At 36.4% G+C, this 72,089-nt stretch overlaps 1 protein-coding gene across 1 annotated transcript; it reads right to left on the reverse strand.

Annotated features, from left to right (window-relative positions):
- Window positions 1-14,744: 14,744 nt before the first annotated feature.
- On the reverse strand, window positions 14,745-36,546 carry LOC117780650 (chaoptin). The gene is made up of 5 exons (XM_034617267.1): window positions 36,237-36,546; window positions 26,104-26,248; window positions 20,171-20,281; window positions 15,544-18,817; window positions 14,745-15,261 (listed from the first exon to the last, which is right to left on the reverse strand). The coding sequence occupies exons 1-5, from the start codon at window positions 36,544-36,546 to the stop codon at window positions 15,085-15,087; spliced, it is 4,017 nt and encodes a 1,338-aa protein (XP_034473158.1). The 3' UTR covers window positions 14,745-15,084.
- Window positions 36,547-72,089: the final 35,543 nt, after the last annotated feature.

The following is a 72,089-nucleotide window of genomic DNA, read 5'->3' on the forward strand; positions in this document are numbered from 1 at the left end:
CGAACGACAACAAAGAAGTACAAATTAAATCCCAATTGGAGTTGACCGCAAAATGGAAAAGACCACAAAATTATAACCACAACGATGTGGGGGAATTGGGATGGGGATGGGGATGCAACAACTTGGGAGCTCTGCCAAAGGGGCTGCTGCTGGTGGTGCTTTTGGTGGTGCTGTCGGTGGTGGTGGTGCGGACTCGAGGCTGCAGATAAGCAGTGCCAACTTGTTTTGTTTGAGGGCGTTGTGGCGCGCTTGGGGCACAATTATGGTGGCAAGGCAGGACACTCTGTGCCCCACTCCCAACTTCCTTGCCTCCTGCTCTCCTCCCCTTTAATACACATAGTTGCTAACGTGGTTTCATTTAAGCAATTGATCTGGCAATCGAACCAAAGCACAAGGCTCACATTTAGTTTTGATAGTCCTAGTCAAGTGGAATTGATATTTATATTTAACGTTAGCTAACAATAAGCCATGCCAAAGCACACACACATACAAACACATACACATACTTCGAAAACAGGGCATATGCTTAATGTATCCAAGTGACTGGCGGATTTCCTTTTGTGCAACATTGCGAATCGATTGTGATGAGCTATCTATTTATAGCACTTATAGGGTAGCTTAAGGTAGATTTATTTTTAAGCCAATTTGCTTGACATTTTAATGTTTTGGGCAAATATTTATACATATTAATTACTTTGAACTATAGTTATTATGAAATATCTGAAGAAAAGTTATTGGTAAGCCTTTAAAGTTATGTGTTATAAAAAATTCAGATAAAAGATTAAAATAATAAGTCCGGTTCTTGGGAATAAAACGAAGAAGGAATAAATTATTATTTTTTTGCTCGTAGGATTTTAATAAGAATAATACTATCAAATTACTCTATTCCTTGGGAGTTAACACATACATGCATATTTATTTATTTCGGAAAATATTTTTATATAATAATATTGTTATTTTTATATTTTATTTGTAATGACATAATATTTGAAAAGTAATGAATTATCAACATTTTACATAGGGTACAACATAGCCGACTCCTCTATATAAGATTAATAATTTATTTACAGTCAGTGTGTATCTTCAACTGTCCGTTGCGTGTTCCACATTATAATTAGCCAACAACAAGAATTACAACAGCTATAACAATTGCAATGGGCCGACTCGTATGGCGACGTCAAAGTTTGGCCTATAAATCGTAGCGCCAAAATTTAAATTAAAACCAAATAAATTAAACGCCTTTCATTGAAGATTAATGGCCTTAAAGCAGCACCGCACCACATCGCACCACACATCTGGAGGCTGCAGGCAGCTGCGGGCGACGGGTGGCGCCTCCAAGTCGTTCCCTCTCTTTGCAACGTCTCTCGCTTTGTACGCTTGACTGCGAATTTTATGGTTGATGGATTTTCAGTTCAGTTTTTGGCGTTGAGGCTCAGCTCGACTTGGGCATAGTGCAGAGACGGAGCCCAAGAGTTGCCTGGGAATGTACAAAAGGGCATAAGGCACTGAGAGTTGTAATTTGGGTCTGCTTTAATGCCAACTATTTTCTTCGGTTGAAACTTAAAGTCTGGTATTACAACACGTACTCAATTCAATTCATTTCATTTCGCATTTGTGATTTACAATAATGTATATATATATCACACGCCATTAAAGGCTTATATGATTTCTCGAAAAGTCTTAAGCAGAATACTGTTATTAGATTGACAAGTCGGGTAAACTTTTCAAATTCTCGGAACTATGTGATAGTCTCCTCCAAAAACTTGTTATCTATTCATACAAAGAGTGATGTGGACCTAAGGAGTTGTTGTCGTCATTAGAACTACTGAATAAAAGAAATAATGCCACTCGAAATAGTTATTATCATCTAATTGACTATTATTGCACTGGGAAAATTTACGTAAAAAGTTAAATGAGACTTTTACCCACTCAGTTGGCCATTATCATAAAAATCTGATCGAAAACAATTAAAATATGAAATAAACTTATTTACAGGGGAAACAGCATCATCGCCATCCAGCGTAAGTTTACAAATTTGCTTTCGTTCGATTTGCTTTCGTTTTGTAAAAAAACAAGTGCAAAAAATGTTGGGGTAACTTTCACAATGGTAGAGTTATGGTATTTTGGCAGATTATACAAATGTTACCAATGTCTTTATTTATATTCAAGAGATAATTATTGGTTAACATTTTATTCAAATTCAAATTTGTAAAATTTTTCAACTATAGTATACTTGTTTTAAGCTACAGGCAATCTTTCTTTGTTACAAAATTATTTTTGATTTGCAGTAAACGCTCCCAAGGCAATTTCGACTATGATGAAAATTTGTGTTGCCTAAAAAGTGTACAGCAAACTGGACATTGTAATCGAATTGTTGAACGTAAAAAAAATAATTTTTAATTTAATAAATTTAAGAGAATATTTTTTCGGTTTGGCAATTGTTGCAGTATATACAGCATAATATATTTATCATCATAGTTTATCAAGCGAGTGGAAGACAAAGTTTTTAAAATATATGAGTGGGAGGTGGCCAAGATGGCAGCTATAATCTCTGCAAATCGCTTGAGTTTTAGCCAGAGTTATTTATATAGACGAAAAGTGGGTAAAATTGTAGTCCTTGCCATTGTTTACCGTTCTCCTCAAGAGGAAGAGCAGCTGCTGCCACTCGCTAGCAAATTGTCAAGTTGCGGTTGCGCTTTGAATTATGCAGCTTGCAGCAAACTCGTTGCAAGTACAGAGCTGGCTGGGTGGCATACGTTTAAGCTAGGAGTATCCTGTGGCAGTAGCAAGTTGCAAGGATGGGAAGAATGTGGCGGCAGGCTGCCATCCTTTAACATAACAGCAGCAAAATTTTGAAAGCTGCAAGCAGCTGAATTTATATGCAGCTTAGTTGCAACCCAAAAATTCTACAAATTTTAATAATAATGAGCAGCACACTAACAACTCCACACACACACACACACACATGTGTGTTGCTTTATTATTTTAGTAGCATATGTCTACACACACTCACACAGAGATACACACACATTGTTCTGCTTGAAATTGGATTGCAGCTGACGCTTAGCAAAGGAAATGCGAAAAAAAACAGAACTTTCCCCTATTGCCACCCCCATGCCGACATAATAATATTATGTTGCAGCTGCCAAGGCGCAGAGATCGTTGCTGCAACTGTTTGCTTAACAGTAGAAGGAGAAGGGAGAGGATGGTGGCAGAGGGGGGGGGGGGGGATGTGGCAGGAGGACTGCGCTTGCAGCTGGGTAAGGACAACATGATGTGGAATGTGGCGACGTGTGGTCGCAAATGATATTAACAATTCATTAATTAACCTCGTTTCGTTTTGGGTTATGATGCTACCGGAATGGAGAAGAAGAAGAACGACGACTGCACCTGAGCTGAGCCATCGTCCAAGAGTCAAAATATTTCTCGTCATTGTTCCGGCAAACGAGAGCAGCAACAACAGCTGGCCAAAGCTTAGTCGTACGAGTATGTGCATATTTATACAGTTAGCAGAACTGATGTTTTCCGCCCACATCTCAATCCCTAGTTGCTTTACGCTAAGTTAACTTTGAGCTACTCATAAAACTCATATGCGGTCACGCTGTTTGAAAGTTCCCAAATGCGTAAAATGATTTTTAAATACATTATAGAGCGAATTGCGACAATATTAGGCATTTACTTACCTAACTATTTTGCCAGGTTTAAAGAAGTAAAGAAAATGATATGAATCACCCGATTGCTCTTGAAAACTCTTACTTAAAAGGTTTGTTCTGAAACAAAAATTAAATTGTCTACTTAATAGTATTTTGAAATTGCTGAGTTTCAAATTTTGTTTAAACAACAAAAAGTTCGCAGATCTTAGTTTAAATCAAGGCTGTAAACGACAAAAATTTGAATAAAGGTTCGGTTCGGCGGTTCGAACCATAGTCCCTGAACCCAAGGCTTGGGTTCGAACCTTGGTTCAATTAAATGCAAAAATATGTTTTTATTGATTGATTTTTTTGAAATTGAATTGAATTTAATTAAAATTTGAAAATAAAAAAAACGAATTTTACTAATTATCTAAATTTATTTGAAGATTTTAATATGACTTATTTTTATCCGAAATTTCAAATAGTTAAGTAATATTAAAAAAGCATAAGAAGTATGTAGTTATTTTATTTTCAACAAGAACCTATTCGCAGGGTTCGCAGGGTAAATAATTTCAAGGGTTTGGTTCATGATCCGGTTCAGGCTGCTTAAAAACCCGAACCGAACCGTTTTTATCGAGGTTCGGCTCAGAACCGGTTTGCAGCCTTGGCTTAAATAAACTAATTCAATTACGGATTTTTCGGACTATTTGATATGAATATCTCCCTGTTAACTAAAAGTTCAATACTCAAAAATTGATTAATTCAGTTGGTAAAATTGAAGTGGTTTTAATATAAAGAATTTCATGTGAACTATCAAGTGAGACTAGATTTAAATATTGATCCTCATATTCTTCAGTTCACAGCTTGCAGTCTTAATAAAGTAATTAAATTTGCGAAATTTAGGAGTTTTTGATATGAAGAACCACACGGTAACTGCCAAGTAAGCCAAGCCACAAACGTTGATACTCATTTTCATTCGCAACCAGCTTCTAGCCTAGTTGCTCTGACATTTTAAATAATTAATGTATAATGCATAAAGAGCGTTCGTTGGCAGCAGGGAATGGAAGGATCAAGGGGAAAAGGAGATTGCAGGGGTTGGGACCCAGTTTTCCCTGCCATGCCGAAACTCTGGTGATGTTTAACAAAAATAGGTGGAAACTCAACTCGACAAAACTGAAACTGAACTGAAACTGAGCTGGGCTCAACTCTCAGTTGTAAACTGGATGGGTCCACGACTCGGTTGTTCGGTCATAAATAAAAGATATTTTAATGTTTTTACCTAATTATGGCAAACCAATTAAATATTTAATAGCATTGCGTTAACTATGTTTGCGGTTGTCCAAGGGCATCTCAATAGTTTTGAGGAATGAGTACAAAAATGAGTTTAGAAATGCCAAATCTAGTTTCAGGTAAAGGCATAGGGTCAAGAGGCGACAAATCAATCAGAAAATCATTTTACAATGTAATAAACTTCGGGCTGGTCACAAAATCACAGCCAGACAGACGACAATTTCCGCCTTTCAATTGACGCGTGATTCAACATGGTCCAAAAGGACCGACGCGTCGGGGTGTGAGCTTGAAGAACTGAGCTCCTGACGTCTGGGTGTGGCATAATAAAATGTCTGATGCCCGATAAAACGACAACAACGACAAGCACTTGAATGTGCTTAAAGCGTTGCACGGCGAAAGAGTCAGAAAGTGGGAGAGAAAGAGGGAAAGATTTGCAGAGCCTGAATGCTCTTCCAATTGAATGCACGGCAAGTGGTGGCCTCTGTTCGAGGACTCTTGAGCGCCTGATATTATCACTTCCTGGACATTATTTGGTGCCATAGGCCAAAAGGCTTAACCACACTGCCAGCATCTCAAAGATACGCTGAGTGTATCTGTGCAGTTGTATCTAACTTGTAGCTGCGTGAGGTGAGCTTCCGTAATGCCAAGAAATGAGCTCAAGTTGAATATATTATATCATGTCTCTGGGAAGTCTAATAAAAGTCCAAAAATGTACACTTTCTGCAACTTTTGTAGCCGCTCTCGCAACTTTCTGGTATGACACGAATCTCTAAAGAAATTGCACTTTGACTCATGCTTATTACAATAAGCGAGCTTCTCATCTTGCCACCTGCAAGTCAACAGAGTCTAGCATTAAAGTTCCTCAGTCTCAGTCTAGTCTAAATCTCCCCTCGTTCCCTCTCTCCAGCTGCACCTTCACCAAAGTCGAAGTCAAGTTCGAGCCTGTGTAACAAACGTAACGAACGGAAACGGATATTGCATACTTATGCCGAGTGCAAAATGGCAACGAGCTGCGCCAGACACTCAGGCAACCCTTTGGCAATCGCTGGCAACCCTCCAACCCTACCAGGAGTACCGACACCCTAGCTACCTACACTTGGCCATATGTATATAGTAATACACACATTGAGTAAAGCGGCAGCCACCGACAAACTTTGTGAAAAGGACTTGTAAAATCAAAAGCCGATTAGATTCCATTTCAATGAGCAGCAAGCTGGTTGGTCATTTGGTGGGCGTGTCCAAGTACCACACCCGTTCCTAGTTGTATCCTCGTATCCTGACAACCTGCCATGCTGATATCGACATACGGATAAAGCAAGGACTCGCATTCGAGTTCCGATTATTGCTGTTTGCTGCTGTCAATACTCGTACTTCCAAATCTACTATATATCTGGCAAGCGCTCTAAATTGAAATGGCCACAGTGTGTGGAATATGTGGATGGTCTACCTGATATTAAGCATTGAGGATGCTTACTCCCCATCCACATAGAGTGGACAGAAGGTGGGGTTGCATATCTGAGCAATGCTCTTGATTAGTTCACAGCTTAAACTAAGCAGTATCATAGCTGTATCCGTCGAATATATGTCTATATTGTTTTATTTTAACTACTGAACTGCAATAGACCTACGATCATATTGCTGACTAAATTTGGCAATATTTTTATTTATTTTTTTATTATTAAGCTATAAGCAGCCGATATTAACTATACATTACAATAAATTTAAAAAATAAACAAGTGGAAAAGGTTATAGTCGAGATCCCGACTATAGGATACCCGTTGCTTAACTTAAATATGTATAAAAGTATTTTTTTAAGAATTTTTTTTTAAGAAAAAAGGATTTGGTTATTATTAATTTTTGTTATTTTATATTGCCTGAATCCAGTTGAGAATTCTTAGGCACAAGAATGACAGAAAAGTTTGCTTGGCATATTGTGTTGCTGTTGTTACTTAGTTGTCGATTCAAAAAATTTTAAATTAGCAACTTCTTCAGGTTTATAATTTTGCTAAATGTCAATCCCCTTGGTTAGCGAACTCTCTATATGGTAACCGGTGACTTGACACGCTCAACAACATACTACACTTGCATAAATGCAAGGAGTATGCTCAATACGATTCGATAGATGCCAGTTCCATCATCATTGAAGATTCATCGGTACCATTTGGGTTGAGTCGAGTAGCGATTCAAGCCGAATGTCATATTTGCGTCGTCAGAACCAGTTGAGAATTATTTGATGCATTTTTGTTGTCTAACAATATTAAAACTATTGCATACTCTAAGGAGCTAATTTTGCTTCAAGAGCTTCGGCACGTTAATACTGCTGTTCTACTTGTCCGATCTTGCTGCGATTTTATAGGATAATAGATAATAGCAACTTGCAACTCTAATACCCACAAAAACGTATTATCTTAAATACTGTGGGTGTGGTGGTTTTTCGCGATTTGCGAGGGCGGCGTGATAAAAATGTAAGACAAACTTGACCTGCGTGGTGTGTAGAGAAATCTGCGAGCCAAATTTGGTTATTCTATCTCTTTTAGACTCTGAGATCCTTTTGTTTAAAGAAATTACTTTGAAAACATTAAATCGCCATAACTGCCGTTCTACTTGTCCGATCTTGATGCAATTCAGTGGGATAATAGATAATACTAATAGATAACGTTTATTTTCACAAAAAACGTACTATCATAAAAACTGTGGGTGTGGTGGTTTTTCGCGATTTTCGGGAGCGAAGGGGGGCGTGGCTTAAATTTGAAACAAACTTGATCTACGTAAGGTATATAGAAATCTGTCTGTCAATTTTGGTTACGCTATCTCTTATAGTCTCTGTGATCCCTTTGTTCAAACAGACGAGCGAAAGGTTTTTCGCTATTTGCGGAGGCGGAGGAGGGCGTAGCTTCAATTTGAAACAAACTTGATCTGCGTGGGGTATATAGAAGTCTGTGAGTGAAAGTTTGGTATCTCTATCTCTTATAGTCTCTGAGATCCTTTTGTTCATACGGACGGATGGACGGACAGACGGACAGACACACATGGCTATATCGACTCGGCTATTGATGTTGATCAAGAATATATATACTTTATAGTGTCGGAGATGCCTCCTTCTCCCTGTTACATACATTCCAACGAACACAATATATCCTTTTACTTATTTTTTAAGTAACGGGTATAATTATTACTTTGTAATGTAAATGTAAATATATAAATATTCTGGGGGTTTCTAAAATGAAAAGAAAGCGATTGGTCCAACATTTGTCGCATGGATTGGCGAAAACCCAGAAAAACCCAATCGGACCAAGATAAATTAAGAGATTAGTTAGTTAGTTAAATTAGTCAGAAATAATAATATAGAGGCTTTCATAGTAAGCGAAGAACACTCGAAACTTATCGTACGGAACAGATTGTTATCACACCAAAAAACCAAAAAAACATATTCCAGTCCCAAAATTTCTGATATCCAGTTTTGTGACGAACAAAATAAAGTTTAATATAAAAATTTTAAATAAAAATATATATTAATAAAAAAAACCGAAAATTGGTATTCTGCACTGTGCGCAAAAAGGATGAGCTACCACGAACATTTAAATTACTTTTTGCGCAGTGCCGACTACCAATTTTCGTTTTTTAGCTCGGTACCCAAAAGAAAAATGGGTACAAGTACCTACTAGATTCGTGACAATTATGGTACATTACTTTGAACACTTTTATCTCCGAGACTATAAGATTTAGAGCAACCAAATTTGGTGACAATACTCCGAGGATGTTGACCTATATCAAGCTTATTTTAAAATTTGGCCACGCCCACTTCCGCCCACGTAAATGATATACAATCAATCAACAAGAGCAATTTTAAAGCCTTGAGACTTGACACGCAGGATGGGGAAAGAGTCCTGAGGTGTGCTGAAAATTTCATCGAGATCGGTTAATAAACAGAGAAGATACTCGATCAGATCGAGTTATATACCGATCGAAAGGTTTAGTCTTGATTTACAAAATGGCATACTAAATCTTTTACTAACTCACCTATGTTTATCAAACTTCAGCTTATGACCAAGAATTATACCCAATATCATTCACACATGTCTATACCTATTGGGTATATATTCCAAAAAAGATGACTGCATGATCTGTTGTACTATGCTGAAAAATAATAGTAATTACTCTCTTCATTGTACTTTCTTCCACAGAAAAACACAACATTCTTTTGTGTTTTCCGGATACTGTAACTTTTTTGTAAAAGTTTGCGATATATTTATTTATCTGATCGGACAGTCATAGACAATTTTCCATTCTTCATTCCATTCTTGCTAGTCGCCCTTCGTATTATTATAAAGTATTATTATTATTATTATTTTTATTTTTATTTTTTTTTTTATTATTTTAAAGTTTCATTACTTGCCTGTGTCACAAATTAAACAAAAATTAATTTTTGTATATTTGAAAATTTGAAAAACTATCCTAAAAGTTTAGTTATCATTTAGATTGAGTGCACTCAAATAGATAAACGAATTTCGAGTTGACTTTACATCATGTTGTGACTTTTCATGATCTTATCATTTAATAGTATGCGAGCTGTGCAACCTGTTAAATTCATTGGCACATTTCCTAGTCTAAAATCAAAAAATCAAATTACGGACTGAAGGAGCACCACAATCCACCCATTGAACCACTTGTCCACTTTTCCACTCGTCCACTCGTCCGCACATTACCTGGGCTTCGAGCTCTTCAGCTCTGTTCAGCTCTTCATCTGCTTTGCTCAGTCATGTATGCGCTTACCAACTGATTTGAGCTGGGCACTCTGTATTCTTTGGTCATGCCTTGCTTTAAGTAAGGCTCGAACCATATTGGAAGATACATAATTGAGTCTTAAAAAATAAAGATAAGAACAGTTTTAGTCTTAAATGTAAAATATAAATAAAACTTTATTTAAATCGCCAATTTAATTTAAACTTTTACAATTTTTTTATAACTTGATGTACTAACCATCTCTGTAAAGATAACATGAAATACAGTTGTACTACAAATATAATAGAAAAGATTTGGATTATGTCTGATAAAAGTTTTTTCAACCTATAAATATGAAATATTTTATAACCTATTTTAGAAGATTATAGAGTAGTTAAACAAAAATTTATTGATGTCTTATTTCAATTAAAATAATTGTATTTATAAAATAGCTCTGCAATTTGTGAAAGTTCTGTCTGTGTTAAATTCCAGGAAACTTCAGAAATAATGTTATCAGTTCAGAGTATCTAAACAGAGTTGTTACCCCTTGACTTTCGCTGGCTGTTGCTTACTTTCAGGAGCATTGCAATTTTACAATTTGTATATCCCATATTGGCGTGAGTGTGTGTGTGTGTGTGAGACCGTTGTGTCGAGTGTGAATCTGCCTGGCATTACTGTTTGTATTGCAAAAGTTGTTGTAACTTCGTTAAAATAAGCACTCTGTTAGTTTGCCCGCCGGCTCGATGGGCTCTCGTCCGTTCAACAGTGCCACATTTGAACGCTCCTCCATTCCTCTCAGTCCTCCCTGCTTCTGGTCAGTGGCAATGCAGCAGATTTGTCGGTGGTTTTTGCCATTACTGCCACATACCTATCTTCTACTTTTTGCTGTTGTTGCTGCTCTTGTTGTTGCCACTGCTGATAGTTGGCATCTGCATTACTAATGGTGAGTGGCGGTGAATGGTGGCGACTGCTGCGCAAATTGGGTGGATTTGGATTTAAGCATAGCAGAAGCTTTGACAGCCCTGGTAAAACTCCGCATCCCTAATCACCCGCTGGGCACTATCGTATGTATGTGCCTGTTTAGAGTCGAGTGTTTAGAGTGGAGGTAAATGGTAAACTTACCGTTTAGTTTTCGGTTAGAGCTCTTCCTTTTCGAGTGCAACTGTGTCATGATGCAGCTCCAACTGCAGTTCCTTGGTGGCTATTAAACTGCACCACTTTACACCACAGCCGGGAGCCATTGTCGATCCCTTTTGTTATTCGCTTTCACTTTTCCTTGAGACCCATGGCTAAAACAATGCCGATATACGACCACGAGCACGACTGCAGCTTAGGCCGTACTCCGCAAAACCCCCATACTCCCCGACAACTTGTACTTAGCGTTGTTTCCTTCCGTTCAACACGGCGTATGGCGTACGGCGAATGGCATTTGGCAAACGGCTCGTTTCGTTGGCAGCGTTGTCTGAAATGCAATTAAATCGCATCGACATGCAATCTCCGGCACTGCGCGCCGTAGCACATGAGAGTGAGTACACAACACGCATCACTCCACGAACAACAGCAGCTCTAACAACTAACAGCTCCAAGTGGCATTTTCACTGTTGTAGGCGCTGAGAATGCCTTAAAAGCTCTGAAAGGTTTCACAAGAAAAACAAGAGTTTGCCGCAAGAAAAGAAAACAACTGAAGTAACTAAAGTAGCTTCTCAGGAGAATCAAAGTTCAATGGGATTTCGGTTGTCAGACGAATATAAAAATTTATAATGATAATCATAAAGTAAGTAAAGATGACTAATAAATTTTTCACTAGTTATTTAAATATAAACGACACTTACTCTAGAGTCGAAGATCCTAGTTACTAGCAGACTAATCACCCAATTTTATTAGGTTTAATATTATTATATATATATATTTTCTAATTTTGTAAAATAAATAAAATAAAATAAATAAATCAACGTCAGTTAACAATATCTATGGTATACATATAAACCTCTTCATCCTGACTCACTGCCTGATCATTGCACAGCCCAAACCATAACACCCAGATGGCTGAAATTTTCACACAGCATAGCTGAGAAAATTTTATAAGGGGCGGTTTTCCAAATTTCAAATTACAAGGGGTCAAGTTTCACACATTGAAGAAATTTATCAATAATTTACCAATTGAAATATATATAACGAACGAATATATTTCTTAAGAAAAGGAAAAACTTTACGCGAAGTTAGACAACTTCTAAAATAAGATATAATACAGGCAAAAAGATAATTAAATCCTATGCTGAGTTGATAATTAATAAAAAGCTAAGACCACGAGGCTTTCAAGTATAACCGTACTTGTAAGTAGAGAATATAAATTATGATCATAAGAATAGCAACTCAAATTTCTCTTTTTGTAAGGGGAATTCACATTTTGCTGTAAGACTTAAAGGTTACACAAACATGAATACTGCCGCAGAGTGTTTGAATATTCAGTTGGCGCCCTTTTCAACTTTCCCTCAACTGAGGGAAGCACTTAGCTATCCTCGAACTCTTACTTTTCTTTTTTAGCCAGAGTATCAAAACAAGGAGCGAAGTGCAGCTAGTGCACAAGTGGAGCACTCGTCAGAGCTCTTCAGAGCTGCCGATAATCCAATTATGGGTATGGCGTGGTGTGGGCATGGCTAAGGGTCGGATTTGACCGGCGTCAGTTAGTTTTGGCCAGGCTAAGGACGCCTTTTGCTGCTACCTGGAACTAGGTGGCGTGCGTCGCGTCGCGTCGCGTTGCGTCTCCCACATAATTTGTGCCAGTTTATGTGCCTGTTCCTGGCTTTGCGGGCTTCTCGCGTTATTATCAAGTTTCATTGGCCAAAACAGGGGTAAATGTGTGTGCATAAAAGGGTCACAACCTGAACCCAAGGAGCTGCCAGGGAACTGAGGCTAATGTCTGAGGTCTGCCGCAGTCGCAATCCCAACGAGGGTGTGTTTGCGGGATTTCCATTTGCTCCGTTTAGCGAATTGAGTTTGTTATTTAAAACACGTAAACGCTCAACTAAAAGAAAGTGTTTCGGATTGGGGATTTTAAGGCAAGGCGTTAAGGTAACCCCAGCGTGGGAATGGACAACTATTCCAAATCCATTTTAATTAAAATGCCTTGGTTGCACTTTCCATTAGGCAAAACACAGTGTTAATATTTCTAGCATTTTTATTTATTTTATATTCAATTTCATTTGTATTGATATGGTTTCCATTTTTTTTTTTTCGTTTTTAATTTTTATTCGGTTTTATTTTGCTTCATTCAACTACTTTAATATCGCTTTTGCTGTCGGGCATAGTAGAAATAAAAAACATAATGCCTTGTCATACTATGTTCAATATACGCTATATATATATGTAGATATATATACAATATTATAATAAAAATGCATTGGGCTCTTTTTTCACAACGTTTCCGCAATAAAAACATAAATTGAATAGTAAAATGGCTACGTTATATGTCCAGCGGCTTTTATATGTGTATATATGTATATCCAATATACATACATATATTTAGAGGTTCTCGTATTATAATTGATTTATTCATTTGCCCCATTGAATAGAGTTATTTATTTAATATTATTATTATTCTTGTGCATTTTGCTTCATCGTCGTGTAAACAACTACAATTAGTATCACGATTGTCATTGTTGTAACAAAAAAAACTCGAAAAATAACAGAAGAAAATAAAAAAGGGAATTTGATAATTTATTCCATTTAATTGATATTCATTGTGTTTTCTTGCTGCTTTCAGTATGTGCACTCTGTAAATGTTTACGCTTTTCATTATGTTTCATTATGACCTTTTATTTCTTTTTCGCCAAAAACTGATATGTACTTATATATGTGTTAAAAATTGGCAGCCGCATTAGTTGGAAAAACGTCATTTTAGTTTTTCATCTCATTTTCCTTGTCAAATGTATTATTATTTACCATTTTCGTTTTTAGTTATACAAGTAATTGTGCAATGTGTCATTTTCTACGTTCATTAAAAAACCATTATAATTGCTAACCAATTGATCATTTATATCATATTCATATCTTTATATAATATTTTTATTTATTTATATATATATTTGTATATACTTATTGGCCTTCTGCTATTTTATAAATATTTTGTATTTGTATCTAGAATCGTTTTCAGCTTTTAAAAATAAACTATTATTAACAACTTATCCGTCTAATAAATCTATAGATGCAAAAGTGTTCATTAACTACGCTCTAAAGTGTGTGTATGTATGAAATGGTGTGTGATAGTGTGTGTGTGTGTGTGTGTGTGTGTCTTGTCAGTTATTAGGAATCATCATATGTCCGCTGATGTGTATGTGTGTTGATGTATCTGTGTGTAATCAATTGCATTAATTACCCTTAAGTTGGCCAAGACACAGCGCCATGCGGAGGGAGCTGAACTAAAATTACTTAATGGTCATTAGATAGGGTGACGGAGAAACGATTATATAATAACGGGTAATTGGGCAATGTCAGATAGATAAAGGGGGATAAGGGAGAAATTATAATTTTGAAAAAGGGTGAGAATGTTGTAGCAATACATGGAAGAGAGTAATGACAACAAAATATAGTATACTTGACATATGTTTGAAGACTCAATATTATTAAAAGACAATACAATTGTTAAACTTTAGACACTTTCAATTGTTTCAGCTTAATTACTGCAACTGCTGTTAAAATCACACTGTCCAACTTTAATGGAAGTTCTTATATGTTTAAATCTTATCCATGCTTTGTAATCAGCATTCATCAAGATTTGATTTGCTTTCGGGTAGACTAATAGGTGAAATTCGGTTTTTGGAAGTTCACGTATTGGAAGAAAATTCAATGGAATAATCATTCCAAAATCTGTTGTAAGTCGTTATATGCTTAGGTAAGGATATGTTGAGTTTAAATAGTTTAAGATATCAAACTTTCTCTATTAATAATAATGAGTTAACAATAAGGACAAAAGATAAGTATTAATGATTCTAGTAGGAACTGTTTCATGAAACTTATCAACAACACTTAAGATTTTGTTAAAAAAAAAACTGAAAAGATTCTGACATTGTGACTCAGCTAGCAAGCAGTGATTAAATAAAGTTAAAGTTATTAAATAGTTTTTTTTTGTTTTTTATCGAAACTCCGCAACGCAAGACGCTTGGCAACTGCGACAACGTGCCGCAGTTTTTGGAGTCCTAATTCATATGTCTAAATATTAAATATGTTTATGTCTATATATAAAACTTATAGTTACGAGTGGACATAAACCGATTTGCTGTTCGTTATTGTTAGGGTTCTTTACCTAATTCCAAGTGCGATTAGTTATTATGTTCAACTTTATATACAATATAATACATATTTCCATTCGTGATTATCCCCAGTTGAGTTGATAGCAAGCCAATCAAAATTACTTGGCCAAGTCCAGCAACTAGAGCCAACATCAAAGGGATAATGTGAAAAGTGGCAGCGTTAACGCCGCCGCAAAGGATAAAAGAAAGATGCGCTGCCCAGAGCTGCTCAAAGCACTGGCCTGACAGAGCAGATCCTCGGGAAAGATCTCCAGAATGGGCAGATGTCGACCCGATGTGGGATCGTGACACGTATTGGCACGGGCACGCTATAGATAATTAAATAATATGACAACAAATTAGAATACAAATGTTATTAAAGATTTTTTTTCGATAAGCCGAAATCTCAAGAATCCTGCAGAGCAAGGCTTTCAATTCGTTTCACAAAGATTTCTCTGCAGGACTTTAAATATATAGAAACAATAGAAAAGCTTACGCGCATATCGGCAGTCGATAGGGGTAACTTTTGCCACACACAAAAAATAAAGATTGTAAAGTAAATGAAGAGGTGTATTATAGAGATAGTAGATATATAGTATTTGGGAACCCACCTGAACCATGCGCTTGAGATCATCCTTCTGAATGACTTTGATTTGTGCCGATTCTCTTAGCCAGCGTCTCAGCCAATGTCCAAACCAGACCAATCCACACTCGCACTCCAGAGGATTGTGGGATGTGATGAGACCACCCATAATACTCCTTGTTCCTACCGTATCCCAATAGCTCTTGTTCGGATAGAAACTATCGGCGGCGAGGGCATTGATGCGATTATGCGATATATCAATGGAAAGATGTGGCACCTCGCGAAGTGTATAGAAAATACCCGGGGGTAAATCGGAAATGCGTGTGTGGGAAATCTTCACTTGAAGTCGCTGGTTACGTGAAAGTCCGGCAAAGACATCGGGTGAAATGGTCTGCACATTGCTGCCATACAACTCCACTAGTTGTAACTTTGTGTTGTTGGCCAGCTTGGGCAAGAGTTGGCCTCCAATGTTGGGCTCCAGACAGTGAACCTTTAACTCCTGCAAGCCCGGCAGCCTAGAGACAATTTCCCCGAGATTCGCATGCGAGCTGGCATGAAGTTTGCGGAGGGAACGCAGCTTGGAAAAAGCCTGAGGATTGGCCACCTTAATGTCGAGCAGATTGAGTTCTGAGAGATGACGCAAACTCAAGAGATCGTGCAGAGTAATCCGACGAATGGGATTGTGAGCAAGGTCCAGGACCCTTACTGAGGTTGGCAAATGATCCACGGCACAACTCGCATTGATTAACTTGTTGTGGGAGATGTTAACGTGTCGTAAGTGACGCAAAACCCCAAGAGGAGACAGCTCCTGCAAGTAGTTGCCACTGACGTCCAGGTAGGAGAGCAGCGGCAATTTCAGCGGTGGCAACACGTAGAGTCCCATGTGATGAAGGCTCAGTTTGCGAACCCTGGGCGTATGCACAAAGACCTCGCGGAGATTGGTGGTAACGAGGGGATTCTCGGAAAGATCCAGATTGGTCAGATTGTTGAGAAAACTAAAAGTGTTGTCCGGCAAAATGGTTATGCGATTGCGGGCCAGACTAATGTCATACAGGAACTGTGAGTTGACAAACATGGAGGCATCCAAATATTCAAGATTGTTGCGCGACATCTGAATCGACCTCAGAGTAAACCCGATATCCGTAAAAGCTGGAACGGGCCAAACACTCAACTGATTGTCCGAAATGTCCAGAAACTCCAGACGAGTATTCATAAAGACTTCACGGGGCAAAGCTCGTAATCGATTCGAACAAATCCTTAGAATCCTCAACTTGCGAAGATTGGAGAACTGTTCCACCTGCAGTTGATCCAATTGATTGTGGCTCAGATCGAGCTCCTGCAAACTATTCAAGCCCAGAAAGCTACGACGTCGCAGTGTGCTTAGATTGTTGTGTGATAGATTCAAAATCTCTAGAAATTCCAAATTCCCAAAGGCATTGCTCTGCAGGGAGCCCAAAGCATTGTGAGCCATATTGAGGAAGCGCAGAGTATTTGCCAGATTGGTAAAGCTATCCGACTTGGCCACATGATTGTGACTGATGTCCAACTGATATATGTACATATAGCTGCTCAGCTCATCGTCGAAGTACGAGATGTGATTGTGGCTCAGGTTGAGTCTCAGTGGAGTCGTTGCATTGGACACATAATGGAAGGACTTTAGTGAAATTGAACACAGTTGATTATGCATGAGATCCAATGCGGCCAGATTTGGGAGGATTGTGAAGGCGGCATGGGAAATGTTGCTCAGACGATTGTGGGAGAGATCTATGTAGCGTAGAAACTCCATGTTGTGAAAGGCATGACGTGCGATGCTGCGAAGACGATTCGATTGCAGGTTAAGGGTCTGTAGATCTCCCAAGTTGTGAAAAGTTTGTGGCTCCAGACGCTCCAGGGCATTGTAGGAAAGTTCAATCTCGACCAGATGACTGTGGGCATCGGGCAGAAAAAGTCCACAGGGCAGTGACTTGAGTTGATTGAAGCTTAAATTGATGTAACTCAGTTCTCGCATTTGAGCAAAGGACTCATTCGAGATAGTCTTCAGATTGTTATTGTCGAGGCCAAGCCAGATGAGCTGCGAAAGCGGAAGTAGCGCATCCAAAGGATCCAACGATTCTACACTTCTAGCCGGAAATACGGCAAAGGAGAGCTCCAGTATTTTCAGCGTATGCGAAACATTCTCAAAGACCAGAGGATGATGTATGGTTATGTCATTAAAACTCAGACTGATCTCCTGTATTTGATCTAAGCCCGCAAACGAACCCAAATGAAGATGGGTTATTTTGTTGTTCCTCAGCAGAATTGTCTGTAGATTTGCGCCCCAACCATCGACAGCAAAGATGCCCTCAGGAATATCCGCTATGGAGTTGTATCCCATGTTCAGATATGATAACTGCGTATAGTTCTTTAGCCCTAATACGGGTATCATGGTAAAGTTATTGCCACTCAGGCTCAGAACTTTCAGATTCTCGGTGAATGAAGGCAAATTGCTCAACTGATTAATTTGATTGGAGGTCAAATACAAGTATCTAAGACGATGCAATGAGGAGATGGCAGCCGGCACTGTAGTCAATCGATTCCTTTCTAAATCCAGGTATTCCAGGGTATCGGTAAGACCCTCAAAGGCAGCGGGATGAACGCGACCGATGACATTAAAAGCCAACACGAGATGCACAATCCCTGTGGCCTTAAAGACCTCCGCCGGCAACTGTGTGACATAGTTCTGTTCCATGTTGAGAGCACGTATGTGAACATCCGTGTAGTTTTGTTGAAAATAATCCGATTCCAAGTTTTCAATGCAATTCTGGCCAAGATCCAGCTTCTCAAGATGCATTCGCAACGGACGTCCTGGCACCTCCTTCCACTGAACATTTCTCAGCAGATTATCCCGCAGACTCACAATCCGCAACTCCGGCAATTGCTCGAACAATTGTTGAGGAAACACACTCAGCAAATTACTGGACAGATCCATGGTGACCAGCGATCGTGGCAAATAGTTGGCTGCCACATGAGTTATCCGATTGTGGGACAAGTCCAGCCAAAGCAGTTTCTGCAACTGATCAAATGGACGCATCCCAGATCGATCGCCACTGCCAGGAGTTGCTACATGCAACACATTGTTCGCTTCCATCCTGGTTTGAACCGCTGCCAAACTGGAAGGCTGCGAACTGTTATCGCCTCCACTTGACAGTGACTCCATGCTGCCACCTGGAGTTACTTCGGTGATATCATTGCCGGCAAGATGCAGAGATCGCAGCGTATCATGTTGCGCCTCCCAGTTGCCATCCAGCGTTGTTATATGATTGCTGGAAATAAAAATAGTTTATTGAAGAGGATTAAAGAGAATACTTCTGGCAATGAATGTTTCTTTTTCGGTAAAATTATTTTAGAATCTAACCATTTCAAAACATAACCATTTTCAGCTCCTATTGTGTGAAATTATCACTTGTTACAAATACAAAATATTATTTCTGAATTTTACCATTCTGTATTATGGCTCGCCATGTTTATCGACAAGTTAATTAAATACTAGCTCCAAAACAATATTGATTATCATTTCTTAAATAGTCTCATTTATCTTGAATATAGCTTTAATACATATTAAGCCTGCTGATGAATGAGAAGCTTTTGAAATTGTTATCTGAAACTCAACATCATAAAATATGTAACATACGATTATTTCGAGAATTGATTCTGATTATTGAGCTAAGTAATAGTTGTCTAAAAGCAAACTTAGATTTTCAAGCCAAATAAAATATTTTTAAAAAAATAAATAATTTTCTAAATCACATGTTTCTGCAAAAGTATTGTATCTTTTGAAATCCATGGTATATTAATTATCTCATTTTTAAGTGGTAGTATCGTGCCGAAAGTTGACCCACAAAAAATTTTATATACTTAGGATACTTTCGCGAATATACATTGTTTATTTATCATCATTGTAGACAGAATTGGGAACTTGACATTGTAGTTGAGATTTATTGATTTCAATATATATTTTTGTAATGTAAATTATCATTGCGGATAGCAGTCTGCGCTAGTGACGAAAGCAGCCAAAGGGTGCGCAGTGCAGAATACCATTTTTATAAGAGTAATTCATGTATTAAATTTAATATCATTCGTCCCAAAACTAGATATGGGCCTTTCCACAGCCCCGTCACGTTAATGCTAACGCCAAAATGTGAGAAAAACATAAGAAAAGTGAAATTTTTAAAAAGTTGTTTTTATATTTATGTAGGTAGTAATCCAGTCTAACAATAGTTAGTGAATAAAATGAAAACAATCGTCTTTTCCGATTGAAAGATATAAGATAATTGAAATTTGTTGGAAATGGACAAATCTTTTTGCATATAAATTTTTTTAATATCATTTTAAATAATTTAAGCTATTTTTCCAGGTTTTTGAATTTAAAAATCTCTTCTCATTTTATTTTAATTAGCCTTAGTATGACACGTTACGTTACATGACGTTAAGTTACATAAGTTTCTCTAGCATTTTATAGAGAATTGATGTACTATATGCAATGCATCTATGCATAAAATAATGTTTATTAACTTATTTACTAATTAACAAACTTGTATATCTGAATTGAAACAGTTTGTGAAACTGCCCATTAGGAAACTTTGGGGCATTATAGATTCTACGGATTAGTCACTTACCGTTGCGCTACTAGTCGCGTGAGGGAATGCAGTCTTTGTAGCGCCTCCAGAGGCAGTTGTTGCATCTTGTTGCCGGATATGTCCAACGTCATTAGCGAATACGTCATGGTGCTACAGAGTAAATACAGAGGAGTATAGAAAGATGAAAATATTTTTATATATACAAAATAAATATGTGTACAGCTATAAAGGTAAAACTTTCGCTAAACTTCTATAAGTGAGCTTTGGGCGACCTGGCAACAGCCACGCCCCTTGCGTATTGAGGTTGTGGCTGGCTGCCTTTTGACATATCCTACATATAAGTCAGAAAACAAATATTTAAACTTAATTAACGCACCGCAGACCCAACGACGAGCCCTGTGACCTGTCTCCACCCCTTCTTCCTCATCCTGCTGCACTCCATTAATACGTAGTTACACACATACACGCACTACAACACACACACACATACATATGGCGGAGAAAGAGAGAAGAAGAGCGACCTCAATTATGAAAACCACGAGGTTTTACAAACAAGCCTCTGATGCTTGCATTTGCTCTAAGCGACGCACAGTGGGGTCATTTCACATTATATTTCTTGCAAAAAACAATCCCTTTGAAACATTCATGATATTTAAAAAATTTATAAAGTTTTTGTTAGCAAACTTCTTAAGCTTTAACATGGCTGATTACACAGGGTGATAGGCTCACAGGATGTTTCAGGTTTATCGGTTGTATTGGCAGCCAGGCATAGCGAAAACACATGTCATTCCATTGGGCTCTTCTTTTTCTATCACCCTTCCGCGTGTTTTTATTGCGAGCCTGCAGCAGCTGTCGTACAATAACATCCGTAAAAACAGACGATTCTATATAGGTTAGTTAGACAATTGATCACCAAATCGACCTGTAGTAATGGGATAGAAGCGAGATGACTTGAAAAATAGCCTCATTTTAGTGTTTTTTTAAACATTCTTTATTTCAATATACTATTAATTAAATAATAAATAAAAATTTCATAACTTTTCTACAATTCTGTTCGTATGCTTGTTTTAAAAAATGGGTCAACGGTACTACCCACAATTTTTACCTGATTTAATAAACCTTTCGGATTCTTAATTTTTGAATAATTTTCTATCGAATGCATTTATTACGTTTTACAAACGCTCCAATTTAAAATAATTTTTGCCACGCTTTTTGGCCTGCGGGCCCAGTGTGCGACGCTGCTTTTTGTTGTTAGACCCTGTACTTGAAAAGAACAATAGGTCTGTTAAGTTGATCAAAGGCAAAACCTGAGTAAATGGCAAAGCAACCGCATAATTTGTATACATTCGCAGTTAGCAACAACAGCCGAGTCAATATTGAAAATGTAGACTTATAGGAACTAGAGACACCTAACTTGGTATGTAGGCTCATTTATATCCAAACTTAATCAAGATTCAAATTTTTTGTTGTTATAGAAGTTTGTCACATCCAAACCCTTGACCTTGGTACATAAATATGTTCGATACATATATTGTTATTCGTACTGTCCTGAAAATTTTATCGGGAATAAGGAAGTAGAAAAAAACATGCTGCTATAAGAAACAAAGCTTTTCTGTTCGTCTGCCTATATTTTAAAAGGAATATTTAATACGTAATATATTTCAAAGTACAGGGTCTGCCACAGGCGGACCCGTTCGACTCTCGCCTTTTCCGCTAGCTATTCATGTTGTTATTTGCTTTTGTTTCAAATGCTCATGCGACAAGGAATCAAACGCAAACCGAATTTTTGCGGCTCCTTCAGCGCTCTCTTCGCAACTTCTCCCATTTTCCCCTTATCCACCTCCCTCTCCGCTTTCTTCTTTTACTCTGCCACACTGCTCAGTTGTTGGCGGCTGTTTTTGGTTTGCGTTTGCGTTTCGGTTGCCAATTGCCGTTTGTTGTTATTGCCTTGTGGTTTAACGTGTTTAACGTGTGAGTGCGTGTGTGTGCGTTTGTGTATGCTTGTGGGTGTATGCGTGAGTTAGTGCGATTGTCATCAAAAGACTCCTTGTAAATATGGCAATTTTGTTGTGTATTCAAGAATTACATACATAAATTAAACGAAGATAATAAAGCTTAATAGATATTTAAATAATTAGTAATAATTGGTCAAAAAAATAAAGTTAGCTTCTCTTTATTTTCATGGATTTGAAAACAAAGCCTTAAACTTTCATAAGTTTCTGGTCGATTTCCCCATTTTGAATAAAAACAACTGCAGAATATTTAATTTTTGTTCATTTTTTCAATGTGACAGAAATATAAAACTACCATCATTTTAGTCATTTGAAACTTGGGCTAGTCAACAATCACAGCGATTTCTTTATTATTAATCGACAATCAAGAGTCAGGCTACCTTCGTATATACAATAATTTAATATATATGGAACCCCGATTCTACATGTGTATTTATTTATATGCATACGAATACATAAAACGAAGCCCTGAGCACATTTAACGGCATTTACAACTGAACACGCAACATAACGAGCAACGAAATAAACTCGCATACTAATTTGAACATGTGTGTGAGCTTGTATAATTTACAAACATTTCATTGTAAATTATTAATTAAACATTTTTGAAATACATATGTGCAAGTACTTAAATATTTATGGAATTTTTACATAAGGCTCGTAAAACTTGAAACCACTGTGTACAAAATTTAAATTAATCTTTCAGGTTAGTTTAATTAAGTTTTTAAGATGCTGACAAATCCATCAATGTGCTGACAGTTTACAATACCAGACCATTTCCACGACAAAAATATAGTATATTATTTTTTTAACTTTCTTTTAAAAAATGTTTGTTTAATATCGATTCAATACATTCGCCAATCAGTCACTTTTAACAGCTGACGTGAAGAAAAAAAGTAAGCGCTAAATTAAAATCAGATTTTTAGGAAAATCACGTTTAAAAAAAATCTCCATGTCTATGATTCAACACTTAAAATTATGGTTTAAGAGCTTTTTACAGATTAAAATTTGAGGTTCTATTAAAGTTTATTTGCATTAAATGAAAAAGAAAGCCGACTAGGAACCTTTGCAATTAATATTTAACTTAAATCATTTAAGTTCATTCATTTAGATTCATTCACATATTTTGCTTATCAAAATTTAGCCTTTTTAGCCGTAAAAATAATTATAGCTGCAATACACAAGACAGCAACAATAGCATATAGCACATATGATAGCCATTCCAAGAATGTTATTGGTTGCGATGCGTCCAAGGAATAATTCTTGGTTATGCAGTTGAACAATAAGGACCCACAGTGTACCCGACAGACATCTTTAGTAACTCGACACTTTTCCCAATCGAAACACGGTTTCGTGTGATCATCCGCACAGAAATTTAGGCAATTCGACGAACTGAGCAGATCCATTGAAGTACCATTTTGAAACCAACATTGACACATGCGGGTGCAATTTGTCATCTCCAACGGAAGAGGCCTATCATTCACTTGGGCAGAAACACTCAGAGCCATACCCATTATCAGTGCTAATAGCACCCGGAGCAAATTGCATTCAGTCATGTTGAGAAATCTTTATATTGTTCTTTTACTGCGCCCAAATGTCGCCCAGCACGGTTCGAATTCAACTGAATGCAGCACATTTAACTCCACTTCATTGAGAATTTGTGATTAAAGAAAGAGTGATTAACACATACTTAGTATGTAGTGAGCATATGGGTCAACGTCATATACATATATTACTCATGTTCTTGATATTAAAACTTATCTGCATACGTACTTTTATAAAACTCATTCATGCCAACAGACTGACAATCAAAATATAGCGCTTATCGTTAGAGCTACGTAGGAATTATATTTCTAACAATATGTAATATCAATTCATGACGTATATATGTATTTTGATAGATTATTCCACTTATATCGAAAAATGGCTGTAAAATTTTGTATGAAACTTCCACATAGTTTCAACAACTTGAAATATATATTTTAAAATAAAATTAAAATTCAACAATAAAAGCTTATCGAAAAACAATTTTGCGATCTACAAAAATTTTTCCAATGAATGCAAAGTATTTAGAATGTTTCTAGATGTAAAATAAAATGTTTGTCCTAGAGACATTAACAAATCGACCCTATGAGTGGCAAATTAAGGTCAAGGTAATTTTTGTTTAGTGCATAAAAACACGAATTCATACGAATCTCTTTAATTTTCTTTTTTTAAATATGTGTAAAATATTGTGATGATAAAATATGCCTCTCTTATGATGCGTTTTAGTCTTATAATTAACTTTATTTATGATTATATACAAATGATAAGGACACATTATGCTCATAAATTGTTCGGTTTCATGCCATCATTTTCATATTGTTATTTTGTTTTGGGTTGAGTTTTGCAATTGTTGAACTAACTTTTCTATTAGCATACGAAACGGTGCAACTGTGTGGGAGACAGACAACAGGATGGTAGATGGGAGGTTTCTGGTTTTTTTTAGCCACATTTGCCAGGTTTGTGCACATTAATTAGTTTGATTTAAGTTGAGATGCGACCTGTTAATGACGAGCAGGTATCTGTCTATTTGCCACACACACCTCTCATCACCCAAACACTTCATATCTTCCCTTTATACTTTCCCCTGTCAGGCTATCTGTTTACTTTTGTGTGAGGGTCTTAAAACTGAGCAAACTGTTAACGTGCGTCCATTTAACTTTGCAAATGTAACGCAGAGGATGAGAGGGGATTCGGTTTCTGGTTTGCGGTGGGCGGTGGTCTGTGGGCTGTAGGCAGTAGACAAAGGGGGGGGACGAAGTTCGTTGGTTCTTTGTGCTCGTTAAAAAATTTTCGCGTTTCATTTCATGCCGCACAAAAAAAAAATAAAAAAGAACAACAACTGCCAAATGCGGTCGAAAGCAAGAGAAAGAGAGAGAGTCACAGTTCACACACAGTCACATGGCTGATGTGATGTGTTGTGTGGAACCATAAAAAGCTGACGAAATATGTGCTTGTATTTGCCGTACTACACTATATGCATATTTCGAGTCTGTTTTCCTCTCGCTTTTGGTTTATAACCTTTTAAAGGGTATTACGAATAGCGAATGAAGCATAGGCGAATAACAAAAATATGTATTTTTATAAATTTGGCACATCATTTTTTTAATATTAGACATATAAATTCTAGAATCTATTAAATAACGTATACATTCAATAATATTTTGTAATAGGACTTCTCATATAATTAAGTTCTTAACTTTTGATTTTTGCATCAAAATGATTTTATAAAATAAAATACTATTTTTGTAAGCTATTGAACAAAAATAAGCATATACTTAAGTGTAAACTTACACACTAAATTCGTTTGTTAATCAAGAGCATCTAGTCTTCGTATTATGTATTTATTTTACATAACATCTGCTTCATTCTTTTTTGTGATTATTTACACTCAAACAAATAGCGCTTGAAAGTTTTTCTTTTACCCCGATGTGTGTGTAAGTATGTTTATGTGAGTGTATACTGTGTTGTATTCGTCATGTGAGTTTGCATTTCCTGCCTGCATTTTCAGCCTGAGTGCCCCATGAAACACTCCCAACAGTGCAACAGCCCGCACTCCCCGTAAGCGTGCTCCCTTTGCCAGCCGTTTGTTAAACTTAATTTTACGCCTTTTTTACAACTTGCAGTTTTATGTTGTAAAATATACGTATGGATGTACATGTGTGTAAGAGAGCATATATAAAGCACTTGCGCTACAAACATATAAACACACGCCGCTAAGAAAAAAATAGTTAAAAACTGGGTCCCATACAAATAGGCCTGCAAAACTGTCGCATCATCAGAAATATTATATATATTTTTATGTGCACAACATATCATGTAAGGAGGGAAACTGCATCATCATCACCCAGCACTTATGTGATAACCCTAATCGCAAACGGCCCGCGAATGTCTCCCCAACTGATGACCTACACTCACCTGAAACTGCGCTCGGAAATGTCCTGCAGTTCGTTGTCGATTAGCTTCAGTGTCTTCAGACGCAATCCCTGGAATGTTTCATCATCGACGGTCTGCAGATGCGTATTCGACATTTCGATATAACGCACGCTGCTATGGATGAACTCTGTAAACAATAAAGAGAGAAAGATAAAGCGAGAGTTTTTTTTTGATGAGAGGACATATTGATATACATCGACGTAGGAATCAAAATGACGTCGCGTTGGACCACCCAGTTCATCATTCAAATTGATTTTAAACGGCATTTGAAGCGTTTCCCATAACCCGGAGGAGAAGCGATCTGCTGCTGCCAGAGCCCGGGGACGTGGCTAACGATGATGGCTTTTGTTTTGGCAGTTTGATAGCAGGCGCGTTAAAGCAAATGGGTCATCAGCGAACCATTGCTCCTCACAATGCGCACACAAGAACGGGAATTAAGGAGGGTTTTTCAAGTCAGGCCACTGGACAGAACCCAACGGGCAGGACTTTGATTTTTATGCACTTTTTCCGTTTTCCGGACTCCCAAGCTCCCCTCCCAATCTTCCGCCCCTCCATAATAGGACAACGGCCAAAGCAATTTAAAAAGGCACTTTATATATATTGGAAGAGTGACATCCCTAAGAGAGACAACAGAGCTTCGCAGGCTGACTTCATTGGCATGCGAGAAGACTGTACAAAGTGTATAAAGCATTAAGCAGAAAATACATGAAATGAAATATGTATATTTATAATACGCTTGTATATGACACAAGTATATCTGCTTGTAAAATGAATAAATAAACAAATGAAATAAACAAAATTAAGGCCCTACAGACTTTTGAGACTATGCAGATAGAATAAGTCGTTAAGGTTTAAATAAATGTGCGAAAGGTGACTAGCAATATGTACAGAACATATACCAATCGGAATGTATAGTCTTAACTAACAAAATGCACACTACTAAGACTATTACTAACTCACCAGGCTCATAAGGCAAGGGGTTGTAAGTGAGACGGACAAAATGTAAATGATTGCAGCGGATGATCATCTTGATCATCCCAATCCGCCAACCGGCTCAAAAGAACAATCGCATAATCGATTTTCAAGAAATATCAACAACTCACTGTGGCTTGCTCGTCGTAGATAGTTTGCAGAATTAAGTTTGATTGCTTATTTTTTGATGAACGGTCGTTATAAGTAACGGAAAAAATTGTCAAAGTTTGAATAAGGCATGAAAACGATGCAAGATAATTAAGATTTGTAATAAAAGTACGCGTAAAACTCGATCTCAATTTTGCGACGAACGATATTAAGTTGAATATACATATAAATTATTCTTAAAAAAAAGTTTGGCAATTTTTCCCATTGCTTAAAAAAAAATAATTAAATTAATTGTAAAGGTACTGTTGATCATCGGGGTTTCCTTAAGAATTTAATACTTGATTTACATATATTACGCTTCTTGACCTATTTGAATACTGAAGCTTTGCCATGTGATACACATGTAGCTTACATTTAAAGTTTACATCGTAAATACAAACTGAAAAAAAAAACATTGTATTTTTTGGAATTTCCAACTTGAATTTTGTAATAATTTTATTCCTTTGTAGAGATTTAATTTTTAATTAATTAGCAAAAAAAAACATTCAACATTCAAATAGAAAATGTTGGACATTCCTCTAACAAAGTTGCTATTTGCGATACGCTTATATTAGAGAAGGACTCTCGTTTACGAATAGTTTTTTGAGTTTACAACTGCGGGCACTACGAGGACCCCTCGGGGGGTCGAGTGTCGCAATTAATTTGCGATTCGTTGAGCATGTGTTAATTAACAATAGTGACAAGGTCCTTGGAGTGCGCCCGCGGCTCTCGAAGGAGAAACACTGCGCCGAGGAGGCTTATGGTGTCGCATCGTGTACTGGCGCAGTTGTACACATGGTGACCATGTGTTTTTAGCCTGATTATACGCAAAAGGCTCTCCAAAGGGAATTTTCATGTCATGCTTGTCAGCTTAAATTATGGCCTGACCTTACCTCAAGCAATGAGGCAATGCGGCACATTCCTGGCCACGCCTAAGCTGCCGCCTCCTCCCAACGCCTGCTCCCGCACATAGACAAAAAACAAACATTTTTTTGAGTGTTGTGCCCCGATGAGGAATGGGGAATGAGTGCAGCCACACAGTCGTGGCCGGCTAAAAACTGACGTGCAACATGAAAATGCACTTTTCGCTTTTAATTGAAAATTTTTTACGTGAATTGTCATTTATCTTTTTTGCTGGTTTCGGTTCGGTTCGGTTTGGTTTGTTGCTAACTTGTATTTTTTCCTTTCATATATTTTTTTTTATTTATTTTGGGTATTTTTAGTTAGCAGCTTGCTGCCGGCTTTTCCAAAATACATGCACAGATACTGTATACAAACACAATCACATACAGATGCAATGACACATAACATACAATATGCATGTCTCTTACGGACATGCATCGTGTCGGGAAAAAGTCAAAGTGAAATGCGAGAACAGATTGTCAGATTGTCATTGATTTGGCCGTGAACATTTCGTAGCAGCATTTCAAACATTTGACTGCACTTAAACCATTAATGAACAATCACTAAAAGTATCTACACTTACATATATGAATGGTATATGTATAAATAAATTAGCTGGCAATTGCTTTCAGCCATATCTAATTTCAATTTCAAATGAATTTATTTAAATTAAAATTTGGTATACCCACGCTTGGATATGTATGCAAAGATTTCATAAGTTTTCTTCTTCTTTCGTAATCAATTAAATTTAAATTGAACCTAATTTATTTTCATTTAAATTGAAGCAATAATAATAATTGTCGGTCTGTGCAATTTTGGTTATTGCAAAACGGAATTATTTATTTTATTTATTCACAGGCGCGCAGCTAAGGGGGCCAAAAGGGGCGATTTGCCCCGGGCCCGGAGTTAACGGGCCCCGCGTTCTAGTGCCTCTGATAGACTGTCTTAAATACCGTAAAAGTGAAGAATTTTTTTTTGTGTTTTTTCAAATTTTAATATTGAAATTCAATTGAATTAGAGTTGGACCCCATGCCTACAAATATAAGCTGTTGCAGCCCCGATTACATTTTAAGGCACAAAATTCACCAAAGTTATTTCATTTTTGTCTTGTATTTTGTCATATATTTTCATTTCGGACATACTACCTTGATCAAAAAGCTCCCGAAATCACCACCGTGTGGTGCTCTTAGTTAACCGTTTTTATTTTTCGTTCTTTTTTTTTAGGTTGCCACATCTGTCATTGACATTTTATAAAATTTCCAGTGTGATAGTTTTACATTTCTAAAAGTTACGCCGTGTTGAGTACATCTGCTTTTGTGCCTGTCTCGATTTTGTATCTTGCATGAAACGCCTTGTAGCTTCTGAAGCTATTTCAGAATTTTGGCTACGAGAATATGTTACCTCAGATATGTATCATCTTAAGACTTTTGCAAGTTCTGTCTCTACCTGTGGCTGCTGGAGAAAGGGCCTTCAGTAAATTAGCTTTAATAAAAATATATTAAGGTCTAGGATAAGTTTTGTAATTAACTTAAGAGAGGGAATAAAAAAAAATTTTAAAAAAGGGCCCCCAAATATTTATTTTGACCCGGGCTAGCTGCGCCCCTGTTTATTCAATTCAAAGTTTGCTAGGAGCTTTAATATAACTTAAACTATCTGAACATACCGAAAATAAACGCACACACATACTTGTGTGCACTAAACGGCGATATACGCAAACAGCTTACATCTTAATTACATATCGCATATTAATACAATATTAATCATACGCCCTGTTGACACGCGCAACGGGCAGCAAACGTGGCAAACGCATTGGCCATGCACGACGGCAGCTTGGCGACACTGTGTAAGTTTGTGTGTACGAGTATACTCGTAGAATGTGTGCATATCTAAGCTGGCCAGCTGTTGTTGTTGCTGTTGCTGTTGCCGTTATGAGTGGGATACCAAAACACAACATATGGCGTTAATAAACTTCTGGTCGTTGCCCGAAGGCTTGTGCAGGAGAAGCAAGCGACAACGGGAGTACTATGGAGGACAGTTGGTGGCAGTTGAATGTCCATCGTACCTTTGGCTTGTATTTTATGGCCTCAAGTCAATTCTCTGACAAATGCCGAGCATATTTATTTATTTACTTTTGCAGCCAACGTCGTCATTTCCATCCACTTGCTTCTCTCTTGGTTCTCGCTTTTTGTTTCTCGTTTGCGTCACTTGCCAAGTGTTTATTCAACTCGCCAAAAGCAAGCAAATAAAAAAAATATCAACAACAACAACAATAATAAGACTAGGACTGAATTTAAGGGATCATGAGAAATAAAATATTTTAAATAATACTTTGCATAAGCCTGAAGTTGAAAGAGACATACAAACTAAAAAATTCAGCGAGTTATTTACTAATCAAAAACTATTGAATATTAAAATTGAAATATGTTTTATCTCTTTTTTCACTCATTTGTCATGACAACAACGAACTCATCAAAATGCACAGCAAGGCATGTGCTTTTATAAATTAAATATAATTGTTTATGCATTTGCCTTTGAAATCTTAGTCAGTTTTGAAATAAAAATAACTAGTAACGTATGTATAAACATATTGTATGGCATCTGAGTCGCAAAAATGCACAGCAATATATACAATAATGTAAATATTCAAAGAGCATTTTGTTATGAAAAAAAAAATCAGTAAGAGCATGATTTCCATAGTATTTTTAATTTTAAATAGATTAAAAAGGACAAGAGTTAATTACATGAAAATTGTTAGAACTGTGAATATGATAAGTGAAATCTCATTACATTACATTCATTAGAATTGAACATTGACTTTTTTTTACAGAAATAGTAAAATTCGAATTAACAGATAAAACTATAACTGGTGCACTTCGGAATTCTTAAATAATCAGGGGTGTTCCAGAAATACTAACCAATCGTAAACAAAAAAAGCCCATACAGCTCTGGTTGTTTTTCGTTTGCAATTGGTTTTAGTTTCTGGCACAAGCCTGAATATAAGTAAGTAAATAAATTTATATATATCAACAAAATAAAAATTTCAAATGTTTTTAACAGAGGAATTTGATGAAGTAGTCAAATTGAGAAATTCTACAAGAAGAAGTTCGATATAGAGCAGATAAAACAACAAAAAAAATGGTATGTAGATTATGTAGAATTTAAAAGATTCTCCTAAAATTTATATATATCTCCAACGGCAAGGACTACTGACTCCGACTCTGAAGTTTGACAGAGAAAAGCTTTTTAGAGAGAAGCTCAACAGAAAGAATCTTTAAATGTGGAATTCAAAATTATCTGTAAGGCTCTCAACATTTTTTAAATGATGTTAAAGAATTTGCGACAAATATGTATATCATCTAAGTGTAGGCCAGTCTACTGCAAGATTTATATGCCTCAATATGTAAGGTACCTCCCATTCTCGGCCGTGTCATCCGCCTTCACCCGAGACCTCTTAACGTATGTGCTGATGAAGATTACGTCAGCTGAAAAGTTATTGTTTTTGGCCTGGCTTTCATACGGGAAGGCAAGCGAGCTGGCAGTAAGAAAGTGTGGGCTTCATTTATATCCATATACTTTCGTCTGCAGCAAAGCCAGGGCCGGGAGTAAGAGCAGGAGCTGTAGCCAAAAGGATGACAGGACCAGGAAACGTGCGGCAGCTGTGCGAACTGCCTGCCCGTCTTGTCCGTACGTTCATTTTGTTTCGGCTTTTCTTGCCTGAAATAGTTTCGTCATGAAAATTGTGGCCAAATCGAACGATGTGGCTGCCTTTGTTGCTGCTGTAGATGCCACTGCAGATGGTTTCCATTGGACTAGATTCCCTTGGGGCGCATCAGCAGCAACATTGGCCAAGCGTGAAAATGACCAGAAACATTAAAAATAAATCTAAATTGCACATTTTTGGCTTAAATATCATTTACGAACACAACACAATGGAAATTTAACTTTAAATTGCGTACATAAAGGACACAAAATGTGATTTTTTTTTCTTCTGTCATGACACATTTGTTTTTGGCTTGGCAGCTGCTTTATTCTTTCCCATTCTCTCTCCCTTTCCCGACCCTCAACTCTGCCTGCTATTGCTGCATATTTTTGGCAACACAAATTTCGGAATTTTTAATGAATTTCAAGTCGTTGTCATCGTTGTTGCAATTCCCCTGAGTGTCCCCTCATCGTGCCCCTCACAGTTGCATATTTCTGTGTATTTTTGCGTGTGCGCTGAAAAGTATGCAATGTCTGCTGTACCCGAAGTCCTGTGCCCCATGTCCTCTGTGTCCTGCATCCGAGCATGCCTGTGGCTGTGGCAATTCTAGGCACATGCTGACCCCTCCCTTCCACACTTTCTCTTCTTTTACTGCCCGCAATGTCCAGCTGTTGGCTGTTTTTCGGGCGTGGCACGCAATTAGCCCGACTGTCAAGCAAAGTGTTTTCTCTGGTCGTCCGCTCGCCTCAGTTTTTTTTTCCACATTAGAATTGCTAATTGCCAAAAGTTTTCGGCAGCAGCAGCAAATGCATTTCTTCAATGCAATTCACCGACGTGGAAGACATAAATTGCATTCAAGTGAGACATTTGTTTGAATATATTTTGAAGAGCAGATTGTAATTGTTAAACATGTAATGTTCGATAGACGGGCACTTGAACAGTGGAATGTGCCACAAAATGCCATAAACTAGCACAGATTGCCACATGGAATGCCTCGCCTCTTGCACCAGAAGACCAACTTCAAAGTGTGTTATGTAAGGTTGTTAGTTAGCAAATCAAATGCTGATGATAAACATGAGAGTTGAATATTAAAAAGAGCAATGCTCTAATTTTATTAAATCTGAAATATTTTTTAAATGCCTTTGTATCGAAAATCAATAGGAGGAAACCATTCCAAATATTTTTCAAATAACAGTTCATTAAAAAAGTTCATAAATGTTTAATAAGATACAATATCTACGACTGTACACTCAAATAATTGTTTTGCCAAGATACAAATTTTACACATTTTATTGCGCAAATAACTCCCATTCCGTAGTTAAAATTTTTATTTATCTCTTAGTTTATAAAGTACTTTGTGGTTTTTTGAGCAGGTTAATAAGGAAATAATAAACTTCATTAAAGCTTACTATTTTAAACAAGTCGGATAGGCTATAGTCGAGATTTCGACTATAGAATACTTGTTTAAGTATATACCATAGTAGTTAATAGAAAAAACTATCTATTAAAAACTAATGCATTCGTTTGGGAGCTTGTATTGCCTAAATGATTGATAATTTCAATTAGCCATTTCTGTCGTTATACTTGTCCGATCTGGCTGCGATTTAGTGGGATATATAATATTAATAGATAATGTTAATTACCAAAACTAGCTGTGTTTTAGCGATTTGCGTGGGTGGAGGGGCGTGGCTAAAATTTGAAACAAATTTTATACTAATATACAAAAATCTGTATGCCAAATTTTGTTACTCCAACTATTATAGTCTCTGAGATCCTTTTGTTTATAAAGAAGGACAGACATTCATGGCTATATCGACTCTGCTGTTAATGTTGATCAAGAATATATATACTATACAGGCTCGGAGATGACTCCTCCCTGTAACATACATTCCTACGAACACAATATATCATTTTACTTATTTCTTAAGTAGCGGGTATAAAAATATAAAACACCAACCGAAAATCTCCCAAATCTCTATACATTTTTGGGAGATTTTCGGTTGGTTTCGGTTTCTGTGACACCCCTGAATATGTCTATTTATTTCAAACAAGATCACAAAACTTAAAAATCAAAATTTTCCTCCCTTGAGTAAACTAATTTCTGTCATATTTAAATTCTTATCTATAAAATATTTTGTAACTCGGGCACAATACAAATTTATTGATTCTGAAATCCGATCATATTACGTGTTTGTATGTAAGAAAGGAATAAAAGTAGCAAAAATATATGCAAGAGAAGACAATTTGTAAAACATCGTTAAATTTAAAAAAATATTAATAATGAATGAACCCGCGCCTGCATGAACCTGGGTCTAACACACCATCCTCTGCACTACTTAGGTACTGAGCTCGCTATCTGTCCAAACACTGCTATATGTTCATAAAATAAATGTATGTCTTTGTTTTGTCAAATTGATTTTTAAAATGCCATGATCAAGCGAGATTCAAACCCGGAATTTTGGCTTCTGAATCTAACACACCATCCTACTACACTACAAACACATGTAAACAGAAAATACTTGGGAGCCTTCACCTTTAATTTAACGCTATTGCAGGGCAAAACCCCGCCTTATTTCCGGATGAAATTTTCTTTAGATTATTGTGGCCAAGTATCAAGGTCGTACGTCAAACCGTTTGGCCTGTACAATGCTAATACAGTCAGTCAGTTGGACAAACAACTTTATATATACAGATATAAATTTAAGAGCTCTTAATTGTATAAAAAATAATGCGAGCGAAACGTTTACACAAAGAAATTTTAAAAATATGAAATTGCTTGTAGCAAAGAGAAACACATTGCAGTTACTCACAAATTTGATAAATGTGAATTTAATAAAACACTAGTCGGAAAAGCTATAGTAGAGATCCAGACCATAGAATACCCGTTACTTACTTTAATATATATAAAAGTACTTTTAAAGAAAATACTTGTTTTGTGCTGAAAACTTTAATTCGCCATAACTGCCATAACTTAAAAACTGTGAGTATGGTGGTTTTTTGCGATTTACGGGGACGAAGGTGGGCGTGGCTTAAATTTGAAACAAACTTGATCTGGGTGGGGTATATAGAAGACTGTTGGTTAAAGTTTGGTATCTCTATCTCTTATAGTCTCTGAGATCTAGGCGCTCACACGGACGGACAGACGGACAGACACACATGGCTATATCGACTCGGCTATTGATGCTGATCAAGAATATATATACTTTATAGTTTTGGAGATGCCTCCTTCTCCCTGTTACATACATTCCAACAAACACAATATACCCTTTTACTTATTTTTTAAGTAATGGGTATAAAATCGAAACAATAGACAAAAAACGAAACAAATGTTGCAAGTAAATTTTTGTAGATTCGCCGAACATTGTGGCAGATAAATTGGCAATGCGGATATCAGTAAGCCATCGCCCATCCCTCATCCCCCATGCCACATGCCACATGCCCTATGCTCCATGCCTCATATTTTCATTTCCATTTCCATTTGCAGAGCAATTGTAAGCCAAGAAAACTTTTCAATAGCACGGCTCCGGCTCATATCTGACAGCTGGCCAGGCCTGCACGCTGTTGCCTTACTGCCAATGACTGTTTGTGTCTGTGTGTGTATTGCCAGTCAACAGTTTTCGTTTGCAACTTTATGCGGCAACTTGATGTTGTTTGCATTTTGCAGCACTGGAGGTAATGGTAATATTTTGGCACAAGACAACAATCGCAACAAAAAATAAGAGGAGGGATGAAAGAAGGGGGCGTGGCATGTGGAATGGTAACGAAATGACAATGAAGCACAAAACTTGCCATTCATTACTTAAAAACTACAAAATTAGCGTGGAATTTGCCACAGCAATCGTTAAAAACTTTGTGCCAGGCGGGGGCTGAGAAAATGAGGAGATGGAGAGATTGAGAGTTGGAAGTTGGGGGAACTGTGGAAGTGGAGAAGTAAAGAGAGGCAGTGCCAGAAGGACAACCGAAAAAACTTTATTTTTACAACTAATTGGCAAACTTAAATGTAAGATTTAATTTTGTTGTGGGAAACGCAGTGCTCGGCAATGTTGTTTGTCTGTCGTCGGGGCCAGGACAAAGCCGTTTGAAGCTTCATTAAAAAATTACATTTCGCTCTGGGCGGCAACAAGAGAAAGAGAAAGACAGAGGAAAGGAAGGCGCAAGTGGCAACAACTGGAGTTGGGAAATGGAAACTGGTAACCGGCATTGTCGCGTTTGTCGTTGTGGCTGTGACAATTTATAGCACAACCAAACAAAAATATTTGCCACATAAATAAAATGGAACAAGTTGGCCCGCACCTGCTCCTTCTGCGAGAGGATATATTGACAGCGGGCAGAGAGTGCCGGAGAGTAGGTTGACCAATACAAAACGGAAACATCTGCTGTTCAGATACCTTACCTGGAAACTTGTAGAGCGCCACCTCGTTGCAATTAATCTCAATCAGCGTGGACGTCTCGTTGGGCAGTCCGGCACACTGACACATCGAGTTAAGTGGACAGGCGTACAGCACATCCTGCTGCTGACTGCCGAGCAGCGCCGCCGATCCTCGCACCGGCGGTGGACCTCGTGCCAATGCTCGTGCCGTGTTCCTCGCCATGCGAAGCTGCTTTTGACCCCCAATAACTGAAGCACCACCGCCTCCGCCATCGAACTGCCAGCAGTGCGCCGTGCTCACCAGACAAGAGATCAATGCCAGGTACAGGTGCATACTGCAAAGATATACAAAGATACAAAGGGTTTGATGAGTTGAATGGCAGTGACTGTACATAAATTGAGAAATGCAAGCTTACAAAACTCTAAAATTGATAGTTTGATTTTTAAGAGACATTAAAGATCTTAACTATTCAAAACTAAAAGATAAATTGAATTATTAGTTTAATTATTTGATAGCTTTTAAAGAGCAAATAAAGATCTAACATTTTTTAGTAGTCATGTATTGACTGTATCTTTACTCCATAAAGCAAGTTTGCAGCACTCATAAGTTAGTAATTAGGTTTTGAAAAATATTTTATATTGTTTAATGCTAGTTGAGTGATCCTAAATATTGTTTCTCAGAATTCTGCTAAAATTATAAATATGAATTGTAGAAAAGTTTAATAGGGCCAGATAAAAAGTTTAAACGAGTTGGCAGTCCTTTTAGATTAAAGCTCGTTTAAGAGATGGTAGCTATTAGTACTAATTTAAATTTTTAAATTGATCGGCAATCATCTTCTTTTAAAAAAGAATCCCCCAATAAAATGAACCAAAATAATTGCATGTATCAATTATAAATAAATATGTATATTATACATTGTATAATCTAGCTTGCAATAACTACAATGAACAATGAACTTTATAAAGTATATATTCTTGATCAGCATCAATAGCCGAGTCGATATAGCCATGTCCGTCTGTCCGGCAGTCTGTTTGTATGAACATAAGCATCTCAGAGACTATACGAGGTAGAGCAACCAAATTTGGCACACACATTTCTATATACCCCACGCAGATCAAGTTCATTTAAAATTTTAAGCCACGCTTCCCTCCGCCCCCGAAAATTGTGAAAAACCACCACACCCAAAGTTTTTAAGATAATACAGTTATTATGGTAAATAACGTTATCTATTAATATTATCTATAATCTCACTTAACGGGAACGGGAGTATTAGCTAACCAAAGTTATTAATAAAGTTTTGTTAGGTAGTAATTTCTTTAAAGTACTTAAATATATATGAAAAAAAGTAACGGGTATCCTATGGTCGGGATCTCGACTATAGCCTTTCCCAAATGTTTTTTAACTCTATACTTAAAGTTTCCCCAAGTATTGGTTGCAAGTTGGGACTGTAGAATCTTCAGTGTATTTTAGATTACAACATGTTTAAAGAACGTCACGCCCCATACATAAATTGTAACCTACTGTATTGAGTTGCACTTAGATTAAAGTCCACATGAGTTGAAAGAACCATGAATAACACGGTATATGTACATATATACAATATGTATCAGTTCAAGAGTGAACAATGCTAGACTGAATAATACTCTGTAAACAGCTTTAACATAATCCTAATCTTCATTCTTACTCATTCACGCTCAACATATTCACAGGAACTTAACTGCTAGTATGTATGTTACGTATGTGATGTTGGCATGCTCCCCCTTTAGTCCCCTGATTGGCTACAGAGTGTGGAAAAATGCACTTCGTAAAATATACATAAAATAATTTCCCTGGTTTGCAGTTGAGCCAAGCAGTAAAGAAAATAAATATACAACCACTTTTTTATATTTGAAATAAGTAATACATAAATATTAAAAATATTGTCGCACTTCGCTGTAATACTATATAAATAATATTCTAAAAAATAATAATAAATTCTTCAACAATTTTATGATATCATTTACCGCTCGAATTGATGTGAACTTATAGTATATTTAAAATGACGACTGATTCTCAAATTCAGGTTGCGAGCTGTTGGAGTTAATGGAGCGCGGCATATAAAGACGCTCATTAGAACAGCTCTGTCAGACACCTTCGGCCCAGGCATTTATTTATTTGTCGCTGCTTAGCATAAATCGCACGTTATAGCGAATGGAATGGCATAAAATTAACGGTGCTCCCGCCCATGAGCTTGAAACACCATCAAATGGCAAAAACTCAATGGAACAGTGTGATCAAAAAAAGTATGATATAAAACTAAACACATATAAAATTTAATCCAATCTTTGAATTATCTAATTATTTATTAATAATAAATTACTAAAAAATATTTCTTAATGAAGATTTAGTAAGTAAGGAACATGAATTAATCATATTAGGAAAGCTTTTAAATTTTACGTAAAATATTAAATATAAACGAATATCGACTAATTGCTGGATATCAAAAGATAAAAAAAAAGTTACTGACGTTTTAAAAACATGTTAAAGTGTAATTGGTTAAAATAATAAAAAATTTGTAATCAAAATTTATAAGAATTTTTACAGAAATTACAAACACGAGAAAACATAAAAAGCTTTTAAATTTGTAGATCTCTTGGCATAATTTTTCATATTCGTAGAACTAATATATTTTTGTTTACTATTTTATTTATATATTATTTATTCGGATTTCTGAATAGTGTATTAGTTACATATTACAAAATCTATTTCATATATGTGCAGCATTTCTTACTTTAACTTCATTGTCTAAGAATAATAATATATTTCATAAGATTCTGCTACTTAAAAAGTAATTAATTTTTGGATATGTATAATTAACTTTTTACAGAGATTTTTAGATTATTGAAATTTTAAAAGAAATTTATTTGATTCATTTTTCATTAGTTTTTGATGATTTGAAGTCACTGTGCACATATTGTCGCCTCGTGTGCAACTCCTCGGGATGGCAAACGATGAAGTTTGCCTAAAAGCTTGCGACAATTCATGCAAATGAGCCGCAGTCACACACGGGCACACACACACATACTAACATTCTCATGCCTGTAACCTCTAAAAAGTGCGCAACCACAGCACGTAAGGACACACACTCACACACAGGGATATACACTCGGGCAGGACTCTCATATAGAGCGCGCGCGTATAAAACATGTTTCATGTACGTAGATGTGTGATGTTTATTTGACACGCCAAAGTATATAATAACAAATAAAAACTTTGGCATACCAGACGACGACAATGACGACGGCGACGGCGACAACTGCAAGGACTGCGGGGACTTTGACAAGGACGACGATGACGACGAGTACGGCCCATTAGCACGATTGTTGAGCTTTAAGACTCCGTTGGCTTGGGTACCTTTGTGCACATTACGAGGGCCCATAAAACTAGAGCCGAAAAAATAACAGAACATACCATTCTCTGATAGGACCTACGGAATATATTCTACAAGGCAACTCCAGAGCGAGGCATGTGTAAAAGTTATTTAAGATGGCAAGGAATTTGGGATAAATCAAATGTATGTTTTGTGTATAAATAAGACCCAACTATATTGTTTCTAAAACCATGAGTCGTAAACTTAGCTATACTTAGTCACAAAATTAAATTATGCAAAGAACAGTCAGTTGACAGATTTTTGAAGGGTAGTTCGCAGGAGCTCTCACATCCAGTGAGATTAACTTAAATACATCATAAATATTATTAAAGTCTTGCCACTAAATGTGAAATGAAATAATGTCAAAGGATATGTTTAAACACTCTTACTAAAATACGGTTTGCCTAAATTTCGTAATTAAAATGAAAGAATAATAAAATCCGATCTCATATTCCAAGACAGGTTGCTTAGAGTTTATTGGAAATCCATTAAAATTTTCAGTTTAAGATTTGTCAAAATGTATAACCCTAAGCTAAAATATATATATATCATTAGCAATTAAATTGTAAATACTTTTCAACTCAGATTTTCGAAGCAAAAGATCCAAACATATTTTACTGACCACATTCAATCAAAAGAAAACACCAAAATACTATTATGTAGAAATCTCAGCCAATTTGGAGAACATTTTAAGCTAGCTTTATGCGTAAGCGGGAGAGGAGCAAAAAAATTTAATTTGAAAAAATGGACGATTTTGAGAAGAATTTGAAATGCCAGTGTTCTTAAAATGTTTTATTTTTCTTGTTATATTTTCGATTCAATGACAGTACTGCCATAATATTATTTACAATTTCCGGTTTGTTTAATAAAACAAATTGTATATAAAATGTTTTGCTTTAACTAATAATTTTGTTAGTATCTGAATTTATTTTGTGCAGACGACTTTTGTGGAAAGCATTGCAGACACGCTTGTATTTAACGCAATGCATTTTGGAATATTACTGGAATAGGCTTTAGAACCTAGAAAAATTCACGAGCTGGCAATTTGAAAGTGAATAAACTATCGCAAGTATTTTGCGATGTAGCACTTTTAATTTACTCATAAGCACACTACAAAGTCAACCGTTATTACAAATTGTGTATAAATCGAGTTAGAGGAAAGAAGTCCATCACTTTATATTAAAGTATATTCGATTCGGATATTGTGAAACTAAAAACTTGTTAAGCAAATTCTCGAACAATTTATGTGTTTTGAGCCAGCTTCTTGGCGTCCTGAAACTGAGAAGCTGGATAAGAGCCAACAGACAGAAGCTTCTGAGAATCGAGCTGCTTGGAGCAGTGCCAAGGAGTCTGGCTAAAAGTCCAGCTGTCTCACGTCGAAGACTATGGAAAGTGAGCAAGCTAAGTAGGCAACCTGATGACGTCAAGCATCCTTGTGAATTCCGTATCTCATTCTTTCAGTTGAAGCCAATGACAAAGCAACAAAAAAGTAACTGTCACTTTGTGGAAACACAGGCCATAAAGAAAGTATTTACTTATGTTATTACGGTAAGTACATATTTTTATGTGGTGATAATAATGTGGTAGGAGCTTTCAAGTGAGCCCTGAAAATTGTTAAGATTTTTAAAATGAGTGTCGACTCTTCTTGGCATAGATGACGTATGCAAATTTTAGTTTGTTAAAATTAATTTAAATGAAAAAATTAAGTAAATGTTGCGATAATTTTCCTGCTTTTCTGTTTACACAATCATCTGCTTTCTCAGCAAATGATATTGTGCTTTGCTTAGCAATATCAATATCAATCTTCAATTGCCGTCTGCCACTTTTGTTGATTGTTTTTCATTATGTTGATGGTGACAAATCGAATCTGCCTTTTGCAACTTTGGCTGACCATGTAAAACAAACGATACATCACACAGCTGAGTGCGTCGAATGTGTGTGTGTGTGTATCTCCTGTCTTATCTTCATTTATGCACCTTCAAATGTATTTCTGCACACACACAAAGTCAGTCAGTCAGTCAGTCGGTCGGTCCGTCGGTCGTTCGGGGCAGGAAGGACACTCGACGGCTACGCCAGAAAAGATAAATATGTCGTAAAAGTTTTTTATTTGCGCTTTATTTTTGATACAGCAAATGACTAACTTGTTGGCAGACAGACAGACAGACAGCCATACGCAACGCCAATAGCCGCAGGTATACCAGAAAGAGACAACGAGCGAGCGAGTGTTAGTGAGATGGGAAGCAATGGAAACAAAGAAAGCAGGCGAGTAGCGAGTGACAGTCGAGCAAACGTCTGTCACGCACAGACCGACGGTTGTCCCCAATGCGGGCGTTGACTGCCCTGGCCCCGCCCCCTAAACCTTGACTGTAAACTTTAAAAAACAAAAATGAAATGGAAAAACAAAATGGGAACCAAGCCGAATGTTAAATGCACTTTGGTTTATTTAAAGACTACTTAATATTAAGCAAATGTGTATTAATTAAAAATCTGTTTCGAATTTGTATATACGAAAGACAGAGCAGGATGAGACATTATTATTTAAAAATAATATATTATCTTTAGCTAATTAAAATTAAAAATAATTTGATTAAGCACAAAGTTGTTTAATACTAATATTTATTCTCAATATAATAATATAAATATATAAATATAAGGTAGGATTCATAAGTTCATAAGTCTACTTCACCTTAAAAGAATTAACATTTCATTCATTAAAGAAAATATTAGTTCATTTTAAAAACACGTTTTAATACAAATTTTTAATTTAAAATCTTTTTGATTTAAACTTAATGCTTTTACAAATATATTTTGCTAATGATATCTAAACGCTTTTGTAACATTTTATTAAAAAAATAATTTTTTTAATATTATAACTTGTCTTGTTCAAAGCATATTATTACGAGAGTAATACCCCTTTTATGTTGAGGTATAACAAGCAGCTGGCAAAGCGCAAACAGCACAATAAACTGTCCCTTCTCCCACACTCAGTTGTATGTGCCGACTCAAGCATTGCCTGCGCTAAGAGTTGAGAGTGATACGAAAAGGTCAACAGGAGACAAGAAGGCCGACCACAAGTTTTTATTACGCATATAATGCCAGCGATTTGCCCGCTCATTCTCCCACACTCTCACACTTACTCACTCACTCACTCAGTGTTTTGGCCATGGCGTGGGGCCGGGTCTGCATCATTTTTATACATTTAATTTTTTATGCCGGTGACACAGTGACATCAAATGTCAACGAGCTGCAAAACAAACAGCAAAGGCAACATCGCCACCAGCACCAGCACCAGCACCAGCACCAGCACCATGACCAAGTATACAAATGTACAAGTTCTGCCCAACGAGTCCTGCCAGCCAACAGCATAAATATTTTGAGAATGAGTGTCCAGTGGGAGGGGGGCAGCGACGCAACGCAGGGCAGCGCAGCGCAAAGTCAGCGCAGCAAGAAAAATGCTGAAAAACGTAGCATACATTTGGGAGTCGTTTCCGTTTGCCAGCTCTGAAACTGCTCTGGCGAAAATTTGCGAGTTTGTGCGATAATAACATATGTAAGTTGCTTGTACATGAGTGTATCTGTGTATCGGTGTGTGTAAGTAGCATGCAGGTTTTAAATTTGGCCCATAAGCTGCCTGTTTGCACGACAGAGGAGGGGAGGTAGGCACTCGAGGCAGACAGGACTCCTCGTGGCCATATTTAAAGCCGACGCTCATATGAGGCTCAGAACTTTAAATGAACTTAACAAAGTGTATGTCAGAGTTTCTCTTCATGTTTTCGTGTGTGTGGGCCTGTGTGTGTATGTGTGGGGTATTTAGCGATTTTTCGCAGCCTTTGCCGACACGTAGGTGTACATAAGTTGACTGTGAGATACACTCGAGTTAATCGTCGTAAAAGCGCTTCAAAGTCAATTAGAAGTGCAAAGTTCATGGAAATTATTTGGTTTTGTTTTCTTTTGTTTTGATTTGTTTGGGTTTGTTTCATTTTACACAATGTTACAAAAGAAACAGAATACTTTTTGGTAGTTCATCTAAGAATTTTGAAAAGGGCACAGCAGTCAGATTTAATGTAATGAAACAAAAGTTCAAACAATTCCCACAAACTGTCAGCTTCAGAATGCTTTTAGCTATTTTGAAAATTTGTGCAAATGAAGAGTATTCGAGTTGTCGAGCTGTCGAGTTATAAAGCTATAATCATAATAATTTGCCCAACACTTCAATTCTGCTCATTTCATTGTTCTTTATAATTGCGGTTTACGCACACTTTTTGTACTATTTGCGGCTGCAATAAATTATTAACACGTTGGTTAGTACAGGCATAAAAAGCGAAATTAATATTTAAAAATCATAACACGACTAACAATATGAATGCACAGCTGCGGTTGAACAATATTTTAAATATATAGTATATGGACACGTTACCTGTTTATGCGCACTTAATACTATTAATTCATATTTTCTGACCTTATGATTATATCAGTAAGTTGTGCATGCTCTAAAAAAAAGGAATTAAAAGAAACGTAGAGAACTCAATTATCTGATTAACATCATAAATAAATTATAAATTCTTTAATGTGTCATGTAAGTGAAACAATTTAATATAAAAAAATTGGTTTAATAACGTCAGAATGTGTTATTTTAGAATACATTATAATCGGTATAACGGTTAATTAGCAGGGAACCTTTTCTACATTTTCTAAGATTTCAAAAATTAAATTAACGATCTCACTGTAAACATTTCTTACTAATTAGTTTCTCTAAAGTTATTTGACGACTGATGTAGTTAAATTCCTTGAAAAAAATCTAGAAATTTAATTAATTTATAACAAGTTTGATTAAATTTAATTGTTAAATTAACAGCAGAAATCCATTTATGATTATAATTATATTCACTTAATAGCAAATCACATTTAACTGTTAATTATATTCCGAACCAAATATTTAATTGGTTTTCAGACGCTTTTCTTAGAATCGTTCATGTCAGATTTATTGCGTAATTCATGTTTCAAGCTTAAGTCCCTTCCATCGGTGTCCCTCTCTCTAGGAGTCTTAATTAACTGTTCAAAATGGCTTCCTCTCTTTAATACATTTTAATTGATTACCCGTAAAAGGCTGATAAGTGGTGTAGCATCTATACATGGTTCTCAACATCTTTTTAACAATATTGGCAAACGGGCTTAAAATGCTATTTTAAAATTAAATGGTAAGTGACAGACAATTAGACAAGTAAATTTGAAAAGAAAAACCAAGAAAAGTACGAATAAAGGCAACAAAAAAGGGAAAGGTTAAAAAAAAAGTGTTGGTTGCTTTCAAATTACAGTTGCCTATTCTATCTGATTGACTTTAGAAAAGACGCTCATACACACGCACTTTGAGATTCGTAATGCATGCTCTGTTTTTGCCACATTCTAGTTTCTCAAATTGGCTTTTTTGTTAGCCTGAATACTCTGCGTGCGAATTCTGCATTTTATCCAAAACTGCCTTATTCAAATTTTTGTGTTTTCCTTTCAGTAATTTACATGGTAACAGGCATAAAGCCAAGTTCCTAGCTCCTATAACTCGACCATGCAATTGTATTTACACACACTCGCACTCTTACACACACACACACAAACAGCACAGTCAACCCATACCTACAAATCATATGTCAAAATCAAAGTTAATCCCTTTGTGTTATGTACAGCAATTGAAATTATGTGCTTAAAGGCTTTAACTGAGCCTAACAAAATAAAAAATAAAAAAAAAATACAAAGCCAAATCGGCATTGTTGCATTCAGACCGAGAACAACAATCCCCAGAACGCAGCACAAATTGCGTATGTTGCCCCATTCTGTTGTATGTACGAACATACATAGGAACAATTTTTTTTTATTTTGCTTTTTTTTTTTTTTTTTTTGTGTCTGTTGCCATTATTTTTGTTTTTATTGCGCTATACATGAAACAATCATAAAAAAAGGAGTCGAGAGGCGCAATTTGAAACAACTGCGGCAAGCACTTGAACCCAAACGGTTGACAGCAACAAAAGTAACATCAACAACAACAACGACAACAACAACAACAATATACGTGTATGTACACGTATGCTTGTGTGTGTATATATATAACAACAACAAACAATAACAGATTTATTGCATATTTCGCACTGGTAATTGAGATTAAACAGTTCAAAAAAGCAGCCGCTTGGCATTTCATAAACCCGCAGGACACATACACTCCCACACTCACACACTCACACAGTCACACACACATATAGTACACATACAAGTATGCCCTTTATGGATATCGCATAAATTTAAAGACTCATATATCGTTTTGACCCCTATTCTGCCCCTGCCCCGTCCTCTCACAACCAACTGCTGTTAGCCCCACCGATCCAAAGGGTGCCACAGTCGAGGTCATCATATTGGTCATGCACAACTTGCATGTAATTCGTTTTAATAATTGTCAACTTGCCGCCTTTATTTATGACAAACTTTTAATAATTTAATTGCCGCTGCCCTCTGGCAATTGTTGTTACTGCTCCTATGTGGCTGTTGTTTTTGGCGTTGTTTCAATTGTTGGATTTGCCGCATTCGCATTTAATTGATAAATGCGTCAGTCGGCGCCTTGTGCCGGCCGTAATTATAGGCGATTTGAATAATTCAATGCGCAGCTCTTGGGCTCAGTCATTGCGTTTTGTTTACGCAATTAATTGTGCGGCCAAACACTGCACAGTGGTGGACACTTTATGAATAAAGTGTAAAACTGCAATCACGCCACTGACAATTCTTAGATCTAAACACGAACATACTTATATAATATTATTCTAGTTACAATTTCAACTTTTATCATACATTATTAAATCAAAAAGAATAATCCAAGAAAATAATGAGCGAGATTGATTAGCTAGGACTAACTAACTTTTTGAACGTTTGAATTTTATTCCTTAAAAATTTGATTCGAATATTTACCTTGTGTTAAAATTATATTTTTTGCAAACCACTGTTCTTTTGGTCATCATCTGTTGTCACAATAGAAAATGACACGCCTATATCTGTAAACCCAGTGATACAGCAACCTGCATTATATCAGTAGTGTGTTTTTATTAGTTTAAATATTTGTGTTCTGCAAAGTTAATTTATATTTATTAGTTCAATTTTTTTGCAATTATTAAGGCAAAAGAATATCCAGAATATCGCAGAATGTTGAGGACCAGCTTTGTTGTTGTTTGCCAAGCTTCAGGTGCAATTGGAGTTTGGTGTATCAGCTTCAGGTTTTTAACGTTTTCGGCACATAATTGCGGCGAAGCTCGAAGATAAATTACCCAAACTTAAAACTTTGACCTAAGCGCCGTTTCCGTGAGTAAGATTAATGATGCGGCAATTGCCAGCCATATAAACGGCAACTATCACAGCAACAACAACGGCAACGGTAGCAAGTTGGACAACTTTATGGGATTTGAATCAAGGGTTGCTTGTATTCATGAGTGAGTTGAGTGAATTGAGTGGGTTGGGTGGGTTGAGTGGCTCATGGGCAACAACATAATCATTTTAGCAGCAGGTAACTATGAATACATGAGAAAGAGAGCACACCACATGTGGCCAGGGAACCCGCCTAGGTGCCAATGGGTGCATATTTATGGATGAATACCTTACGCACACACACACACACAAACAAACATATACAGATACATATATGCTACTAGTGAGATACTCAGTAAAAGATACATTTATTGCTTTGCCATAAACTTGAGTAATAAATTTTATTTTTATTGTTCAGCTGACTCCGACTGCCTGACTGTCAGACTGCCTGACTGACTGCTTGACGACAGATGGCGTGGGGAGCTGGGGTGGGGTGCAGAGTGCCAAATTGGCATATTTATGACCAAGAGGTTCACGAAAGGCGTTGGCAAAATAGCAAAACGATAAACGACACTTCAATGAACTGAGTGTGGTCGTGATTTATACTAAGAATACCATCAGACGTATCCAAGTTTTAAAACGAACAAGATGAACGATGTAGGAGTACAAGTATCTCACGAATGCCACTCTTGGCTATTGGATTTAAGAAACGAGCCAGATCATTAATAACTTTGAGATCCCTCAAATTGAGCATATAGAATTTAAACTACTCTTAATAGCTTTGTTTAAGCTATCTTCAATCAGGCTCCAATTTCAATTAGTGCGTTTTAAACATGAGGAATTCAATCCGCAATCGGAGCTTGGCACAATTGCTTCATTATGATTTCAAACGACATTCGTGCCATGCCGCACAAATGAAGCTTCTGGCTTAGTCGAGAGTTACGCAAAATTTATGAATTTGTGGCATGATTCAGGCTAATCACGTGACACATAAAGCAGAGCGCAGAAGAAAAAAACCTTATTTAAATATCTTAATGCCTTTTATTTACGGGTAAATGCCATGTGGAGTTACATTTGTGTGTATTTGTGCGTGAGTGAGTGTGTGTGTGTGTGTGTATATAACTCGTGTATGCGAATATTCAAATTTCGAGCAGGTGTATAATTAAATTGGAAATTGCGAGTGGGCTCAGGCGAAATCTGGGCACGCACAGAAGTCGAAAACAAGGCGAAAATGTTTTCTGGGATTTCAAATTCTTCTAACTGACGATTGTCGCTCTCGCCTGCCTATTATGTTAAAGCACTTGACCCGCCGTCGAAAGGTCGAATTTGAAGGAAAGTAGCTTGTGAACTTTAAGTTCCATTAATATACCTTCGTCATTTTATTTGTTTGTGCTTAATTTGTGTTCAGCTATAAGCCATCTGATACATTGCAATCAAAGTCTCTAGGCCATATTCGTGTGGAACGAGTATGTGTGTCAATGACCCCCACGGGAGTAGCCAGGGGGAGGTGGGGATAGGGGCATCTAGGATTACGACCAGCCCAATTCAACGCTGCTATTGCCGTGGTACCGTTATAAACCTAATTAATGTATTAAACTTGCAAAATGTGTGATTCGTCTTGCGTTTTACAAGAGGACCGCTTGAGAAACTTTGAGAAAGCTATCAAGTAATAACCAGAGATTTACTCTTTAAAAAAAGCCCCAATGAAATTTGTTACTTTATAAATATTTATAAACATTTTTTTGAATAAATTTGTTTACTATTCTATACTATTTATTTAATCTTTTATTTTTCGACTCAACCATTTCTTTAAATTTTAAACGCATGTCTCGATATTTCTCTTTCAATCGTCTTTCAGTTAATATTTGTTTTTATTTTTTCGTTAAAGCATTTCAATAATACAACTTTGAAGTTATTGGAACAGAGAAAAAGATCGAATCGCGCTGAAAGTTCTTACAAGTAAGATTACGAACTCAAAGATATAAGTAGTTGAGCAACCCTCGCTTTGCGAAGTTTATGTAGCGCTTCTCTCATTAAATGCGTAAATTTAATTGGCTCCACGTCACACGCGTCGTATAATTAATGACATGAGTCAGAGCCACAGAACAAGTCAACAGAATGGAACTGAGCCATACAGAACAGACGAGGACATACGAGATGTGAGCTGAAATAAACATACTAAGAGAGCCGTCCCAACATCATCTGAATAAGTCATAAGGTCTTGACTTTCCAAACAATAGTAATACCAACAACAATGCAAACTACGACAACAACAACACTCAGCACAAATAAGCCATATCTGTTTCGTATTCGTATTGACTGGCAGTTAACATGGCCAGGCAAAAAGTTTGCTTGAGTTTTCAACTGCTTGCAAAATTGTCGTGTGCATACCAAAAAACCTGCAACAAGGCAACTACAAACACACAACACACAATTGCAACTGTCACCCATATACACATATGTACATACATTCGTATAGTATATACTATATAGTCTTCCGTTAGTATTTGGCAACAATTTATAAGGGCAATACGTGCAGGGCATATGCCGACGAAACTTCCTGTCGAGGACAAGCGATGACTCCAACTACGACACTGCGAATGTGGATCAGGACAAGAAGGAGTATGAGTTTGAGGATGAGGTTGAGGACAACTATGCGAGGTCCACGCGTGTGCATACCAATGGCAATGTTGGCAAACATTTTAAAAAGTCAAAACGGAACTCGCAACTGGTAGCTACAAATGCAACTTATGCAGGGACCTGTCCTGAACCTGCAGCAAAGAAAATTACAAGAATACTGCAATGCGAAGTATGATTGACTGTCATATACTCTCACTTTTAAAAAAAACAATTGGTCCAAAATAAAAATGTTTGTTTTAAAACTAGGATTACAATTTCGTCGAGAATCAAAAACTTTTACATATAGTATATAAAAAGAGTCTTGATGTAAGATTATGACTTCATTTCTTACTTTTTGTCTTTAAGATATTGCATAACATTTTCTTATATTGAAGATGAAATAAACTAAAAATTTAATTTTATACAAAATTTAAAAAAAGAAAATATATATTTTATTTGGAAGTGGACAAATATTATATTTTTTATTGTTTGTTTAGTTCTGATTTTATAGTACTTATGATTTTTCCAAAATGTTGATCATATAACAAAGAATAAATTAAATATTTATTATATTTCAAAATCAAATGCTATAAAAGTCTACAGAACAATTATTAAAGTATATGTCTTATAAATCATGACATCCCCTTTTGCAGCTAGCGTTTGTTGGAGCTCATCACATCCACTAAACGCACTTTTTTGCAGGGTATTGCTCTGAGCAGGCGAGCCAAGTTCTTGAAATTGCTCGCACTGCGTTGGCATGTGGCTCTGTTGCCATTGCTGATGGTCGGTTGGTTGGTTGGTTACTTTGTTCCTTTTGCTGCTGCTGCTGTTATACAATTCGATAATAAATATTACAAGCTAGACAACAACAAAAAGGAAAGAAAAGAAGAGTAGAATAAAAAACATGAAATTTAACAGCAAAGCAAAAAACAAAATACCGAAAAGTTGCGCTCACAAAACGAGCGAAACAAATTAAATTCGGCTTGTCGTTCTCTTTTCTTTTTGCGCTTTACAAAAATTTTTAGCAATTACGAGGCGTGTCAGGGGGTGGCAACAATTTGCATAAGTTGATGCCAGTGGGCAAGTGGGCGTGGCATTGACAGTTTGACTCAACATCGCATTGATTACAAGCTTGAAAATCAATTTCGAATATGCGACAATTGAAGTCAGAGCCACAGCAAAAAGAAAATATGCAACAAAATATGGCTCATTGTCAGTCGGCGCCTCAAGGTATGCTCTGATTTGTGCGTTCGTCTAAAGAAGAGAAAGCCAAAGGAAATCCGAAATTTGCTAAGTGCATGAGAAGTCAAGAAATTGTCTTCTTTGATTTTTAAAAGGGTTAGACATCATATTGTTAGGTGAAAGTTGATTTCAGTTACATTTAATATCAACAGTTTATTTGCGGAACATTGTTAAAAAAAAAACTAAAAGTTCTATTTGTACAGTAATTAACGACAACATTTAACATTAAAAAAAAACAAAAATGTTTGTCAGTTAAACTGTGTCTTTGGTATTATAGATATATAGCCAGTAGATACAAAGAAATAGTCAATTACTTTAGCAAAAGATTCCAATAAATACACATTACGATTTTATTTTCAATTTTCATGTCAACAGAACTAAGCGAACAATATTCGCGCTTTCAAAGTTATTACTTTGCATTTTGGCATATACATATACTCCTTAAAAACCCTTTATCGCTTGAGTATTAAATGCAGATATTTGACTTTATAAAATATTCTAATTAAGGCAAAATAGAAAAAGGCCTAACAACACTAACAGCGCTCGCTATTTAATAGGTGTCTTATTAGTTGTCCTTATATTTGGGTTTAATGAATTTTAAAAATGCACACTTGTGCCATCAAAAGCCTGCTGTAACAACTCACAACTGGACACAGGGTATCTCGTAGTCGATCAATTCTTAAGGTCTATTCCATGTTGTTATTATCATATGTATTTGCAGTCGTCGTGAAAAATGTGCTTTTTATGCTTCATTACGTCGCGTCTTCCTGTTGTCAGTTTTTCTTTACATTTCGTTTAACATTTGTCACTTTTATAGTCGCATATGTGTGTGTATGTGTATGTGAGTGTAAATGTATCTATGTACGTATATTTATTCGTACATATGCCTCGCAGCTGCCCAGCTCCATTTTGGCTTGTCGTGTTTCCATTTTCCATTTTTTGACTAGATTGCTTGCTCTTATGTTTTTGTTGATGTTGTTGCTTCTGTTATTGTTGGTGTTATTGTCGCTAGCATTTCACCAACAGCTGCTGCCAGCTCCTGAACACATCTCCCAGCCTCTTTACAACTTGATTTAAGGTTCAGTTGATATGTCGCCATTTCGCTCTGCTTCTTTTATTTGGATCTTTGTATTTGTATCTGTCTCTGTGTTTGTCTCCTGTCTCCTGACAAATGTCATGTTCAAATTGTAGACTGAACTTTTGACTTTTGACAACGGCGCTGCTTTGATAGATGGAATGGATAATGTAAAGAGTCAAGGTCGACAGACATTGCCACTTAATGGACTGTGAAAAGTTCAATCTTCAATATGTGCAACTATCATTTTGAATTATCAAATGAGCTGACTCGCTTTGATTGAGATTCAGTAGAGCAAAGCCTTAGTTGAATCAATATTAACAATAAAAGTAATCTTTTCAGCTTTTGTCTGATCATGAAAAATCAAGTCTGAAACTCAGAAAATTTTTAATCCTCCGCCGTTTTTTTATTTTTATTATAAATTGTCGATTCACGAATCGCAGAACTTTGGCTTTTTTAATATATAGAATTCAATTCATATTTTATTTTAATATTTCTTAAATGTGTCTAAATACAATACTTGTATAAAATTAGTAATTCATATTAAAGCATACTTTCCAAAGACTCCGAAATATAATAAGAGCCAACTTAACAAGTAAAAAAAGTTAAGAAAAAAGCAAAAAAAAAATCGGAATTTTCTTAATGCAAGAATTCATATCTCTTGAACCACTGTTTTAAATCTTTAAATCTCTTTTGGCATTCTCGAGTAGTGATGCCAAGTGTAATCAGATCACGGCTAATAAATGTTTCTGTAACGTAAGGCATTCTGCTTAATTATATGTTTGCTCAATTGGCCAACGAATTACGTAGCACACCCCCACTATTAGTTAGATTTGAAAAGTGGTTGCCTTTGTATTATTTACTCATTGATCTGCCATCAGTTTTGGCTGAGAGGAGCTTTCAGCAATGAGCTGGAATCACATTAGCGTGTTAAACTACTTAAAACACACAAAAGCACTGAACCTGAACCTGAACCTGAACGCGAGAACAAGAAGAAGATGAAGACTGAAACTGAATTCTAAACGTATCCGTTAGATAGTCGAAATCAGTATTGGGCTTATGAACAAACCATTTGCCACATTGGTAAACCATGAAGTGGACCATTTCGCCTGATTGAATTAATCAGCATCATTATTTTGTGCTATTTGGCTTTAATGTATTTACGAGCATGTTTCAATTAGGACACGAGTCAAATCCTACACGAATCGAAAGCGAACAAAGCCTTACATAAATTCAGATACGCCGCATGCCTAATATATATCTATCTATATATAAGAGAATTCTATTGAAGGAGAGCTCAAAGTGTGTCTTTATCTTAAGAATTTATGTGGCTACGTGCAAGGCATTTGGCCAAAATCTCAGGCACGACCACACACACACGCACATACACACACATTGAGACACACACACACACACACTTCGCTTTTGCATGTCTTTAAGTGTGCATTGGCATTTGTAGCATGCATATTTAATGCGATCTTGAAGCGAGCCATTATTGAAATTGGTTCACAATAACAAACAAATAAGCAAACTTTACCTAAGTTCAAGTAAATAAATACATATTTGTATTTGTGCCTCTTTACCACACTTTGCTTATTATTCGTTTAATCAAAGCTTTGGTAATGTTTTCTATTTCGTTTGTTAAATCAATTTAAAAAAATTACAATTGACTAGTATTATGATGATGATGAAGATGTTGGGCATGATGATTTTTCTTGTTGCTGTTCAAATTACGCAAGCAATCAATGCCAAAGTGCCGGCGCGGACAGGTGACAAAGCACAGATACAGATACGCCTGAATATGAAAGTATCTGCAAGATGCGCCCATACAACAAAGCGGACAGCACTCACACACATACGTATACATAGAAACACATATTGTAGTATTTTCAATAAGCAGGCGACATACTGATAACAAAAGCTTTGAAATATACCCATAGTCCTTCTTCCCCTCTCACCTCGTTTAACTACAACATATGGGTAGAAAATATTGAATATCGCCAAGCACACAGATACTCACACACACAAGAAACTGAGATGCTTGGAGCATAAAACATTTTGAAATTGTGAAAAAATTGTATGGCTCTGGCATTGTATTGGATTTTGTATTGTCCGCGTGTGGGGATTTTTTTGGTTCTTTGGTTAGAGCTGAAATCTCATTGAACATATGTTGATATGTCTGACGGTGCCGTGGGATTAGACTACACTCTGGTGCAGAATTTCTATTATATGAAAAACGAGAAAGCAGTGAGCGAGATGATGTCGAAATGATATGACTATAAATGCACTGCAATGCACTGTACTAAAAAAAACCACAAAAAACCATTTAAAAACTGCCAGCCGGCTGCAGCCCAAAAAGCTGCACAGCTCGTACATGGATGCAAATGAGAGCGTATGTGGCATCGTCTAAATTCTTCGTTTTCTTGCCATCTTTGATGCCACAAAACACTGGGAAAACGTCGCTTTGTTGCAAGCACCATCCCACGTCAAGACCTCTATCGGTACCTCTTCTTTACTCTCAGTGCTTCTGCTGCTGTCACCTAATCCCCTTTTTCAATAAGATTTAAATTTGCATTTGACACATATTGGACGACGACAACGCCAACGACAAGGAGAACAACGCCAACGACAAGGAGAACAACGCCAACGACAACAACAACGACAACGAAAACGCAGCAAACTGCGTTGCAAATACGAATAAATATTGCAAAAATACGGTTTAAAAGTGCAACATTTGACAGGTCGAAGATTACCTGCCCTATAAATGAAAATGTATGTATTATTCGTGTATATACAATCGATTCTTTTCTTGCTTACCAGCTATAAATACCATATGAGCCCATATTTTTGGCCGTTAACTGTTTATACGCTAATTTATATAGTTTTTTGTGTTTTTACGAGAATCATGAATTATTCATATAGATTATTTTGGAAAATCTATTAAGTTAATATTCCTTGGATTAGGTAATTGAGAGTCATTTAGTTATATTAACAAATTTTAATTAAAGTAGCCAATTCGCGGATCTACAGTGTGTCCAAATGTGCCCAAGAAATTTGTTTTGTTGAATGCGCTAAAAAGGTATGATTAAATACATAAGAATATTTAATTACTGGAACAATTCTTATGAATTGTTTTATTGTCAAAGTATTTTGTTTTATTCTTATTTATAATTTTATAAAAATGTAGTATTTAAATTGAATTTCAAAGACAATATAGCTATTATTTGTACCATTTTTTCATTAGCTTAAACAAAATACCAGTTTGCAGGTTGTGGTACTATTAAAAAATACTTGTATTCGGCAATATAAACTATAAATATTAAATTTTTATTTATTTATATTTAAGTTGATTCAAAGATGTTTGCAAAAAATATTAAGGATATATTTTAAAAAAAAAGTAGTATTTTAATAGAAAAACTAAAAATTTACATTAATACAGATGTTTAATAAGATTAACAATTTGTTTCAATTAACACATTTCGCTATTTGCAACAAGCAAAAAATAATATTACATTGTACTTCATTAAAATTAAGTCATATATTATTTTATAAAATTTAACTCCGAGCTAAAATAGTTTTTACAAATATTATGTACCAAAATAAAAATTTAATATGTAAAAAAAACATTTAAAAACAATACAAATTATTGTGAGATAGATGAAAAATTTGTGAATTCTATCAAAGGTAGATTGAGAATAATATGAGAAAATCATAACAACCCAATTGCATCGCGTAGAAAGCAAAACTACCCATATCGAGAAGTGTATAGTAAAACCATAACATATTCGTAAGAGGGAATGCAATGTAGTGCTTCGGAAGGAAGTCAAAATCTATTGATGGGTGGGTGAGGAAAGACATACCTCTTGCCCAACCTTACTCTCCCCCAGCTGGCTAAGTAAAAAGCTATTCGTAGCGTAAAAGAAAATGCACGTCATTAGCATAGCTGGTTAAAACAGTTGGTAGTTGGATTTGACTGTGATGGTTCTTCGGTTGGTTGGTTAGCTGGTTGACGGGTTGGTTGGTATGTTGACAGGTAGGTTTGTTGTTAGCCCGGTTAGTTGGTGGCTATGGTTGTGACATGTTATGTGATTTGATTTGGTTTCACTCCATGCCCATGCAAGAAACACTACGACTACTCGCATTGCAATGGGGTAAGTACGTTTTGCCTCGGAAACCTAATTAGCCGACATTCCATAAGTCAGCTTGTAAATCGACATGACAGAGAAATGGTAAGTGTGCCAAAAGGCAGACAGCAGTTTTATTTTTTTTCGCTGAGAAGTGGCATTGAACTACACTTAAAATGTCTTTTAACAACTTAGGGAGAAGTCAAAAGGAAGTCAAATCAGGGAAGGAGACTTTCAAAGTATTTGAGTAGCTTTCTTTTCGAGAGAGAGGAAATAATTACTTCTGATTACGGACAAGTCTCTTGAAAATTAAAAAAAAAAATTTGTTGTTTAAAGTGCAATAAGATACACTCATTTATTTCCACCTCAACATATTGCTTGAATTATAAAGTATTTTCCTCTAAAACACATTACCCATTGTAGCTATTCCCGGATAACATTTTAACTAGCCCACTTCTTCATTTATTATTTACTTTTCTCACTAAAATAACATTTGTTTCATACTACTTTTATTTCCTTTTCTACGGCAATCGCTACTTTCCCCACATCTTGTCTATTTGAAACATTTTAATGTATTTATCGATTCATCCCACACATGTTCTGTTCTGTTGTACTTATCTTTTATAATGGATACTCCTACGATATGTGTGTGTGTGTGTGTGTTTGGGTGTGTGTATGGGGATAATTTGGATTTTTCTTCGTTCTCTGTTTGCATTCATTATGATTTCCACTTGCATTCTCGACTTTCTTTCGAAGAATCACACGCTGTACCTCATATATCATTCATGTAGGGCTGTTTGACTTTCGGTTCATCATAATTTATCCATTCTCTTATGCTCTAATTGTGTCTCGTGTAACAATTCAAATCGAATTACATTTGCCAGTAATAGATTTCTCAACTTTCTTTAGCTTTCTCTTGTCAACACACTCTTTGTCATTGTATCTCGGGTATCCTATTCTGCTCCTAGCTCGCTTCATTAAAAAGTAAGTCCTTTTAAATTGGCCCCCTTCACCAATTGGCATTCATGCAAGGCAATGCCAAAGACGGTTGTGTTTTCTTTTTCCCATTGCTTTTCTCACTCTGTTCTCAATTCACCCACTTGAAATCGTTTGGCCTGGTCCACACGCACATTTTTTGCGCGTGTGCCTTTCAATTTGCTGACTGTGTGTTTGCCCAGTTAGTAGAATATAACGCCCCGATCCAATCCCCAAGCTTTTCCGCTTTTCCAGATGTTTGCCTGGCAAATATTTTAGACTATTTGGCTTTGGCCAACGAGCCAACGAGCCAACGAGCCGGTGAAGTGCTCCAAGAGAAAATTGTCAAAGGGTTTCCCCCCGTTCTTCCCATATTCTCCACAATTGCCCATTCCTTCGGCTATTTGTCATCCACGTCTGGCAATGTCTGGCGGGCAATTTCCATAAAGGACGAGAGGCTGTAACCAAGAGCCGTCAAATATGTTAAATAACAAACTATTTTGCATTTTTATTTTTCTCTTATTTCTGTCTTTGTGCTCGTATCAATGGCCAAGAGCCTGGGCATTAGGCAAATGTGAATGCTACTCTCAATGTTAGTGTGAGTGTGGCTATCAGTGTGTGTGTGTGTGTGTGTGTGTGTGTGAATGTGGCCCACTCGAGCAATGCGAATTCCTTGACGCAAATTTGTGCGGCTTTCACTTGCCACATGAGCAGCGTCTGCTCGTTTCCCCTCCCCCACCACACACATTTCTCTTTTAAACCTCTTCCCCCTTTTCACTTCTGCCTGTTTCTCTACCTCTTTGCTGTTGTCCTCTGCGTTTTGCGTTTTTGTTTGCAGAGCCATGTCAATTTAAATCTATGTCAAAACACACGGCTTAGTTGAGGTTTATTTATGTCGGTCTAACTCTGACTCTGGCCTGTGCTGTCTGTGTGGATGCCACGCCCCCGTTGCTGCTGACGCCTTCCCCTTTTCCAACTCAACAACTCGTCGTCGACATCGCTTTTAACCGAATTCAATAAAAATGAAAACGGTTTTTATTTGCCTTTCCTAGTCACGTAAATGGATCTTTTGCACTATCAGGATAATATTCGATTTCCAGTTTTTCACAAATTTGTGAAATTGGTTTGGCAAACGGTTAAGTGCAGCGGTTATCCACCCTCTACCCTCCACAAAAACCAAATGATAAAATTCTAATTTCCTGCGTATTTTATAGACCATTTTGTTTTTCAAAAGCAAAAATGATTTCACGGACATACCACAATCATAAATCGTTCGTTTTGGTTCCACAAACATATTATTAACATCAATCAGTGAGGTCGTTTCACTCGATCTGTTTCCCCTCATCATTCCCATCCCCATCCTTATTGCCATTCCTGTTTCCTACTTCCCCTTTCAGTGCTTGTTCTAGTACTGGTAATTAAAAATCAATCAGCGTGTGACATAAAGCTCAATGATAGCTCGATAGGCAAGGCCACTTACTAAACTGACCGCTAGATGGCGTGTGACCGCAAAAATTGAGGCGTATACGATTCCATTTCATGTCTGCGGATGAAATATTTGACGTGACCTGTTATTGAAGGCGAACAAGTGATTTGGTAACATTGTATTAAGGCTGAGATTTGAGTTTTGCCAAACGACAACACTATTTATATTTACACGGGAATTACGATTAGGATTAGCTTAGCGTCAATAGCTTAACTGAAAAGGAAATAATTGTGCATTAAGTTTATATTTAGAAAGAAAAAACAAATTAATTTGGGTTCGAGGATTTTTACAAAGTTTCTGCTACTCGAAAATTTGAATGAATATTATGATCTTTTCCGATATAGCCAGAAATTCTATATTCACACCTATTAGAGAGTTTTGCTTGAGTTATGGTATATTCGTATATTTGTAACTAAATGGTGAAAAATAAAAGAAATTACAAAATTCTTTAATACTTGTTACTATTTTTTTGTGTTTTGGAATATTCTAATTTTCATTAATTTTTAGTTTTGTAAATTTTTCTACTTTTTTATTGTTGCACAATCAGCTCAGATGAACTGAAGTATTTAATGCATTACAATATATCTGTCCACATGCTGTGAATGATTTAAAATAACTGTTTGATGGGTACAACATTTTAAAGAGATTGAAAAACGTGAAGGTTTCGCAGTCTGCTTAGTTTGATTGAAGAGTAAAAGCTTAGGCAGTCTGGCATTTTCATAGGACGTCAAAGGCACTCAATCATTACAGAGGTGTCTGAGCTTTGGGATCTTGGGTGGTTTCTGCTTGTAAACGCCCATTAGACATTATCAAAGTATGTCTTTAACAGGTTTGCCTGACATATCAACTGGTAGAAAATACATAGACTACACGTCAGCTTGTGAATGGTGTTCATTTGTTTATGAAATGTTAATTAGCTTAAGGTGAATCCAAAAAGAGCAGAGAATTATTAACATAAAGTTATGCCAGTCGAATGTATGTAGGCCAAGTTGCGTTTAAGACATTGACTCCTTCTTATGGCTATAATAATAGTCCAAGAACCCTGTTTATTATTACTTTCACGCTCCTCTGAGCACTAACCTAACCATTTGCGACTCTAGCCCTATGTGCGGTGACAACTCAACCTACATCATCAACTTGGGCCAAATTCCATCACTTTGTGTGGAAGCCAAAAAAAATAAAAAGTAGAAGGAGAAGGAGAAGGAAAACAAAAAATTGTTGTTGTTTCTTTTCATTTATTTCGTTATGGTATGCGCATTCTCATTGTCCAGAGGGCATAGCATAAACAGATCAATAAAGCAGAAACAAAGTTTGGGGACACCCACAAAACTACATTCCGCTGTCAAGAGAAAGTTACCGAGTCCAACAACAGCAACTGTCGCAGTTCCCATGCAAATTTCGCAAAGGTCCCTCGATTCTCCGATTCCCTGAATCCCTCCCAATGTTCTTCAGAGATAGTCGCATTCCCTGCGTGACCGCCATAACAGTCGCCTGTCTATTTGTTTGTACAAATAATGTGTAAGCAGGCATATTTTTGTCAACGAGGCTAATTTCTGTCAGAGATTTACGTGACAATGGCCCAAGGAGTTTTCAATCTCACTCTCTTTTTGACTCTCCTTCGCTCTGCAGAGGTATAAGAAAAGCCAAAATAAAAGAACTTGCCAACTGCACACAGTGGTCGATTCTACCAATCTAGCAGACAATAAATGCAAAATAAAAATTCAAAATCAAAGTTTTTTTCTTTTTTACTTTTGGTGTCTAACATTTCACTAAAATCTCCATGTCCTTGAAATCCTTAAATTTCCTACACCTATCAAAAAATACCTGGCCATATTAATACTAGTTCTTAAGCTTAAGCTACAGACGATTAAATAAGGCATTTGAGCAATGACCCCATTGAGGGTTATCCGGTTAAACCTTAACAAAAGCTAAAGCTAATCTTATTATTGATCTCAATCTTAATTATACCAACACTTATATTAATACTTATGTTAAAACTATAACTAAAACCAATACCAATACTTATTGATTTAAGATTTTCTGGTATTTCAAATGCTGGGTCACTTAATAATTTTCCAAATTTTCCAGACATACATATTTAGTTTTATTTATATATAATATATACATAGATAAACTGCAATTAATTTATTAGTATTTATTATTATTATTTTATTTTGAAATACCTTTGTTGACCAGTCGTAGGACAACGTTGAATAAATAAAAATATAAAAATTAATAAATGTTGATTAAGTATTATCTTGGTTAAAATATTAAAACCTCTATATATTTCAAATAAATTTTACACATTTATTTCATTGAATGCCAGAATAACAAAATTGACCACGGTGCAGCAACAGTGGCGAAACAGCAAGAACAACAACAAATGATACACAGCTCGACACAAAAACAATTACAAAACAAGTTTCATCAAAGCGTTGCTTTTTGTGGGTTCCACTGAGAGTGAGAGGGGGAGACTGGGAGAGAACAGGGTGGACTTTGAAGACTGGGTAACTAGGAGCCGGTGCTGAGGTTTGTCTTCGTCGCTATGCGGGCCGTCAGTCAAGCCATAAAAAGAAATATAACGGCAATGCGAACGAGGAGCAGGCGGGTGCCAAAGCTGGAACCATGAAGAAACATCAACAAACTGGGTTAGGTGCGACAGGTTGAGTAGTTGCAGAGGAGGCGCCTCCTCTATTGTTGCGCTGCAGGTCTGCTTTCTTTCGTGAGCTGTTGTTGTAGCATTTTTTCTATCCACCTTTGCTAACGCTTTATGAACGGTATGTGCTTGTTGTCTGCTTCTGTTATTGTATTCCAAAATGAATGTATGACACATATCCAGCTGCCAGTCCTCGTATGCGTTCCACTTTCGAGAAAATCTTAAGCTGAGCCCAAAGCCAAGAGCCAAGAGCCTACAGCACCAGAGACACTTGACTACATATCACATCAATCAGAAAGATATCAACAGGGAAATACGTACTTTGTATTCGGCAAATCACACAACAAATCTGTGGCGAGAAAATTAAAAGAGCTCAGACTGAGAAGTATATTGACAAATGGACAGTTGTTCCCAGAGAAATCCTTCGTAGTTTTAAAATTTACCTTAGAAGACAGAGTAAATTTGTTTTTTTAACATTATTTTTAACTTATTAAAAGGAATTCCTTTAGTTAACTAACAATGTAAACCAGTAAACTTCTTCGAAGTTCAACTTGGGGTTTTTAATGTATTTAATAAAAAACAAATTAACTCGATATACATTTCCTTTCCATTAAAATTTAAATACATTTAAAATTTGTGATAAATTTAGTATATTTTTTGAATGATCCCCAAAGTATGCTATAGTTATTGCAAGGGTTTTATTCCTTAGAACTGAAAGTGAAAATCGAATAGGAGTAAATTAGGACATTAGAACTTGTAGAAGTAAAATGAAACCAAGATAAAAATTCACATATTTTATTTCCTTTAACTTTTAATACAAATTTTTATTTTTTTGTAAATATTTTGGGTTCTTAAAAAAGTTAAAATATTATATTAATGATGTCCACTAACTTAAACTGTTTTAATGACGAGAATATTAACAAACACAAAATTAAAATTCTAATTACTCCTTTTTGAAGATCAAATTCAAATAGCCACAGAAATCGACGCACACTCTCATATATGTATGTAGAACTGACCAACTCATCTGGAGTCCATCACAGGCCATGACATGAAAGTGTCCGACTTGATATCAGCATTTCATTCATTTTTGTGTCCAGGGAGCAATGTAAGTAGCTCTCCACCCCTCTTGTATCCCGCATTCCCCCAAACTGCTCGTTCATCCGTCTGACGCTGCCATCGCTTGTTTATTGGCTGACAAGTGCTGTACGTCCGGCTGCGTTTGCGGAAATGAGCAAATGACTAATGACTGACCAGAGTCAAACGTCCCCCGTCATCAGCCCCTAACACTCACCACCCTCCCCCACCTCTTTCACTAGCCGGTCGGAGCAATTGGGCAGTGTGCGAACAAGTCGCATGATGTTTGCACTGCGCTTCAATTAAAGTATCGCAGGAAATTGAACTTTTAGTCAAGAGCATGTGTTGGTAACGGGGGCAGTGGGTTGCTGTAGGGGTACGGGTAGTTAGTAGTGTGGGCAGTGGGCAGGGATGCAGCATCAATCGTTTTGTTACCTACTTGTCTGGCTGTTTGATTGTACTTAAAGCTGTACCGTATCCGTATCCAGTTGTTGCATATGTAAGTACTTTCTTCTTCTTGGCGACTACAGTTTGAAGAGCACTTCACTTTAGCACTTTACACACACTCACACTCGCACACTTCAATCACAACAACACTGAGAAGAACAATAATCACTTCTTGCCAGGCGTATTTGGGGCTGTAAATTCTTGGTCGATGCCTTTACCGTTACAACTGTGACGCCACGTTTACACTCACGTTTCACGCACTAGAAAGATTTGCCATGGCGAATACGACGTAAGACGCGGTGTCTACGACTACGTCTACTGCTGACTGCGCTGTTCGCTTCGCTGCCGCTAACACTACCGCTGCGCCGCTGTTGTCGCGCCAAATAACAAACGTGTACTGACACATCCGCACAACATTATGCGCATTTTATGGCCGACGACCTTCGCCGTGAGCTTCGTTTTTAGAACATCCACGAAGCAGCAGCCGAACACGAATTCCGATAAGCGAACGCCAGCATACAATTAGAAATACATTGTCCTAGGCGCAACAGACGAACATAAAAACGTGCCAAAAGTGCAGCGAGCAGCATTAAGAGTGGGAGAGCGGACAATAAAGAGCGCCAACTAAGTAAGAGAGCCTGAGCATGCGCAGAGTTGACGCCTGCTGTCGCATAATTGAATCTGGCAACGCTGCACCACAGCATCGCTGTAAATTCAAAAAACCGACAGTGATTTGATGACGCTTGACAATAAAGATGAATGAATGAGTGGGTCTAACAACACTAAGGGCGAGAGAATGAGGTGTGAGTGATAGGGTGTCAAACTAAATGAACTGACAGTGCGATAGGCGTCCTCTCAGGTCAGGCGATGTGCCCTTTGACCGCAGGTAACGGCCGACAGCTAATAAACTCGAGCCCAAAATGTGTTCGTCGAATTTATTGTAAAACATTTCTAGTCCCTGAAAGGATCTAAGACTGACAAATGGCCACGCACACAGGCAATTTGCAAGTTCCCTACCAACACACCCCACTATCTATGAATTTAACCAAGCCGACTGACTGACCAACCGACTAACCAAGAAAATGTATACAAAGTTTATGCTCCTTTTTGGCCATTGCATGTTTTATACGCTCCCATTTGTTGCTGTTGTTGCTCGGTTTTTAATATGCAGTATTAGCCGGTAGTGATGTTTCAATTAATTTTTAAGGTATTCCAACAGCAACAGCAGGCATCCAAGAAATATAACACTCTTCCCAGTCGTTGGTCCAGTTGCCAACTTCCAACCGCATGCTAAGATATGATGGCAGATTCCAACAGACAAATAAATGGCATGCTGCAAAGGGTAAATTTTTCATAGTTGGGTGGCTCATCGAATGCGGATTAGAGTGGGGGAAAGAGAGAATGAGGATGCGTATGGGGATAGGTATGGGCAAGGGGATTTATAGAGAGTGAGAAGGTTGTTGCGGTTGGCTGCATTGGTCAAGCAGTAATGCTATGGAACGACTTTAAAGACCTTAAACAGTTTGATCAGTTGAAGTGTAATGAAGTTTTAAGGATTTATTCACACAATGAAGCTTAAGATACAAAATATCTAACTTACTTAGTAAACCAATCGTTACTTCTATCGATGGTATAGATTGTTAGATTTTTAGACATTTGTTACCGCTATATTTTCTTTTCCTTGTTGACAAAAGATTTATTTGTAGGATGTTATTATCTTAACTATAGGTTTTAAGAGATTCTGATAATTTTTTTTAGTGAATATATGTTCAATTTTTTGTGTATAAAAAACTCATCTACAACTTGGACTCATCATATCATCCTTTTATTTGATTTCAATTATAAATGAAACTGATTTAATTTGCAGTGTTTACATATTTAATTAAGTGAACACAAATTTAATATATTCATAATTACAAACCTTTTTATTACTCGACGTTCCCAATGGGGAACTTTTTTATTTTTATTATTTAAATTTATTATAAACAGTCGATTCATACGTGCAAATATATATAGATTAAGGAGTGAACGGGAGTTTTTTTAGCTCCGATTTAAAATTGGTTCACACCCATGAGACTGAGTACCGTATCCTTCATCTTTGCATAGCCAAATGCCATCTGTCTGTCGATGTAGATGTCGATGTCTTAAGAGCTAATCCCCTTCAGGCCACATATTTGCAAATGTCTTTCTTAGTTGAATGCACTACTACAATTTTCAGTCAATTTTGTGTCAGCGAGCGCCCTTTCATCTTTCCACCGTGAGGGGAAACAATTTAAAACTCAGTTGAATTCAGTTTCCCTTCTCTCACTCTCGTTCTTTCTCTATTTATCTATCTATCTATATATCGGTCTGTCGTTCTTGCTCTGTTCTAGTCGTAGTTCCCCTAGCTTGTTGTGGTTTAATGGATTTGCAGTTTGCAGTTTCTTAACAATTCGATGTTATTTTCGCTCTTTCACTTCCTTTTCGCGCTTTGCCCTTTTCGTGTTCAATTTTTCCCATTTTTTTCTGTTTTCTAACTATATATATTTTCCTTCCTTCCCTTTCTTATTTTGGGTAATTGCTTGCCATTGTTGTGCTTCGATTGCAAAGTTGCACTCGTTCCCATCCCGAAGGACTCAAAGCTCACTGCAAATTGTGGTGCATTGTGGTCCAAGCAGCTAAACATTTAATGTGGACGCTGGACGAGAATCAGTTAAAGTATCCCAAATTGTGAAGCACTCGTACATCAGTTGGAAATCAGAGAGACTTTTCATGGGGAATCACAGGCTCGCACAAATTAACTCCCCAACCAGCACGTATCTAATTTCATTTCTCACTCTCACTACATGCGTGCCACATAAAAAACTAATTCAAAGCGCTCAATATAATTTATATCGTTCGCAGGCTATCTAAAGGACCTGGGACCGACGCTGCTCCTCTCAATCGCACACAATCGGCCCAAAAAGGCGAAAGAAATTTTTGTAATTTTTATGACCCCAAAAGACACATCAATTCCAAGGGCTAACTCCCGTACGAAGCAAGGATGGTGGCAAAACGGAGGGGCAGGCTGGTGGATAAGCATTCAGGATACAGGAGGCAGGTCGCAGGACAGAACGTCGAGTCGGCAACAAGGCAAGCAAACATATTTAAAGATGTAAGCGCAATAAAATAAAATAATAAAAATACAACTTTTGTCCCATTGACCAACCCGCCCACTTCCCCCCTTTGAACTTTCCCTGTCTGTTTGTTTGCTTGTATACCAGTTTGTTTGTTTGTTTGTTTTTTTGGGAAAGAAAAGCAGAAAGTTGGGGCTAGCTTGACTATAAACTGTTTCAAGTTATCTAAAGTGTTAAATCACCTGATGCCGTCAGCATGAAATTTACGCACATAAATCTTTCAGGGCGAGCCCAAGCTCACTCCGAGGCCGAGAATGAGCTCCGAAATAACATAAACCAAATATAAGCAGGCCCAAATCTGAACGAGGGTAGTGTGAACAAATAAATATTTTTTGCAATGAAAAAAATCATTTATTCGTATTTATAAAAATCTCTTTTCTAAACTATTTTATTAGAAACATAAATTGAGAAATTCTAAGATTCCTATTCAATCAGCTTTACATTTTGATTGAATTTATTAAAGTGAGGAATAATATTTAAATAAGATAAATTAAAGTAAATATATTTGATTAAATTTGTCAAATTCCTATGAAAAATATTGAAAAGCTTTATTATTTTCCTTAAAAATATTGAAGTTTGAAAAACTGTATATGAACTGTGTTCATACATTAAAAACTATAATAAATAAACTTACAGTTTATTCTTTAAAAGATTTATTAATTATAACCCATTAAAAATTGTCAAAAAAAAAAGGGTGGATATATTTGGCAGAATGTATGCAACAGGCAGAAGGAGAAACTGTATATGAACTGTGTTCATACATTAAAAACTATAATAAATAAACTTACAGTTTATTCTTTAAAAGATTTATTAAATATAACCCATTAAAAATTGTCAAAAAAAAAGGGTGGATATATTTGGCAGAATGTATGCAACAGGCAGAAGGAGGCGTAGAAGATCCCATAAATTCTATATATTCTTGTTCATGATCAACAGCCGAGTGGGTTTAGCCCTGTCCGTCTGTCTTTCCGTTTGCCCGTCTGTTTGAACGCGTCGATCTCAGAGACTATAAGAACTAGAGACTTGAAACTTGGTTTGTAGATTCCTAGATATCGATTTTGTTTTTATTTTTGGATTGGACGTCTATATCATAGGAACGATGAGTTGAAAATGAAGTTTCTTATTGGTAAGAAAACGTTTTTTTTTGTTTCGTTTTATACATCCTGACAAAATTTGGTCAAATCGGATTCTTATATCATAGGTTCCATTGAAACAATAGGTCGAAAATCAACTTTTAAAGCAAAGTACCGTTACACATGGTATCCTACTGTCGAAAGTGCTCTGGGGTAGGCGAGCGAAGCGAACTGGGGGCGGGAGCCCTCTTTAATTCATAATATTAATAACGAAAATTGGTTTAAGGTATTGGTTTTTAGGATAAATAGCATATCTTTGGGAATAATTTACAAACTTTTACACTTTAATACAGGTCAGGATTAATTCACTCAATTATTAATTATGTTTGTAAAAGTTAGAAAACTTTTAATCGAAAAAGCAGCTTAAACTAACAAATTTTTCGGGACCACCCTCTTAAGCCGTATAAAATAAATTAAGGTAATTATTATGTCTTTAAATGAATTAAACTAGAAAATTAAAATTATTAAAATTTATTATTATAAAATACCATATATTAAACATATAATACAATACAAACATACAGTACATTTCTTTTAACACAGCTGTGAGAAAACTTTTCGTGCCGCCCCCTGAATTGGAGTTCTTTAAACAGGTTGCCAACAGTCCGTTGACAGTGGCTGCTCTCGTTCCTGTAGCATTCCCAGTTCCATCGACATCGATCGCTTCGAGAAAAGGTTACGTGCGTGCTCAAAGGTTTCTTTGGATGAAATAAAAGGAGAGGGGTGGACGGATGGGAGGTTTGTGTATATTTTATAGCTTTATAAAAGCGCTTTCACCTGACGCAGTGAGTGGGGTCAGCGTTGAGACGCGACGGTTCACATGTCTGGTCTCAACTTTTGGTTATCATATACCAATTGATTGATGCGCGGGAAAGAGGAAGAACATTTCCAACCTATACCAAAAAGCTGGGCAGGAAGCTGCTCAAATAGTTTGCAATTGGTTGCCATTCAGCGAACTCAGCTCGATTGCTTTTGCTTTCGTTTCTTTGTGTTCGACGACAACAGCGTTAAACTTTATCCAAAGCACCTGGCCAAGTAAGCAGTTGGGTAGAGAGGGGACGGGGCAGGGATGTGATGCAGAGGTGGATTTGGAGCTGCATCAGTAGGTACAGCAGCAGCAGCAACTGCAGAATCAACAACAGCGCAGTAAAACAGCAGCAAAAAGTAGTTGGCATAATAACACAAACAAACACACATTAACAACAACAGAAACAACAACAGAAACAACAACAACAACAATCATTGACAATTGCAGCTGAATGGGGGCGGGGGGTGTGGCAAACGGTTAATGTAATGAAAACGGTAACAGCAGCGACAATAAAAACAACTTTCGATGTGGGCAATGTGAACGCGAATGTGAATTCGAAATGAAAATGCAAAAGTGAAGGAGAAGGGCAGGAGGAGGTGGGGTCGGAAAACAAATGGGGTGAGTCTGGGATTTTTGGTTTGGAGCTGTGGCTGGAGTTGGGGATGAAGTAGTTGCTGATGCCACGACGCCGACGTTTTTGCGACTCGGCGGCAATCGGCAAAAGTTTTTGGTCGCAAAGCGTTTTAGTGCTCAACAATCAAGTCAACACTGAAAACAACAAAACGTTCTATTGCCAAAGAGGAATGGATAAAACCTCTCAACGGGCTAATGGCATGATGTTAGAGCTGTGTTCGTATATGACTATAGGACTGGTTATGGACTAATTGCAAATTCGTAGCTCTGTTTTAAATTTGGGACTGTATTTTTTAATGAGTTGCGAATTCTTTACAGGATTCTTATAGACTAATGATACATGCATATTTATATAGAACAGATTGGAGTATTTCTCGAACTGCGAACTACGTCGTTTAAGGTATGATTCATTAAAGTCTATTGAAAGACGGCTAAGTAATTAACATATAAACAATAAAACAAGTTTTTTAAAAAGGTTAATTTTCGACTGATCGGTTCCATGGAAGCTATATGTTAAAGTGGTCCGATTTCAACCATATTTATACAAGTTGTATAAGGCAAAGACTATTAGTATCGATCGTTCCTATGGCAGCTATATGATATAGTGGTCCGATTTTTACCAAATTTGGTTAGGATGTAATGGGCAATTAAAGATACCCAATTATGAGACTGATTAAGATATCTCCAAAACCAAAATCCGAACGGCCCTATGGCAGCTATATGATATAGTGGACCGATTTGAACCAATTTCGATAAGGATGCCTAAGACCAACTTACATGCATATTCTATCAGTTTAGTTAAGATATCTCAAAAACAAAAACAAAATTTCATACTAAAAACAAAATTGGTGTAGATGTAAAGGACAATATAGAATACACAGTTTGTGAGTTGGGTTGAAATATCTTAACAAATAAAAAAGTTTTTCATACTAAAGTTGGATTTTCGACTGATCGTTCCTATGACATCTATATTATAAAGTCAACCGATTTGAACCAAATTTGGTATGGATATATAACACATTACCAGATACACAACCTGCAAGATTGGATGATATATCTTAAGAAACAGCAGAAGTTTTCATAGTAAAGGCTGAATCTGAACCGATCTCTCCTATGGGAGCAATATGATAAAGTAGACCGATTTGAACCAAATATAGACACAAAATAATATTATATCGCCGTTTCTCTATAGATTTTAATCAATCATATCTTAAACGACGTGTAATTTATGCAAATAAAATTAAAATAAAAATGTAATCAATTTTTTTTCGACTTTTCCTAGATTTTTATAGTAAAACAATAAAAAACTATCATCAATTTCTTAATTCAAAAATTGATAGCTTTTAAGCTACTGGCTTAAATCTTAAGCTTTGTATTAATTAATTATAGTTATATTCATTAGCTTTCAGATAAAGTAAAGCTTTAAAAATCGGGTTTGGCATTCTCGAGTAACGATGAGAAAAGTGGGACCACCTCTGAAAAAAAATTATAAAAATAAGCAAAATTTTAAAAAATTTAAAAAAAAATCTCACCTTAAAAAAAAACAAAATGTTTTTTGCCATATGGAAACCCAAAATCTATCCAAAAAAAGTGGGTTTGGTTCTTGTAATAGCCAAAAAGTTTAAATTTCTTGCCTAGTGTAATAATATCTTCCTAATTTTTTGTACGTCACCTCATTTAATTATTAAAAAAAAAATAAATTCATAATTTTGTCACAATATTAAGTTACCCTAAGACTCGAAATTTTTGAGCCTAAGTTAATTTTAAGCTACAATCAAAATTCGGATTATTATAAAAATTTTAAATAAAATAATCAAAAAAAAATAACAACGAAAATTGGCATTGTGCACTGTGCGCAAAAAGGGTGAGCTTCTTTGTACATAAAAATTACTTTTGTCGCAGTGCCAATTTTCGATTTTTTTTTTTTGATTAATTTATATTTTTATTTAAAAATTTTATATTTAACTGAATTTTGTTCGTCACTAAATTGGATATCAGATATTTTGGGGCTAGAAATTGCTTTCGTCACTAGACTTTACCTCGCTTAGAGGTTTTTTTGTGGCATATCAGAAAATTTTGCAATTGCTTTTGCTTTTGACATTTTAACTTTATCATTAATGCAAACAGATAGTAAAATGTATAAATTTTGTTGTTGAATGTCTTTGATATTTAAAACTAGAGGGACGGTACTACTCGACTGTCGGAGACCCCGTACTTACTATGGCAAAAACTAATAATGTAAAAAAATAAAAAATATTTAGTTAACTTAAATGCATATTCTATCATATTAGTTACAATGTCTCATAAAACATGAAAGCTTTTCATGCTAAGACTTGAATTTCGCCCGATCGGTCCTATGACAGCTATATGATATAGTGGTCCGAGTTGAACAAACTTTGGACAGGATATATAAAACCAAGTTTTATGCATATTCAGTTTGGTTACGATATCTCATTAAACAAAAAAGTTTTTCATACTAAGACTTAATTTTCACCCGATCGGTCCTATGACAGCTACATGATATAGTAGACCGATTTGAACCAACTTAGGTAAAAATGTATAAGACTAACTTAAATGCATATTCTATAAGTTTGGTTACAATATCTCAAAAACTAAAAAGTTTTTCATACTAAGACTTGATTTTCGCCCGATTGGTCCTACGACAGCTATATGATATAGTGGTCTGATTTGAGCCAACTTTGAACAGAATATATAAAACCAAGTTTTATGTATATTCTAACAGTTCGGTTACGATATCCCAAAAAACAAAAAAGTTTTTCATACTAAGACTTGATTTTCACCCGATCGGTCCTATGACAGCTTTATGATATAGTGGGCCGATTTGAACCAACTTTGGACAGGATATATAAAACCAAGTTATTTGCTTATTGTATTAGTTTGGTTAAGATATCCCAAAAAAAACAAAAAAGTTGTTCATACTAAGACTTGATTTTCACCCGATCGGTCCTATGACAGCTATATGATATAGTGGTCCGATTTGAACCAACTTTGGAGAGGATATACAAAACCAAGTTATATGCTTATTGTATCAGTTTGGTTAGGATATCTCATTAAAAAAAGTTTTTTATACTAAAATAGGAATCTACATACCAATAGGAATCTACATACCAAATTTGGTGTCACTAGCTTTAAAATTGCTCTTAAAGTTTGGATATGAAATTTGTGGGCGATAAATGGGGCGTAACCGAATTTTGAAACAAACTTGATCTGCTTACATTCCAAGTTTGGTGTCTCTTATAGTCTCTGAGATCTAGGCGCTCATACAGACGGAGAGACGGACATTGCTATATCGACTCGGCTATTGATGCTGGTCAAGAAAATATATACTTTATAGGATCTACCACGCCTCCTTCCGCCTGTTACGCACATATTCGTTAAAACAAACCCAATAGACCCCTGTACTTTTTTTAAGTACTGGGTCTAAAAATTTCTTTAAATTACTTTTATATATATTTAAGTTAAGTAACGGGTATCCTATAGTCGGGATCTCGACTATAACCTTTTCCACTTGTTACATCTCGTTTTGAGAAGTCTATTGAAAATTTCAAATTTAATTATCTTTTGAACTTGTTTTCGGATACGGGTGATCGAGAAATCAATCGACGCGTATTTTTAATTAGAATTTAAAAAAATTAACAAATGTTAACAAAAAGCTCCAACGGCCTCATTAGCGGAAATCAT

The sequence above is a fragment of the Drosophila innubila genome, assembly GCF_004354385.1.
Source record: "Drosophila innubila isolate TH190305 chromosome 2L unlocalized genomic scaffold, UK_Dinn_1.0 4_B_2L, whole genome shotgun sequence".
In the NCBI taxonomy this organism is placed as follows: domain Eukaryota; kingdom Metazoa; phylum Arthropoda; class Insecta; order Diptera; family Drosophilidae; genus Drosophila; species Drosophila innubila.

Coding starts and splice junctions, on each gene's coding strand:
- LOC117780650 (XM_034617267.1), bottom strand. CDS start 36,546: ATGCACCTGTACCTGGCATTGATCTCTTGTCTGGTGAGCACGGCGCAC. Junction 26,249..36,236: donor GGCGCTCTACAAGTTTCCAG/GTAAGGTATCTG, acceptor TATTGTTTACAG/AGTTCATCCATAGCAGCGTG. Junction 20,282..26,103: donor ATTTCCGAGCGCAGTTTCAG/GTGAGTGTAGGT, acceptor TTTACTCTGTAG/CACCATGACGTATTCGCTAA.